The sequence below is a fragment of the Taudactylus pleione genome, unplaced genomic scaffold (assembly GCF_031769625.1).
Source record: "Taudactylus pleione unplaced genomic scaffold, aTauple2 ptg000117l, whole genome shotgun sequence".
Taxonomy (NCBI): domain Eukaryota; kingdom Metazoa; phylum Chordata; class Amphibia; order Anura; family Myobatrachidae; genus Taudactylus; species Taudactylus pleione.
This window is the reverse complement of record NW_028284519.1, coordinates 12,840,302-12,912,390: the sequence shown is the minus strand read 5'-3', so window position 1 is coordinate 12,912,390 and position 72,089 is coordinate 12,840,302. Positions and strand designations below refer to the sequence as shown.

The 72,089-nt window shown below is 44.9% G+C and overlaps 1 pseudogene; it reads left to right on the top strand.

Annotated features, from left to right (window-relative positions):
* The first annotated feature begins 20,011 nt into the window (after nt 1–20,011).
* Nucleotides 20,012–32,796, top strand: LOC148524523 (SPOC domain-containing protein 1-like; annotated as a pseudogene).
* The last annotated feature ends 39,293 nt before the right edge of the window (nt 32,797–72,089 follow it).

The window sequence follows — 72,089 nt, the reverse complement described above, 5'->3', positions numbered from 1 at the left end:
CGCCCAGTGGCTTACCCCACTTAGACTCTCCTGGGGATTTGTGATATCTGACAACGCCACCAATATTGTGCGGGCATTACATCTGGGCAAATTCCAGCACGTCCCATGTTTTGCTCACACAATAAACTTGGTGGTGCAGAATTTTCTGAAAAGCGACAGGGGCGTGCAGGAGACGCTTTGGGTGGCCCGAAAAATTTCTGGCCACTTTCGCCATTCAGCGACTGCGTGCCGAAGACTGGAGCGCCAGCAAACACTCTTGAACCTGCCCCGCCATCACCTGAAGCAAGAGGTTGTGACGCGGTGGAACTCAACCCTCTATATGCTTCAGAGGATGGAGGAGCAGCAAAAGGCCATACAAGCCTATACATCCACCTATGACATAGGCAAAGGAGGGGGTATGCACCTGACTCAAGCGCAGTGGAGAATGATTTCCGTGTTGTGCAAGGTTCTCCAGCCCTTCGAACTTGCCACACGTGAAGTCAGTTCAGACACAGCCAGCTTGAGTCAGGTCATTCCCCTCATCAGGCTTTTGCAGAAGCAGCTGGAGAAAGTGAAGGAGGAGCTAAGACGGAGCGATTCCGCTCGGCATGTGGGACTTGTGGATGAAGCCCTTCATTCGCTTTGCCAGGATTCCAGGGTGGTCAATCTGTTGAAATCAGACCACTACATTTTGGCCACCGTGCTTGATCCTAGGTTTAAAGCCTATGTGGTGTCTCTCTTTCCGGCCGACACAAGCCTGCAGAGGTGCAAAGACCTGCTGGTGAACACACTGTCAGCTGAAGCGGAACGTGACACGTCAACGGCTCCTTCTTCATTTTCTCCCGCAACTGGGGCTGCCAGGAAAAAACTTAGGTATCCTAAGCAACCCGCTGGCGGTGATGCAGGGCAGGCAGGACCAAGTTTGGACATCTGGTCCGGACTGAAGGACCTGGCAACAATTTCTGACATGTCTACTGTCACTGCATATGATACTGTCACCATTGACAGAATGGTGGAGGATTACATCGGTGACAGCATCCAAGTAGGCATGTCAGACAGTCCATACCTGTACTGGCAGGAAAAAGAGGCAATTTGGAGGCCCCTGTACAAGCTGGCTCTATTTTACCTGAGTTGCCCCCCCTCCAGTGTGTACTCCGAAAGAGTGTTTAGTGCAGCCGGGAACCTTGTCAGCGAAAGGCGTAGGAGGTTGCTTCCACAGAATGTGGAGAAGATGATGTTCATCAAAATGAATTATCAGCTCTTCCAGGCAGACCAGCCTCCAGAAGGTACAGAGGGACCTGTGGTGGTGGATTCAAGTGGGGACGAGTTAATACTTTGTGAGGATGAGGATGTACACACTGAAGAGGGTGAGGAATCGGTGGATGAGGAGGATGAGGATGACATCTTGCCTCCGTAGAGCCAGTTTGTGCAGGGACACATTAATTGCCAGCTTGTTTTGTGGGGGCCCAAACGAACCAATCATTTCAGCCACAGTTGTGTGGCAGACCCTGGCGCTGAAATGATTAATTTGTTAAAGTGTGCATGTCCTGTTTATACAACATAAGGGTGGGTGGGAGGGCCCAAGGACAATTCCATCTTGCACTTCTTTTTTTTCTTTGCATTATGTACAGTTTGGGGCCTAGTTTTTCTAACTGCCATCCTGTCTGCCACTGCAGTGTCACTCCTAGATGGGTCACGTGTTTGTGCCGCCCACTCGTGTCGCTTAGCATAGTCATCCAGCTACCTCGGTGCAACCTTTTGGACATGAAAACACTATTGTGAGGTGTGAGGTGTTCAGAATAGACTGGAAATGAGTGGAAATTAAGGTTATTGAGGTTAATAATAGCATAGGAGCAGAGAAACCAACAAATTCTGTGATTTTAGCTGTTTTTATGCTTTTTAAAAAAAAAATACAGATCCAAAACACAAAACCCAGAACCCAAAACACGGAAGGGTGGTTTTGGCAAAACCAATCCAGATCCAAAACACGAAGAAAGATCCAGATCCAAAACCAAAACACAAAACACGAAAAGTGGCCGGTGCACACCCCTAATATTTATCAATATTTTTTTTCTAAAATAATGTGACAATGTAGTCTGAAGAACACAGCGGGAGTAGGGCGCCGATGCATGAGCTTACACATTGTCAGGAAATTTTTTGTGAACTGCGGGGAGGGGATTTGCAGGGACATAGCTTTCTCGCAACTCTGTCACATGATGCAATTTTTAAATAAATTATTGCGATGTGTTCAAATATCACATTGCGAATTCAGTCTAATTTTTCACATCACAAGCGCATTTTATTTGTCGATAGTGATAGACATGCCTCTATATCATAAAGCATATGCAAGACAAGGGGGGTATTCAATTAGCTTTGAGAATAGCACCTGCTGGGTTTTTCCTGCAGGTGTAGGATTTTTGCTATTCAATTACTGTAGATGCAGGGTTTTTACTTTTTTGACTGCGGGGAGTTTTTTTGGAGCACCTCCAGAGCATGACCAATTTTTCCTAAATCCATATTTTGTAGAAAAAATGGCTGGGAAATGCTCTGGGACCCTGGTGGCACCCCTCTTAATTAAGCAATTGGAGTTTTCAATTAGCTTTATAAGTCAGTAAACACATTCCGAAGAGCTGTCTGCTCCCTCCAGCGTCGAAGCCCGGTCTCCTGCAGCAGCGTTGTGTGTGAGTATGTTGTGTGAGTGTGTATAGTATGTGTGAGTGTGTATAGTATGTGTGACTGTGTGAGTGTGTGTGAGTGACTAGTGAGAGCGGTCAATTGTAGCTCATACTTACACTATAATAGTGGTCATTATCGTCCCTGGATTAAGAACATCCTTAAATGCCAAATGGGGCGTATCAGGCGGAATTGTACTAGAGATGTGGATTTTGAAATACATGCTAAAAAAGTTGCTAGGAAAGTTTTCTGGAAAAAAGCTACCTTAAAAAATTAGCTGATGAGGCCAAGATACATGCATTGAGCATGGCAAAAAGGGAAATGAGTTTGGAAATAACTAATACATACAATGATTGGAATATATGATCATCAGCATCGGATAAAGATGAGTCACGAGGAATTAATCCCTCAGTACTCTTCATATTGCAATTTAATAATAGTTGTGATAAAATATATTTAATCGTTAATAGGAATTACAGCTATTACACAATGATCCTATCTTATCTAAATGTATTGGATTAAAACCAAAAATTGTACTTAAGAAAAATCTAAATTTCTGGCTCCTAGTGTATTCAAACCATTATTGACAATTTCCTCAGATACCACGACTTGCCTCCCTAAAAAACCTACCATACTTGACTGCAAATATATGGGAAATAGGTGCAAACTTTCTACTCTGTAAAAAAAAACCAGAACATACTATTAAACAATTTATCAACTGTCAATCGGATCATATTATATATATATATTTTAAAATGTACTGGGCCTAAATAGTACATTGGACGTACAAACTGGACTTTAAAAGAAAGGTTTAGAGAACATCGTACAAACATAAAAAATGTAAACTTTCACCTGCAGTTGTAGAAATTAAGGACCTCATTCAGAGGCGGTCGGAGGATGCAAGCGGTCGCTCAGAAACTGGGCGGCCGCTTGCATCCTGACCGCCCGCCTCTGTTTCGGTCGTTAGGCTGTGGGTTTACACCCACAGCTCTAACAACCGCTCGGGTGATGGTCGCGATGGTCAGAGACCATCGCGACCATCGGGGCTTACGACGAGACCCTAGCGTAGGGTCTCACTTGTCGTAAGCCCCGGAGAGCTTCTGGCTCTGTCAGAGCAGGAAGCTCTCCACTGACATCACTAGTGATGTCAGTGGGGCCAGGCTGCCACCCGCCCGGCCCGCCTTCCAAACGGGGCGAGCTGTCAATCAACATCGACAGCTCACCCCCTTTGGAAAGAGACCCGCTACGATCAGCGCTGTCGGTCGTAGCGGGTCTCACGCATGCGCACGAAGGAGCCGGCTCCCTCGTGCACATGCGCACTGGCCAAACATCGAGGCGGCTTATCTCCTGCTTACCTTCCTCTGGCGGAATGACCCGCTGTCCCCATACACTGGTAAGGGGACAAAATTCATCAAGCTCTGAAAATACAATATTTTCAGAGCTTGACTGCGGGAGCATTTGCCATCTTCAGATGGTGTTTGCTCCTGTTTGCAGCTTTTAACCAGTCCCGGATTATGAGGAGGGCCTCTGCCCCTGTCCTGCTCCTTCCGCTGGACGCCAGGGCTTTGTGGACATGTGTGACCTGTGGGTCACGCATACGCACTAGTGTCACTGCTCCGAAAAGAGCAGTAAAGCGATTCAGGGAGACAACTGATTTTTGGATCAGCTATCTGCTCCCGAGCAATGATGAATTGCTCCGCTGCTCGCGTCGAGTTAGTATGTTAATTATTAAGGCGCACATCTACTACCCAATTAAACAGAGCGATTGAACAATAACGTTCAATCGCTCATTAATCGTACACAAATTGGGCATGCAAATGTCGGAAACAACCTGCGATACGCGCTCCTGCTGGTCGTTTCCGACATCAATCATCGCCCGAACATGCAAGTAAATCTGCCGATAACGACAGATTGGCCATGTTCAGGGGTGATGTTGGGTGTCTACACTGAACGATATATCGTTCAGTGTAGGCACTGCATAGTACAATGAACGACTGAATGATAACGATATCATTATCAGTCTTTTCATTGTCACCTAGTGGATGTGCACCATTAGAGTTCGTTCGTACCCCGATAAATAACATAATGAATAGACCCCATGGTAATTATAAAAATTGTCTGAATTTTTCAGTTGTTGCTATCACATGCCGATTAATTGATATTTTATATTGTGGTACAATGGGGCTGATGTGGACTTGGGTGCACTGGTGATAGCAGATTCCCAATTAGCCGGTATCTGCGCATGCACAGGACCCATTCTGAGAGTGTGCAGAATGGGTCCTGCGTAGTTGCACGCAGCTCCTTCGATGCCTCTGCCTGATTGACAAGCAGATGCATTTAAGGGGCGGTGCTGGGATTGCAAATGCAGCAGGGGGTGTCATACACCTCCTGCTGCATTTGCACATTAGCAAGGAAGGAATTGCAAAGCTGCCTGCGTGCATACATCATATATCTATAGCCTGCGTGCAGCTTTGCAATTGTGATCCTTGCTGAGTCACCCCCAATGTATGTTCAAGCTTTTATGTTTAGATATCATAACCACTCATCATAGTGACCTCCATGTTTATAGTTTGTGGGTTTTCAACATTGAATCACTTGTTTGGAACTTTAGGATACAGACTTATTTTACTAACATACTGTTTCAATAAATATGTACAAGTTACTTTTTAATAGAATGGCTGTTTAGTGAATTGGATTGCCAACACAGTTTTTCTTTTTAAATTTGCATCTTGTAACTTTGTAAGTGCAGCATGTGCAATTGCACTGCGATCACATACACAGATATAAAGCCATTGCAGAGTGAGTGACAGTTCATCAGTGTTTGTGGGTGGTGACGGGGGAGTGGTCGGAGAAATGCAGGCATGCATAAATTAGCCACTGCGATGGCATACCCAGCTTAAGTACTCACTGCGTGCGATGAGACTTGCAATTTCTGAGAAAGGTCAGAGCTGTTGTAATTCTGAGGGTCCGATGTTATTTGATGTTATTGATGTATACGCAGGATTGTGAGGCCTTACGGATGTGAAAAAGCGGTAGTGGGCGTCTCTATGCTGGCTGAGCGGTTGCAGACATTAGCATATTTTCACAGCAGAACTGCGTGCGTAATCACTGCTGCGATCACAATAGATGTCTGTAATGAATCAAGGGCCTGATTCAGATCCACTCGCAAGCGCTATGCGCTCGCAAGCGGGTCGATGGTGGCCCAGTGTGCATGTGCACAATGGAGCCGGCTCCGTCGTGCGCATGCGCGAGACCCGAATAGCGACGGGCAAACCGTCGCTCCGGGTCTCGTACCAAAGGGGGTGTGCTGTCGATGTTGAGTAACAGCACGCCCCCTTTGGTGGGTGGGCCGGGGGAGTGGCTGCCCAAACGGAGGCGTTCCCATGTGAACACCTACCGTCTGGGGCCGGCCCCACTGACATCATGAGTGATGTCAGTGGGAGAGAGTTCAGCTCTGTGAGAGCTGAAATCTTTCTGGGGCTTGCGGCAACAAGACCCTACCACAAGGGTCTCGTCACAAGCCCGATGGTCGCGATGGTCTTGACCATCGCGACCATCTTCCTGGCCTCTTGCTATAGCTGTGGGTGGCAACCCACAGCTATGGGAGCGGCCTGAAGGCCGCTCTAAAAAACAAGAAGGCCGGCCCTGATTCAGAGCGAGCGCTCTGTCAGAGCGTCTGGCTCTGAATCAGGGCCCAGGTCCTCTGTTTGCCTGTTCCAGATTGTGTTTTATTATTCTTACAGGCTCTAAACCAATAGACACCATTACACAGTTAAGAGGAATGTTGTCATAACCATTTGACAGCACTTGGGGGTCCTTGTACTAAGACTTGGAGAGAGATGGAGTGGACAGAGATAAACCAACCAATCAGCTGATAACTGTCACTTTTCAAACACAGCCTGTAAAGGCACAGGTGTCTATTTACTAAGTCTTTTTTGGGGTTGACTCTAGGGATTTGTGGTCTAATTTTGTTACATAAACTGGGGAGGTGAAGAGTCGGATGGAGTGTTTATTATAAAGCCCCGGAAATTGTGAGCGTGTGTGAATTTGCATTTTAACGCCACAAAAGATATCTGTATTTGTATATTGTTCATTAAATGCTTTCTGTATATTTCTATTTTCGCTAGAATGCAGTCTGTATTCTGTTACAGTATATTGAGGTATCTAGAATGCTTTCTCTGTGAATTGGATGCAGTTGTAGTCTGTATTCTGTTACAGTATATTGAGATATCTAGAATGCTTTCTCTGTGAGATGGATGGAGGTGCAGTCTGTATTCTATTCCAGTATATTGAGGTATCTAGAATGCTTTTTCTGTGAGATGGATGGAGGTGCAGTCTGTATTCTGTTATAGTGAGGTATCTAGAATGCTTTCTCTGTGAGATGGATGGAGGTGCAGTCTGTATTCTGTTATAGTGAGGTATCTAGAATGCTTTCTCTGTGAGATGGATTGAGGTGCAGTCTGTATTTTGTTATAGTGAGGTATCTAGAATGCTTTCTCTGTGAGATGGATGGAGGTGCAGTCTGTATTCTGTTATAGTGAGGCATCTAGAATGCTTTCTCTGTGAGATGGATGGAGGTGCAGTCTGTATTCTGTTATAGTGAGGTATCTAGAATGCTTTATCTGTGAGATGGATTGAGGTGTAGTCAGTATTCTGTTATATTAAAGTATCTAGAATACTTTCTCTGTGAGATGGATCCAGGTGCAGTCTGTATTCTGTTATAGTGAGGTATCTAGAATGCTTTCTCTGTGAGATGGATGGAGGTGCAGTCAGTATTCTGTTACAGTATATTGAGGCATCTAGAATGCTTTCTCTGTAAGATGGATGGAGTTGTAGTCTGTATTCTGTTATATTGAGGTATCTAGAATGCTTTCTCTGTGAGATGGATGAGGTACAGTCTGTATTCTGTTATATTGAGGTATCTCGAATGCTTTCTCTGTGAGATGGATGGAGTTGTAGTCTGTATTCTGTTATAGTGAGGTATCTAGAATGCTTTCTCTGTGAGATGGATGGAGTTGTAGTCTGGCACTTATCTTGCTCCCTTGCCCTTCAGGCTTATCAGTTGTTCAGCTGGTCCTGGAACGCAGACTGAGTAATTTATCTCTCTGGAGAGAGACAGATGGTAGGATCAAGCAGTTACAAGATACCTAATGCCTAATGCACAGTGTACAGACAGTGGGTAACCTTGGATTATTGGTGAACATGCGCACACACACTCACACGGGTTTGAGTATAACTTGTGGCATCATGCGGCTACTACACAGGTTTCTTACTCTTGGGGCTGGGCTCCTCCTAAACCCAGTGCTGCCAAGATGGGGGGGAGGGGGGAGTGGTTTCTACTTACCCATGTCCAGAATGGTTGGAGGGGACTGATGGGGGCTCAGCTGCTGAGGGGGACATTGGCAGAAGAAGTGGGATGATGCCTCTATGAGTGTATGGTAGCGGCAGATAGTGCAGGGAGTGCTGTCTATGTGTCTGTGTGTGCGGGCCCTCTGATGCTAAGCAGTACAGCCTGGGGGCAGTACAGCATGTAAAGAGGGGAAAGAGGGCAAAACTCATGAAGTGTGCACTGCACACAGCGTCCCCTTTTGCAACACGTGCAGCGCCCCCTTTGCAGCTCATGCGATGCTGTGCAGAACATTTTCTTACTGTGCTTTACAAAGCAGGGTGTATAACTTGTCCCAGGACACAAGAACAATTCTATAATCTTTCAAATTATTATTATTGAAAAAAAAGAATGTTTCCACACTAGTGAAACCCTAGATAGCAACCCAATCCCCCCTCCTAACGTAACACAACTCTACTTGTGCACAGTTATAGCAAATAATCTTTGGTTGCTACGAATACACAATAAATAGCAATAATGACAATTCAATCAAAAGTTCTGTATATGTGCATCTGTCACTCTAAACACCTATTTATAAATCATATAAATGTCAATGTACTTTAGTGCTAACAGATTATCTAGACATATATCATACCCTCCAACTCTACCGTTTTAGCCGGTACAGTACCGTTTTTTAATGGTCTGTACTGGCAAACAGGGGCTGTACCGTTTGTACCGAGTTCCCGATTCTTTTAGCAGCGCTGCCTGGACACAGGACTCCCATAGCGCTGCTGAGTGACAGGTGGCACCACTCTACCCTCCGTGGTTCTCTGCAATGACACTGACATAATCACCCCAGCGCTGGTGTACAGAAGACACGCCCCTTTATCTTTTACCACACCCCTTTTTTGTCAGTGGTCACGCCCCTGTACCGGATTCTTAATGTGAAATGTTGGAGGGTATGATATATTAGCTCACCATAGTAATTTAAAAGTAGTGGGATTACGTTATAAACATTGCAACTCCTGCTAGAAAGAACACTCAATGTGAAGTGAGGTCAGAAGGCAATTTACAGAGAGCAGATGCTGAACACACATACAGTAGCTGCTCATGCTAGACAGACAGGACTGTTAGAGATACCTTCAGCTATCAGCAGCTATTGCTTCCATAATACATGTTGTAATCCAGCCTAAGAGCTACTAGTTTATGATGTGGAAGTATCATATGACAAATAATCTGAACAGATCTGGACTCCATCGCTATTACAATGCATGCCTCCCCTGGTTCCTACAGTCCTTTCCCTGAGCTTTCCCTGAGCTGCACAATAGCCAGCTGAGCTGCACACATATTATCATACCTCCCAACCGTCCCACTTTTGGCAGGATAGTCCTACTTTTCGGGCACTGTCCCACCATCTCACCTGCGTACCACAGTGTCTGGCGCTAAAGGTTGGTGGAGCATAGCAACTGCACAGTTTGGGGGAGAGCCTGTGGGCAGCCCTCCATCTCTGATAAGCGCTGGGCATGCCCCCAGAGTGATAGAAATGAGGGCATGATATAAGCCATGTCCCCTTACCATGAGAACAAGTCTGTTTTTAGGGCATGTGCCAAAGGCTATCCTTTCTTTTCATCTCCCATATGTTGGTCACTCACTGCAACTGGTGAGGGGTGCATGTTGCACACTATGCACTGCCCCACATCAGTTACCTCAGGCCACCGACATGTGTAAACCATTGGAAGTGTGCTACACCTCAGCTTCTGCATACAGAAGAAATGACGGAGACAAGGAAGATGAGGAATGGGAATGGCAGGGACTGACCGGCCCAGGGCTGTTCTGAGTGCCACAAAGCAGGAACATGCCAGCATTTTTATTCCTCTCCTCAGTGGTCCTGCCAACAACCTGACACCCTAGAGAGCTGCCTAAAGCTGTTCAGTGGTGGCGATGGGTCTGGATAGAGGACTCATTGGAAATGTCTTCATTACATGGGTCAATTTGTAAGAGTGAAGCATTTATTACATTAGCTGAAGGGCTCCAAGAATTGAACTTTGCCACAGAAGGTGCATCCCATTATAAGAATAGGGGTGAGCCCCGATATCTGGCACCTCAGTAGTTATGGAGCATTTGTCGGTCTGCGGTTGAGTTGTGTATCCTACTGTAATGCAGAGAATGCTTCTGTAAAATGGTTCCCTTTTCCACTCTTTTCCCAGTTGATGCAAAATAAAAACTGAAATCTGATTTCTACACTACAGTGCGAAATGTGCATACTTGTGTGCCTTAGTAGTCTGAGTTGTGTAAGATTTAGAGCAGGGGTTCCCAACCACGGTCCTCGAGGCACACAAGCAGTCCAGGTTTTTAGGATAACCATGCTTGAGCAAAGGTGACTTAATTAGTACCTCAGTTATTTTGATTTAACCATCTGTGCTCAAGCATGGCTATCACTGAGATCAAATAAATAGATTCACAGCAAAGCGCAATCTTAGCCGCCGATTTCAACAAGGACTTCTAGTGTCCACCCAACATTTAGTATATACACAGCAAGAAAATTTGGATGTCCTCAGATACAGGCGCTATATTGATACAAAACCGTCCACAAAGTTAGTCGTTCTATGGATGCAATGTTAGTGTTTTTCTGTTGGTATCCGTGATCATATTCCTCAATGGTATGGAATCACATAAAAACAGAAAAAGAGAGAAGAAAATGTGTTGGTCCTTTTTAACTTCATACAAAGGTCACAAACACAATCAAAGAGATGTGTTCTGCAACGTACCCTACTCCCTTGGACAAGTGGGCAGGCACGCATGTAAAGGTATCTTTCATGAATCGATCATAAAACATCAATAATCATAAATATAGGATCTATTCCACTTTTCCAAATGAAATAGTAATAATTGAAATCTTAGGATGGTTTCTTTAACAGTGAGCGTACCATACTCACGTGAGATACAGGATGTTCTCTCCTATAAATGTATCTTTACAGGATCAAACTGGATCTGAGATAAAAGGATTCACATCCAGTCTTTATTTATCAAATGTTAAATTGCCATGTATGGAACAAGATTTGCTTTACAAAAAGAAGACCAAACCAAACTGTATTCCACAGAAGACTCAAACGGGCTACTCCAGATAAGCCACAATATAGTAGTCTGTTCCCAAATTCAAGGGTAAAGGATATCCAGATGGTTAGTCCATAAAAACTTTCCTCCAACGCATTTCTACCCGTAGGTCTTTATCAAGGCATCACAATATTCAATCTCAGATCCAACTTAAATACCCTCATCTCCAATCCTATTGGAGGGGGTGGGGGCAAATTCAATTAAGCCACATAAAATCTATAAAACATCATAATAAGCAAATTCACATTATCCACATACATATAATATATATAAAATATCCCTTCTGATCCCCGGATATTACTCACTTACCTCCTGAACTATATGCGGGTCTCGAAGTGGGCATAGAAATCGCGATGTGTTCCACCTTCTGGAATGCATTAACTTCCGCCGGAATCAACGGTTCACGTGGTTTCTCGAGGGTCACATGGTATGTCACCCGTTTTAGAGGGGACATGCGCGCGCATCAAGAACCAATTGCGGCTGAATCTGCTTCTATGGAAAAATGCTGGACCACGGGCAGGAAATGAGTAATATCAAGGGGAACAGTCATGCGCAACATTGCCTTGAAATGTATTCACTAGAGTTGGGTTTATTTGGACATGTGCATGTCCAATTATTTACCCATCCACTCCTGCTGTTCTATGTATACTATGGATTATTTGTATATTCTACTGTTTTATAGCCATTTTTATATGTTTTTATTTATTCCCTTGTTATGACTTCTCCAACTTCCTGTTTGTGTTCCAGCCTTGGAACGTGGAAGTGGATAAAGCCACGATGGGCTTTTGTTGCGCATGACTGTTTCCCTTGATATTACTCATTTCCCGCCTGTGGTCCAGCATTATTCCATAGAAGCAGATCCAGCTGCGATTGGTTCTTGATGCGCGCGCCTGTCCCCTCTAAAACGGGTGACATACCATGTGACCCTCGAGAAACCACGTGACCAATTGATTCCGTCAGAAGTTGATGCATTCCAGAAGGTGGAACGCATCACGATTTCTATGCCCACTTCGGGACCCGCATATAGTTCAGGAGGTAAGTGAGTAATATCCGGGGATCAGAAGGGATATTTTATATATATTATATGTATGTGGATTATGTGAATTTGCTTATTATGATATTTTATGTGGCTTAATTGAATTTGTCCCTACCCCCTCCAATACAGATGGAGATGAGGGTATTTAAGTTGGATCTCGAGTTTGAGTACTGTGATGCCTTGATAAAGATATATGGGTAGAAACGCGTTGGATGCAAGTTTTTATGGACTGACCATCTGGATATCCTTTACCCTTCATTTTGGGAACAGACTACTATATTGTGGCTTATCTGGAGTAGCCCGTTTGAGTCTTCTGTGGAATACAGTTTGGTTTGGTCTTTCATTTTTGAAAGCATATCTTGTTCCACACATGGCGATTTAACATTTGATAAATAAACATTGGATGTGAATCCTTTTATCTCGGATCCAGTTTGATCGTATAAAGATACCTTTATAGGAGAGAACATCCTGTATCTCACGTGAGTATGGTACGCTCACTATTAAAGAAACCATCCTAAGATATCAATTATTACTATTTCGTTTGGAAAAGTGGAATACAGTAGATCCTATATTTATGATTATTGATGTTTTATGATCGATTCATGAAAGATACATTTACATGCGTGCCTACCCACTTGTCCATGGGAGTAGGGTGCATTGCAGAACACATCTCTTTGATTCTGTTTTTGACCTTGTATGAAGTTAAAAAGGACCAACACATTGTCCTCTGTCTTTTTCTGTTTTTATGTGATTCCATACCATCGAGGAATACAATCACAGACACCAGAACGACTATCTATGGATATCACTAAAACCAGGACTGTTAGTGTGCTTTGAGGACCGAATTTGGGAATCACTGATTTAGAGACAGGAGCTACATTTGCACTACCCCTCAGACCTATTCATCACGTGCTCTTTCTCTGCTGCAACTGTCTGTCTCTCAGTGTGGCTATTGGAGTTTGATTGAGGACTGGTCACTGGTGTTTCATATACTACTCTACTTTGTGGCACTCACAGGTTATCAGTTATAGCATGCAGCTCTACTCCTAGCCATGCTTCTGATGGACCCAGTTAATCTTTGATTATTCTACTTGTTATTCTTCTGACCTTGGATTATTTATACTACTCATTTTCTGATCCATTTCTAACTATCCATGCTATTATTTTGTACTGCAGTGTACACTCCAATAGTAGTAAATTCCCCTCTGCTGCATGTAGAGTTGTTATATTACTGTTGTCTCATACACACAGAATATTTCTTTGTTGACATCAACTTATTGTAAATTGGTAGTACACAATGAGTTTGACTTCTATCATATGCAACAAACAATAAAACATATGATTGGTACTCAAGCCAATCAGCTCTCATCTGTCATTTTTCAAACAGATGACAGTTAAGAGCTGATTGGCTGGAACATCATTATCATATGCAATGAGTTTTATTGCTTGTTGCGTATGATAAAACTAGTTGATAAATAGGCCCCAGACTATCTGAAGCCCATCGTGCTCTATGGGAAAAGGGAAGACCACAGGTGAAAATGATGGCTGTTTCTGTAGGTTTATTGAAATACTAGGGGCCTCATTTATCAATGAGCTTTATCATTCACAACAAATGATCAAACTTGTTGCGTATGATAATGGTGCACCAGTCAATCCGCTTGCTACTGTCACTCTTTGAAAAATGACAGATGGGAGGTGATTGGCTGGAGCACCATTTATCATACACAATGAGTTTTATCACTTGTTGTGAATGATAAAACTCGTTGATAAATGAGGCCCTACTGTAGGTGCTTTCTTCACACACAATCTGGGAGTGTACACTACACTTCTCAATGCGTTGCATGACAGTTGTAAGGTTATACTGAACTGAAGTATCTTGAAGTGCAGAGAACAAAGCTGTTGACTGTCAGGAAATAAAACAAGGGACACACTGACCTGCACTGTAGGAGACTGAGTTTACCATTGAAACCTAATTTGTTCTTTTGTTGCCCAGTGAATACGGCACCAAATGTTTTGGCCCCCAAAGTTTGCATCCATTCTACGCGGTCCTAACGACGGCAACTGGATTGCTGCATCCATCCTTCCCAGTTCCAACTGCGGGTTCCGGATCCTGTTACTACTCCCTTGCTTCTACCTCCCATCTTCCATTACTCAGGGCATGTGCCACGCACTCTAACCCTAGCTGCACCTTTGGGGTTTATTGTCTATCTCAACAAGACCCAACATAATGGACATTATTGGTATTAAGACCATCCCAATCAGAGGTATATGAAATGTGATGGCAGCTGTGGTCTAATTCTTGGAATAGAGGCATTGCCCAGAACCTGTAAAGTGCCAAAAAAGGGGAGAATCGAAGGGGACCTGCCATAGATTTATCCATGCTACTAGAAAGAATAAGTCCCATGCTATGGCCCAAGGCTACATGAGGGTAAATGATCAATGAAACACACATGGTATCAGTCACCACTTCATCTTTTCCAGTTTCCATGCAATGTGTGTACCTTGAGAAATAAAACAAATAATACAATTATTTTGCGGGGCAGGAATATGCTAAAGCAACAACGAAAGACACCTTTTTTTCACCAATTACTGGTGAGTGCACTTGCACTATTACATTTTGTTTTGCCTTTTTGATACTAAAATGGAAGGCAGGAACTGAGTATTCTGACTGATATATCATCCTGCTCATCATTAAGTAAAAAAGGCAAACTGCACCATTATACACCCATGCCTTGTTCTTTTTGGGAGCAGGGGTGAATGCTGCTTTTCTTCCTGGTTGTAAATCTTGCACCATACACACAGTACTCATACTGGCTCTATGTTCTGTCTACTCCAGGAACTGTAGTAGGCTCTTAGCTCCTCTTATCTGCTTACAGACTCTTAAACATGTATCAGTCACATTTGCTGTGTATTTTCCTTTGCAGGCTAAGCAGATATACTGACACTTATTTATGTGCAGAAGATAGGGCTTCTCATAGTATAGTAGGCTATGAAGTCAATTCAATTAGCAGGGCAAAGTGCCATTGCAACAGCATGGAAATCTTAGTAATGGCACCTTATCTCCCCTCATCTCACCACATACTCACATATTTTTGTATGTAGCCCTGTGCTGCCCCTCACTAAGTGTCTGACAAATTTGGAGCAGCCAGCATAACCAATACTCTATCTTCCAATAATCCAGTCAGATGTGATCTGAAGAACTGAGTTTATTATTCAATAGAGGAACTTGCGTAGAAATGATAAGTAATGATAAGTGATGACAAGTGATGTGATAAGTGATGATATGACAAGTGATGGCAAGTGATGTGGCAAGTGATGACAAGTGATGTGGTAAAACTGTAAACAAACAATGAAAAGCAGTTACTATATGTACATGGGAATGCAAGGCAAACATATACATAACATGAGATATGCAAACAACATGAAACATACAGTATGCAAAGTACAGGCTGCAATGTCACATAGTACAGCTAACATGCATAACATAACTGGCTAAGCAGATCTATGGCACAGTTGAAGCTTAGAACTCACCAGTGGATGCTGTACCAGGTTGAGCATATGTAATGATGACTGTCTGGGACCATGTGAAAAGGAAAATGGCTACTTACAGCTCATTTAGCCCAGAATACATTGCTAGACTGCTATGGAATGCTAAGAAGGTCAAAATGGATCAGATTTAAACTGCTGCTGTCCTGACCACTAGGTGGGGCTGCTAATGTGAATTAGTGCAACATAACAAACCCTATGCTGAAGGCATGACACTCCCCGTCTGGTATCGCTGATACCACAAATTTAAACTCTAAGTAGGTAACAATAAAAACAGTTCAGACACTGGTCTGAGAAACAACTTAGTCTCTCCTTGCTTACAGATCTTGACCTCGACCTTACAAACTTTTCTGTCCTTGCTGGGGAACGTCTTGGTGACAATACTCAAAGGCCATTCGTTACATTGTGACTGACAATCTCTGACAAGCACATTGTCACCAGGTTTTAGGTTGGGTTTGGCAACTTGCCACTTGGTCCTTGGCTGCAGGGTAGAGATATATTGTCTTTTCCACCTGTCCCAAAAGGCGTTTGCTAGGCTTTGAACTTGACTCTACTGTCGTTTGAATAAGTCTTTGTTGGAGAACTCTCAAGAAGGAGCATAGATAGTCCCGGTCTTCTGAGTAAGAAGAGTAGCAGGAGTAAGTAGAAGCAGATCTTCTGGGTCATTAGAAACTGAAGTCAAAGGTCTGGCATTGATGATAGCTGAGACTTCAGCCATGAAAGTTGTTAAACTCTCGTGAGTAAGTCTTGCAGTACCTACTTGTAGGAATATGGAATCAAGGATTCTGCGTATTATGCCAATCATCCTTTCCCAGGTACCTCCCATATGAGAAGAATGAGGAGGGTTGAAAGTCCATGTCAAACTTTGCTCACTGAGGTATCTCTCTACACCTTTAGTGTTGATGTTTGAGTGAATTTGTAGCTCTTTGGTTGCGTAAATATTTTGACAGTGATGCCAACCTATACATTCAGTCACTCTTAGAAATGTGGCACGTTTAAATGAACGGACTATGTGAGTTAGGCAGGTAATTGCTCTAAGAAGTGATTTCCATGTTGAGAATCTTTGGAATCTGTGTGGCTCAAGTTGACAATATGAGATCATGGTATGGATTGTTGTTACAGCTAGCACTGCAGCCCAAAGTTCTAGCCTGGGTATGGTATGCTCTGGATGTGTTGCTAACTTCGCTTTGCCCATGACAAACCCAATATGACACTGGCCTCTAATATCCACAGTTTAAGATATAACACAGCGGCAATTGCTTGGATTGAAGTATCAGAAAATACACATAGTCTCTGGTTTTGTTCTTCGGTAGAAGGTACAGGAGCATATGAACGTGTAATATAAAGGTTGGTTAAGGTGGACAGAGAACTTTTCCACTCCTCCCACAAATCTCTTTTCTGAGGAGACAGTGGAGCATCCCAGTCAGATGACTCACAGGTTAGGTCTCTGAGCAAGGCTTTACCTTGGATAGAGACAGGAGCAGCAAATCCTAAGGGGTTGTACAAGCTGTTTATAACAGACAAGACACTTCTGCGGGTGTAGGGTCTTTCCTCACTGTTCACTTGGAAGGTAAAGGAATCGGATATTAAGTCCCATAAGAGTCCAAGGCTACATTGAGCTGGTGGAAAATCAGTTCCTAAATCTAAATCCCTTAAGTCACTGGTATGATCTTGAAAAGGGAAGGCTTCCATCACTCTTTTGCTGTTGGATGCTATTTTGTGAAGCCTGAGATTAGAGCAGGCAAGCATTTCCTGAGCTCTCTTGAGTAGGCTGATTGCTGTCTCATCCGTTGGCATAGATTTTAAACAGTCATCTACATAGAAATCCTTTTCCACAAGTTGTCTAACATCAGAACCATACTCTAGCTCGCCCTCTTGCGCTGAACGTCTGAGTCCGTAGATGGCAACTGCAGGGGAAGGGCTGTTACCAAAGATGTGTACCTTCATGCGGCACTCTGCAATATCTATAGAGGTTTCATTGTCTCTGAACCAAAGGAATCTTAGGAAATTCCTGTCACTTTCCCTCACGAGGAAGCAATGAAACATTTGTTGAATGTCAGCTGTGAAGGCAAGAGAGTCCTTATGGAAACGTATGAGAACTCCAAGGAGTTTGTTGTTAAGGTCTGGTCCTGTCAGAAGAACATCATTTAAGGAGATGCCTTCAAACTTGGCACTGGAATCAAACATGACTCTGATCTGACCTGGTTTCTTTGGGTGGTATACTCCAAACATTGGTAAGTACCAGCATTCATCTGTATCTTTAAGAATGGGCGCTATCTCAGCATGACCCTTCTCAAATATTTTGTCCATAAAAGAGAAGAAGTGATCTTTCATTTCTGACTTCCTGTGGAAGTTACGTTTTAGTGAAGAGAAGCATTTAAATACTTGTTCTCTGTTGTTAGGTAGGCACCGGCTGTGTGTTTTAAAGGGTAGCGGTGCAACCCAACTGTTGGCATCATCTTTGACTAGTCCCTTTTTAATTATTTCCAGAAATAGATCGTCCTCTCTGGACATTGCAACTTAATCACCCCTTTTTGTTCTTTGGAAGACTGTGCACCCCAAATGTTCTTGGTAGCTGTCACAGATGTGGTTGTCATTAGGAGTGTCTATAATAGTGCAGTGTGGTAGTTCCTTTATGAGGAAGTGATTGTGACATGGTTGAAATAGAGAAGGGCGTCCGTTTTCTAAAGTACAGGTAAGCATGCTGTTGACAGTAACTGGTTTATGCACTTTTCCAAGACATACTTCTCCTATTATGACTCATCCTAGGTCTAATCTTTGAGCATAAGGAGCATTGTGTGGACCGTTAATCTGACTTCTGGCTTTGTGGACTCGTAAGATATCTCTCCCAATGAGTAGAATTATCTGGGCTAGTGGGTCCAGTTCTGGTATCAGATGTGCTATGCATTTCAAATGTGCATGATGGATAGCTGCGTCTGGTGTAGGGATTTCAGACCTTTTATCAGGGATCTCCTTGCATTCAGTGATAGTGGGTAAGGGAAGGCATGTCTTTCCGTCTATGGACTCGACTTGATAGTCGATTGCTCTTCTCCCTATTGTCTCAAAACTCCCTGCACAAGTCCTTAAGGAGTATGGAGTGCTGGGTTCTTTGATGTTAGAGGTCTCAAAGAAGGTTGATCTGGCTAGAGACTTATTACTTTGATCATCTAGGATTGCATAAAGTTTGACGGCTTTCTCTGGTTGGCCGTTAGGGTAGACTCTGACTAAACAGATTTTGGAGCAAGATTTGCCAATAATAGTGTCTTTGCAGACTTCAGTACATTGTGAAGTTATCTCTGGTATGACTGCAGTAGTGTCTCTTTGCTCCACACTGAGGGCCTGATTCAGAGCCGGACACTCTGACCAGAGCGCTCGCTCTGAATCAGGGCCCTCCTATCTAAAAATGGAGCGGCCTCCTAGCCACTTGCATAGCTGTTGGTGACCACCCACAGCTTATGCGAGCGGCCAAAAAGTTGGTCGCGATGGTCAATACCATCGCGACCATCGGGCTTGCGATGAGACCTGTGGTAGGGTCTCACTGCCGCAAGCCCAGGAGTGCTTTTGGCTCTATAAGAGCCAAAAGCTATCCCACTGACATCACTAGTGATGTCAGTGGGGCCGGCTCCAGATGGAAGGCGTTCCCATGGGAACGCCTCTGTATGAGCAGCAATGCCCCCGGCACGCCCAACAAAGGGGCATGCTGTCACTCACAATCGACAGCACGCCCCCTTTGGTGCGAGACCCATAGCGACAGCATGCGCATTAGGGCACCATCGACCCGCTTGCGAGCTCTCGCGAGTGGGTCTGAATCAGGCCCTGAGCTCCCTGCCATGCTCTGTGTCACCATAACTGTGTTGTAAAGTCAATGGGGAAGGTCCAGGGTGTAGAGCTGTGTTGTGTTCTGTGCTGTGACATTCTATGCAGTTAACACTAACCTTACAATCCTTGGCAAGGTGGGTTGTAGAAGAGCAGCACTTGTAGCAGATGCCGTTTTCTCTAAGGAATGCTTTGCGGTTCTCCAGGGACTTGTCTCTGAAGGCTCTGCATTTCAGGAGAAGATGTGGTTTGTTATGCAGGGGACACTGCTTGGCACAATCTTTATCTTTGTTCTCTTGATGAGTAGAATAGGAAGACCTGTGGGAAGAATCTGTATAATGCACATTAGTATTGTGAACTGCGACTGACATTTTGCGGGGGTCAGGTAGAATACGGGTTGAGCTGGTCAGTGTAAAGACAAAACTAGGATCGTTCCTGGTCTTAGCTTGTTGGTGCATGAAGTCCACAAAAACAGAGAATGGTGGAAATGGCACGTTGTGCCGCTGCTTATATTTGGAATCATGGATGAGCCATTGGTCCTGCAGATTGTAAGATAGCTTTTGCACTATAGGGTTAATGCCTCTGGCTGTGTCGAGGAAGGCAAGTCCTGGTAAGTCTCCCTCACACTTGGCTACTTGAAGCTCCATTTGTAAGTCACTTAATTCACTCAGTCTCTGATAGCTTTTGTTAGGTAAGCCGTAGCACTCATTTAATCTATCCCAGATCATTTTAAGGCCATTCTCAGGGTGATTGATATTGATCACTCTTAAACTTCTAGCATGTTCAGCAGATTCAGGGCCTGATTCAGACCCATTTGTGAGCGCTGAGCGCTTGCAAGCGGGTTGATGGTGCCCTAGTGCGCATGCGCACGACAGAGGGAGCTCCGTCGTGTGCATGCGCGAGACCCGCATAGCGATGGCCAGCCGTTGCTATGGGTCTCACACCAAAGGGGGCGTGTTGTCGATGGTGAGTGACAGCACATCCCCTTTGGTGGGCGTGCTGGGGGCATTGCTGCCCAGACAGAGGCGTTCCCATGGGAACGCCTTCCGTCTGGAGCCTGCCCCACTGACATCACGATTGATGTCAGTGGGAGTGCTTTTGGCTCTGCTTTTGTTCCCCAACAGGTATGCGAGCAGCCAAGAGGCCGCTCCAATTTTAGGTTGGAGGGCCCTGATTCAGAGCGAGCGCTCTGGTCAGAGCGTCCGGCTCTGAATCAGGCCCTCATTCCCAAGCCATTTAATTAAAAGGTCTCTCTTCACTATGTGAAAGGTTTAAGCCTCTGATTACATTTTGGAAAGAGGATTGCCAGGCTCTGAAGCTCTCAGGGCGATCATTGAACTTTGAGAGTCCGTTTGTGATCAGCTCACAGCAAGCAAGAAACTTGGCAAAGTCTAATGTGTCTTGATTGGCTCTAGGAGATGTTGTCTGTGCATTAACATGGTGAGTAAATGGTGCGTGGTCCAACCTGTTAGGATTGTATGTTTCCTGTTGGCTTGTATCATATCACTTTTGTGTGTGGGTAGTTGTGCCTTTGTTGTAGTTTGCAGATTCAGACACCTGGTGTGGGGGAGAGTTGTCCCTCATGGGTTCCCTGTGTCTAGAATTCTCTTGTTTGCAAGTTTGCAGTTCACTGTTGGCTAGTGGGGGCACTGCATAGTGTGTTTGGCTTGTTTCACTGATGAAATCTGAATGCATGCTTTGTACTGATTGAGGTTTGCTGTCCATTTTGGATGCTTGATTTACATATTCTGATGTGCGTTGCAATGAATTCTGCGATTCAAGCTCTTCGTCAAGCAAATTGATCCTCCCTATATTAATAAGTTCTACAGACTCTAAGAAATCTGCTTCAGCCATGGCGGCTGCCGCTTCCTTCTCTGCAGTGAGCTTCTCACTAATTGCTCCTAGGCGTTGTTTCTCCATATCTCTTTCTGCATCCAGACGTGACCTCTCCATATCTCTATCTGCTTCCAGACGTGACCTCTCCATATCTCTTTCCGCTTCCAGACGTGACCTCTCCATATCTCTTTCCGCTTCCAGACATGACCTCTCTATTCCTTTCTCTGCTTCTAAACGGGATTTTTCTATTTTCAATTGCATCTCTTGTTCAGCAAAGGTGGCCCGCACTTTTGCAGCTTCCGATTTTGCGCATGCCATTATGGCAGCATTGCTGATGGATAAAGATTTGGAGGAACTAGAGACTTGGGGACCTTGTTTTGTATGATGATGCCGTTTTCTGTGACATGATGGTGGAATGGAAATGCTTGACTGTGTAGAGGCTGCTGTATTGTAATGTGCAGATAACTGAGCTGACACTGTGGCAGGTCTCTGAGTAGTCAGGGTCTTGGGACTGTTGTTAGGCTGTTTGACTGTGCAGGGACTGTTGTCTTGTCATATGCAGGTGGCTGTACTGACAGTGTGAAATTCCTGTGTAGTCAATAGGGGTACTTCTATTGCTGAGCTGCCACGGTTAGACTGTATAGAAACTCTTGTGCTGTCATATGCAGATAGCTCTGGCTGGCAGTGTAACAAATCTGTGAATCTGTATGTGTCCCACGTGCTGACAGAAAATGTTGCTGATGAAGTCAGATATATGCATCACACGCTGGGAGCCCGATGTTTTACTGTACTGCCCCACACTAAGTGTCTGACAAATTTGGAGCAGCCAGCATAACCAATACTCTATCTTCCAATAATCCGGTCAGATGTGATTTGAAGAACTGAGTTTATTATTCGATAGAGGAACTTGCGTAGAAATGATAAATAATGTGATAAGTGATGACAAGTGATGTGATAAGTGATGATATGACAAGTGATGACAAGTGAAGTGGTAAAACTGTAAACAAACAATGAAAAGCAGTTACAAGAGCCGGCCCTAGCCTATTCGGTGCCCTAGGCAAAATTTTGGCTGATGCCCCCTATCATGTATTAATATATATATATATAATAAAAGGCCGGCACCCCACCTTGCAGTTCCACCAGCCACATTCCCCCAGACCTAGTGAGTATCTCAGCCCCATTCCCCCAGACCTAGTGTGTGTCTCAGCCCCGTTCCCTTAGACCCAGTGTGTCTCTCGGCACCATTCCCCCGCTGTGTCAGCCTCATTGTGTCCAGCCCCAGTGTGTCTCCAGCCCCAGTGTGTCTCAGCCTTGCCTTCCCCCTCCAGCCCCAGTGTGTGTCAGCCTTCTCCCCTCAGCCCCAGTGCATGTCTCAGCCTTCCTCCCCAGCCCCAGTGTGTGTCTCAGCCTCCCCCCCAGCCCCAGTGCATGTCTCAGCCTTCCCCCCCCAGCCCCAGTGCATGTCTCGGCATTCCCCCCCAAGCCCCAATGCGTGTCCCAGCCCCAGTGTGTGTCTCAGCCTCCCCCCCAGCCCCAGTGCATGTCTCAGCCTTCCCCCCCAACCCTAGTGCATGTCTCAGCCCTCCCCTCCCCAGCCCCAGTGCGTGTTTCAGCCTCCCTGCCCCAGAGGCACCACTTACCTTGGCTGCTTCTTCTCCGTGGCTCCTTCTGTGCAGGAGCTCATTTTGACCAGTCAAAGTCACGTGACCGGCTGCCAGGTGCGCTGCCAGGTCGGAGCGGAGCTCTGATCGTGGCAGCGGCGTGTGGGAGGCAGCGGCAGAGCCTTGAATGCCCCTAAGCTTTCAAGTCACCCCTAGGCATTAGCTTAATATGCCTATGCCTAGGGCCGGCTCTGGCAGTTACTATATGTATATCGGAATGCAAGACAAACATATACATAACATGAGATATGCAAACAACATGAAACATACAGTATGCAATGTACAGGCTGCAATGTCACATAGTACAGTTAACTTGCATAACATAACTGGCTAAGCAGATCTATGGCACAGTTGAAGCTTAGAACTCACCATCGGATGCTGTACCAGGTTGAGCATATGTAATGATGACTGTCTGGGACCATGTGAAAAGGAAAATGGATGCTTACAGCTCCTTTAGCCCAGAATGCATTGCTAGACTGCTATGGAATGCTAAGAAGGTCAAAATGGATCAGATTTAAACTGTTGCTGTCCTGACCACTAGGTGGGGCTGCTAATGGGGCAGCACAGACAGTGTAATGTGTCGCATTACTGCCTCACAGCACCGAGGTCATGGGTTCAATACTCGGCCTTAACTGTGTGGAGTTTGTATATTCTCCCTGTGCTTGCATGGGTTTCCTCTGGGTACTCTGGTTTCCTCCCACACTCCAAAAATATACTGGTAGGTTAATTGGCTCCCCACAAAATTGACCGAATGTGTGTGAGCATGTGATAGGGAATATAGATTGTAAGCTCCAGTAGGGCAGGGACAGATGTGAATGGTAAGATATTGTCTGTAAAGCGCTGCAGAATATGTGTGCGCTATATAAATAACTGGTGATAATAATAATAATAATAATAATAATAATAATAATAATGTGAATTAGTGCAACTTAACAAACCCTATGCTGAAGGCAGGACAAACCCTATGGGGCTGCTTACAAAGATCTGTTAATCCAGGGCTACCACAAGCCACCTCACGGGCATGTAAATTGAGCCCTATGGCTGCACCTATCTTACTCTCTGCCACTCTCCTGCATATCTCCTTCTCCTCCTGCTTTTCTGCCACCATAAAACAGATGTCCATGTGGATAGTAAAACTGCTAGCCCACCGACCTTGCCCTTCCCCTGCCATCACGGGTCACATGGTTGTAATATCAGATTTCCTTTAGCCCACTTGGATCTAGCATCTACCATATAACGCAGATCTATTTAGGAGATGAATAGACTTATTGCAGGGTCAACGTTTCAGCTCTACAATCAGGTTCGTCCTTTATATGTATAAAGGGTTTATAAAACATTACGCTGGATAAAAGCTGGGCATGAAATTCTTTTTCTCTTTCTCTTTTCCCTATTGTCTGCTGGGAAGGTGACAGTGTCCCTTTAAGAGCGGAAAACTAGGAAGATTCAAAGTTCTCTCAGTCTCTACAAATCATAAGGCGTTTTTCATTTTGTTACATCAAAGCCATCTGCTCTGCTTTGAAGTCATCGCATGCTGTTTAAGGTAGAGTATGAATGAAGAAATGTCAATCTAGCGGGCGTCCGTGTAGTTTATGCTGAACACTAACGCGGAGTTGCTACATTAAAGGCAAACAGGAACCTTGATAACGAATGTCCTACATGGAAGTTTGCATATCTAAAAGAGAAATCTCAGCTGGAGGACACGTTTCCACACCTCAAACTGAAACTCAGACCAGGTCCAGGAGAAACGGAACATAATAGAAAAATGTAGAAAAATGCATACAACATTTTATATATATATATATATATATATATATATAACACACATATGTGACTATAAGCTAGATAGATGAATATGGGAAGGGGAATGTACGACCTATATATTTATTTTGACTTTGATTGTGTAGCCACAGCAGGCATCTGACTGACTGCAGGTTTATAAAGAGAACTAACAAGAAAATTGTATCTGTGTGCATAAATCCTTTAGCTGAGAAAGCACAGAATAGTCTGTTGCATGACTGTGATCATGTCGAATTGGCAGAATTAACCTCTTATGTTACTATCTAGCTTGTTAAATCACTAAGCATTGGATTTTCAGAACCCGCGATTTTTGCCAATTTTAACTGCTATATTTAAAAAGGGCAATAAAAAAATCAGGCTTGCTTTGCATTACATATTTCAAGTCTGTCAGGTAAAATCTGCAAAAAAAAAATACTCCTAAGGGAATCGGTATGTAATACCGACAGACGGAATCCAGGCGGTCAGAATCCTGATGCCTGGATCTCGACAGGGTTAACATACCGACACTTGGTAGTCGGTATGCTAACCCTCCCTCTCTCCCTACCCTAACCTTCCATCCTTGGTGCCTGAACCTAACCTTCCCCCCCCCCCCACGAGTGCCTAAGCCTAACCTACAACTCCCCGCACCCTAAACCTAACCCTCCCCCCTTAGTGCCTAACCCAAACCCTTCCCCTAGTGCCTAACCCTTAACCTAACCCTCACCCCCAACCTGCTACTTACCTTCAGAATCCCGGAGGTCGGTGCCGGTTAATGTAATCGTCGGCATCCAGACCGCATACCAGTGGCGTAACTAGGGTATTTGGAGCCCAGGGCAAATTTGAAAAGGGAGCCCCCCCCCCGATGTGCGCGCGCGGCAACAAATGGGCGTGGTCACTTAAAAATGGGGAGTGTCAACATGACACACCCCTTTATTTTCACACTGAACATTCCTATCCATATGCACCTTAACCCCAGTAGTACCCCTTATACAGTACCCCCAGTATGCAGTTGTGGTCCCTCTTATGCAGGCCCATAGTAGTGCCCCTTATACAGTATTTCCAGTAGTGGTCCCCCTTATACAGCCCCCAATTAGTTCCCCTTGCTCAGTACCCCCAGTAGTGGCCCCGCAAATGCAGTGCCCCATGTAGTGTTCCCCCTTATGCAGTGCCTCCAGTAGCAGTCCCCACAATGCAGTGCGCCCAGTAGCGGTATCCCCTTATGCAGTGCCCTTTATATAGTGCCCCCAGCAGTAGTCCCCCCCATGCAGTTTTCCCAGTAGTGGTCCCCTTATGCAGGCACCCAGTAGAGATCCCCCCTATCCAGTGCCCCCTGTAGTGGCCCTTCCTATTATTGCCCCCAGTAGTGGTCCCCCCAGTGCAGTGCCTCTAGTAGTAGGCCCCATTTATAATGCCCCCAGTGGTAGTTCCCCCCAAGTAATAGTCCCCAGTAGAGGTTCCCCCTCCCGATTAAGTGCCCCCAGTAGTAGCACCCCCAGTAGAGGTCCTCCCAATAATGGTGCCACCAGTAGTAGCCACCCCTCCCCCGTTGTGCCCCCCCCCAGTAGAGGTCCCCCCAGTAGCAGCCACCCCCCTCCCCCGATGTGCCCCCAGTAGTGCAGATAGGTTTAAAAAATATATATAAAAATATACTTACCTGAATCCACGCTGCTGCTGCTCCGATCCGCGACTCCGCTCCCACCGCCGCCGCCCACCAGTCCTCCCGGGCTGGAGCACTCAGCATTATGGGACAGACATCATGATGAGAGTCTATCTGACTCTCATTGGCTGCTGTTTAACACACACATCGCCGCCAGTACTATTGGGCAAGCGCTCAGGGGGAGTGAACGGGCTCAGCTGTGCAGCACAGGACTGGCGCTGGAAGCCTAGCGCTGGTCCTGTGTAAATGTGTAGCGCTGACCACACTCATTGCGGTCAGCGCTACACTGGCTAACTAGGGTGGGCAGGCCAGTACCGTGGCCGGTGGCACCCCCCCACGGCGCCCAGGGCACGCACACCGCTCGCCCTGCCCTAGTTACGCCACTGCCGCATACCCCCCTAAGCAGTAGTAACACATGCCAGTATAACACATTTATTTAAATTTTGTAATGACCCAGTTGATGGAAACGGAATCATTTTAGGAATAAATCTTGCCATGGAAACACAAAAATACGAGTAAATGCACAGATTGCATTGCGTATTCATCGCAGTGTGCATGTGCATACCTTAGCGAAAGTTCACAATGCATTTGCTCGCTGCGCATAGACAGCCCAGCAGAGTGAGTGACAGGGGAAGCCGTTTGTAGGTGGTAACAAGGGCTGGCTATTAAAAACGGGGGAGTGGAGGTACAAATGCAGGCGTGCCTGAGCATCTCAACTGCATTTTAGAGGTGTGCATAATTATAAGACAGCATCATAGTACACGTCACCTGGCTTGTTTTTACACTAAAGTGCTCGCAGTTCTTGCGACAGGGTATGGTCCACCTCAATCGCTGCGATAGCATCCAATGTACCGATGGTTGCATACACTTCCTGGACATGACGAGCACAAGTGGGTGCCTTAAAACAGGCTGGTGGGTGTCTGCATACACTATGTGATCACTCTCTAAGAAATAATGGGTGTGCTAATGCATTGCTGTGCCTTAGCACTGCCTATGCAATTTGCATACACATCGTGCGAGCAATCGCATCTAGTGAGCGGTTATGAATCTGGCCATCTGATAGTTACAAGATCAGCTTTTTCAAGGGGAATTCAACAGCGCTGGATCAAAGTTATAGTAATCAAATACTGAGTCAAAGGGGCCTATTCATCAACACTAAAATAACATTTTTAAGGACATTTTCCTTAATTAATGTTATTTTGGTATTCATGAAGAGACTTAACACAGGAGATATCACTGATATCTCCTGGTTAAGTCCCCCTGCGTTAATTTCCACACTCCCCATACAGTAGTATGGGGATATGGAAATTAGGGTATTCATCACTGTGAGATGGTGAATGGCAGGTAACACTTATCTGAGTCTGCGTGGACAGGTCCCCCAGCATCTCCCTCCGGTGCTCTGGTCCATCCGCTGGCTCCGGTGGCTGATCTGACAAGTGTTCTCCCAGCAGAACACAATAAAGAACACAGATTCCAGCTGCGGTAAGTTAGTGTAGAGAGGGAAAACTATAAATTTCCCGAAAAGCTGTCATCGCAAAAATGACAGCTTTTCGGAATAGATAGTTATGGAGAGGAGGAATGATGAATTGGTAATTAGGTAGAACTCCATGCGATTTCTAAACTTAATTACCTCCAGAGAAAGTTTAGGTATGATGAATAGGCCCCCAATTTTGATAAAAGTGCTGATTATCTTGTGATTATGTAGTGAGATTTAAAGTGGCAATTTTCTGTTAGATGCAAACCAAGGTTGGTTATACCTATAAAAAGTTGCAGTTTTAAATTACATATCAACATTGCTGAAAAATGTACTTTATTGACAAATTATGGCCTATTGCATTTTGCCTTAGATACTCACTACATACTGCATCACCTTGATTTTGAACCAGTGTGCCTTATTGGTCTGCCCAGTGCATATTATTAAAGGTAAATATAAAGCTGATGACCATGAGTACCACCTGCCATACTTTTTACCTCTGGTTACCGCACCAACTACTGCAGGAGAAAATATTGTTAATGGAGATCATGCATGGGCAATTACTACTGTGACCACCACTAAGTAGAGAGTGCTGGAGTAGAGATCCAATACCAGATTTGGGACTTTGATAGAGGAGAACCTGGACACAAAGAAATGTGACCTGGTAATCCAACCCAGGTAACTTGCAGGGTTTAACACGGGAATGACCCATGAAACCCTGCAGTGTAAGCGGCGCATGCCTGCCGATTGGCCTGCTTCAGTGGTGCTTGGAGATAAAACGTCCAGTTTAATGCTAGAAGAGCTGGATTACTGCAGACCTGGCTCTGGTGTGAATGGCGCCGACTCGGGAATATCATGGGTTGGTGCCAGGGAAGTTCCGTGTCTGATCCAGATTGGAACCCTGGGCCTGATTCAGACCCGGTCTCAAGCGCTGAGCGCTCGCAACTGGGTCAATGGTGGCCCAGAGCACATGCACACGACGGAGCCGGCTCCGTCGTGCGCATGCATGAGACTCTGGTTCTCGCACCATAGGGGGCGTGCCGTCGATGTTGAGTGACAGCACACCCCCCTTTGGTGGGCGGACCGGGGGGTGGCTGCCCAGATGGAGGCGTTCCCATGAGAATGCCTACCGTCTGGGGGCAGCCCCACTGACATCGCAAGTGATGTCAGTGGGAGAGCTTTCCCAACTGTCGAGATGCTGACTACATCCTGGCTGACCCTGGTGTGCTACGCAAACCTATCCAAACAGGAGGGAGGATAAAGGAGGACTGTGTTCTAGAGAATGACATCCACAAGGACTCTAACTACCACATTTTTATAACTTACTTTATCTAAATTTTAACTTTGGGTAGTAGAATATATACTTTCTATTTGTTTTTTTTTATGTGTGGTTCATATACTTTTATATCTTTCACATAATGGACAGGATGTATCATGCATCGCATATTGCATACGATTAAAGATGTGCGCCGACCCCCGTGTTTTGGTTTTGGATCTGTATCTACCTCGTGTTTTGGATCTGGATTTGGTTTTGGCAAAACCACCCTTGCCTGTTTTAGTTTTGGTTTTGGATCTGGATTTTTTTCTATAAAATCATAAAAACAGCTAAAATCACATAATTTGTGTCTTTTTTTGTTCCTACAGTAATATTAACCTCAATATCATATATTTCCAGTCACTTTCGATATTTTGATCACCTCACAGCTCACAATATTGATTTAATCTATGATAGAGAGTGTGTGTAGTCGACAGCAATTAAAAATATATATAATAAAAACAGCTACAATCACATAAAATGTGCATTTTTTTTGTTCCTACAGTATTATTAACTTCAGTAACATTTATTTCCACTCGTTTCCAGTCAATTTTGGCCACCTCACTGCTCACTATATTGTTTTCAATCCAGTTTAGGCCCAAAATTTGCACCAAGTCACCTGGCTGACTAAGCTAAGTGGCAGCAGGGAGCTGCACAAACACATGGCAGTTCAACTTCAAACATGGCACATCAGGAAACACTTTTATTATTCAAGAGAGGCCTGAGGGAGTTGGAGTATGTATGTAGTTGAAGGCAGGGCAGGGACAGGAAGGGTTGATTGGTAGTAAATTTAATTACTTTTTTTATTATGAAGAAAATTTATGAGGGAGGAGGGGAGGGGAGGAGGCATTTACAAAAAATATTTTATACATTCACATCAGTCCTTGCCACAGAAAAATCTTTGACCATGGCTACTGCTGGGAGTGGATTTTCTCATCCCAGAAGGGGACCAGGAAAAGTGCTTTCCAAAAACAAATAAACAACTGACTTAAATAATCCTTTGCAAACCTTCTGTAAAGGCATTTCCCAACCTGTACAGGGACATTAAAATAACAGAGTTAGTTAGTGGCCTCAAGCCTAAGATCTATGGAGAGCTACCAACAGTGCATGTTTTCCAGGTCTCCTCACAGAATAATAACTGTAATAATTAACTCCACCTGTGGATCTTTCCAAATGTATTGATGAGTAATGAATACACCTGTGCACCGGCTAGGTGGTCTGGAAAACTTAAACTGTTAGTAGCTCTCGAGGACCGAGGTTCGCTACCGCTGATTTAGGCCTTACATTGTGTCTTTCTTGAGAATCCTGTGCCTGCTTCTGTGGCTAGGAGTGAACTTTCATTCAGAAGGGCACCAGGAAGAGTGCTTCCAAAGACAATTGATTTAAATAATCCTTTGGTTTAGCGGAAGTAAAGGCATTTCCCAACCTATACAGGGACATTAAAAACAACAGAGTTAGTTTTATTGGCCTTAGGGCCTGATTCAGAGCCGGAGGCTCTTTCAGAGCGCTCGCACTGAACCAGGGTGGCATTTTTTTTTTGCAGATCCGGCCACCTGGCCACTCGCTAAGCTGTGGGTGGCCACTTTGTGAGCGGCCAGGTGATGGTCGCGATGGTCGCGACCATTGGGCTTGTGACGAAACCCTTGTGGTAGGGTCTTGTCCATCGCAAGCTCCAGTGAGCTTCCGGCTCTAATAGAGCCGGAAGCTCACTTCTGAGGCTGCCCCCAAATGGCAGGCATCCTTCGGGAACACCTCCATTTGGCCAGCCACCCTCTGCCCACCTCCAAAATGGAGCAAGAAGCCAATCACAATCGACACAATCGACTTTTTGGTGCGAGACCCGTAGCAATGGGGCACCCGTCTCTGGCAGAATCTCATGCATGTGCACGCTGGAGCCGGCTCCGGCATGTGCATGTGCAGTGGGGGACCATCGACCCGCTTGCGAGCGCTGTGCGCTCGTGAGCGGGTGTGAATGAAGCCCTTAGTTCAAACTGATGTTGTTCCCACTGTCCACTTAATCATATCAGATATGTGAGCAAGCGGAACAGAGTATTAAATGCAACATTTCAGATTTAAGGTTTAAGTCTTACGTTGTGTCTTTCTTGGGAATTCTTTCTTGAGCACCTTGTCTGCTTGATGGGAGTGGATTTTTTTAATCCCAGAAGGGAACCAGGAAGCGTGCTTTCCAAAAATAAATAAAAAATTTACTTATATAATCCTATGCAAACCTTATGATCTGTAAAGGAATTTCCCAACCTATACAGGGACATTAAAAAAAACAGAGTTAGTTAGTGGCCTTCAAATTGCCATTGTTCCCACTATCCACTTAACCATATTACTTAGATATGTGAACAAGTGGAGCAGAGCATTAAATGCAACATTTCAGTTTAATGTTTAAGTTTTACATTGTGTCTGGAGATCATTGAGAAAGCAGAAAAAGAGCTCCACCACAAGCGGCAGATGACTAAACTCACACACAAAGGTTTAATAGAAATAGATACAACACCAGATCAGATGTTTACCCTGGAGGATCTGTCTGATTCATCATGGTGTCCCCAAGATTGTGCAAATTCTGCCAAAAGAGATACTGACACCATTGCTAAACATAAGAGTCACCTTCTGGATGTGAATTGTCTCATTTGCATGGGGAAAACTCAACCGTCAGATGAGATAGATCTCAGCCAGTGGACAACATTGAAATCACCATTAAAAGTCACAATGGAAGACTACAGTGTGGAGAATCTTTATTCACAGTAAGGAGAGGCCTCAAACATGAAAAGAGATGCTCTAGGTGCTGAACTTCAAGGGGTTTCTCCATCATGTTCTGCAGTGTGGAAAGGTTTCATTCACATGCTTTCTATAAAACAGTTCAAAGTCACAGCCTTCAATGTGTCTGGCTATAACATGCACCTTTGCCAGTAATTACCAAAGATTATCACAAGCAAAGGATTCATCTGTCCAGAATCTGTCTGGGAAGTCATGGATCATATCTGGCCTGAATGCACTAAGACATCCAGTGATTCTGTGTTCTGTAGACAACTTTGTTCCTACCTGAATCGCACACTGAAATACGGAATAGTGAGCACAGACAACATGGAGGCCTTTGTTATTCCGCTGCCTTCATGCCAACCAATACCTTCCAGACTACACCCACTGGGGGGACCAGGTCTTTATAATGACCAGCCCCATCTGTTGCTAGACCTTCTTCCAAACCATCCATCCTGGACTTCCTGTCCAAAAAGGGTGAGCAGGGTACTGATGTTGGAACAGGGGCTCCCACCTATTTGGCTTCCCTCCAGAGAGAAGAGCTCTGTTCCTTAGGAAGTGTCTATGCCAGATCTGATAGGTAGTCTCTGTCTGTTGGTAAACACCCTTCAGGAGATGGCAACCCAGAATAACAAAAACTAAAATAATGTATCTACTGATAACCAGTCTGATCCCTAAAGAAGACATACCCCATATGGCCAACTCATCATACCATGACACCCAGTTTGCAGCCTCCTCTTCCTTATGACATTAATCCAATCGCCATGGTTGATCAATCAGCCATGTGTGGTCCACCCAATTTTTGGCCTTCTACATTCTAACATCATAATAACACACTAGACATAATCTTTGCTTTTGTTTATGTTTTTGAGTAGAACAGTTTTAGAATTTAGGATGTCCACTCTATATAGGCTTGTAAATATAGGCTTTAGTTTTTTTAGAGCATATAACTTTATAAGCTGTTAGGATAACATTATTTTTGGGGGGGCAACAGCCCCCCCAGGACAGCACCCCTGCACACCTATGCCTATGACAGTGACAGGGGTGGCTAACATGCACACACAACATTTTTATTTTATTTTTGGGCAGCAGCCCTTGACAGCCAGCAGCAGAGCTCCCCTGCACAGCTACGCCAATGACAGTGACAGCCAGGTGTGGCTGACATGCACACAAAAAAATTGTTTATTTATTTTTTGGGCAGCTGCCCTTGACAGCCAGCAGCACAGCACCCCTGCGCAGCTATGCCAATGACAGTGACGGCCAAGTGTGGCTGACATGCACACAGAAAAATTGTTTATTTGTTTTTTGGGCAGCAGCCCTTGACAGACAGCAGCACAATGGGCCTGCAGCCCTTGACAGACAGCAGCACAGCACCCCTGTGCAGCTACTCCGATGACAGAGACAGCCAAGTAGTGAGGCGAACATGCCCACAAAAAAAAAATATTTATTTTTTGGGCAGAAGCTCCTTGACAGACAGCACCCCTGTGCACCTATGCCGATGACAGGTGTGGCTAACATGCCACACAAAAAAAATTGTTTATTTTTATTTTTTTAACACTCGGGTGAACCCCTGAAAAGAGGCAGCAGCCCCTTAACAGACAGCAGCACAGCACCCCTGCACTGATGACAAGTGTGGCCAACACTAATTTTTTTTTCACACTGGGGGTGGGTGAAGAGCACCCCTGAAGGACAGAGCACCTCCTAGACAACACAGCACAACAGCTAGCCCCTATATGGACAACAGTAGGCAGCCAGCCCCTATATGGACAATAGTAGCCATCCAGCCCCTGTATGGAAGCCAGTAGCGAGCCAGCCCCTATATGGGCAACAGTAGCCAGCCAGCCCCTATGGTCAGCGTCAGCAACAGATCCCAGCTCCATTCCTGTGCACACTCCACAGCCAGAATGAAAAATGACGGTGATCGCGGGACCATTTATAGAATCCAAAACCATTGAGAATCCCACTACAGGATGATGATGTTTTGCCTCATTTTCAGATCTGAGTCATGCGGGAAAACCAGAGTTCACTTGGATCTGCCTCAGATCCCCATAGTTTGGGTGGGTTCGGTTCTCAGGGAACTGAACCCGCTCATGTCCCTTACACATTATGCCACACATTAGTAATGCCCTCATACACATACAGATGTGTCCACATACACCTTTCCTAAAATTGAGCCATGTGGCCAAATGTGCCATGCCTTTGAATCTGTGAATTTAGTCACACCTTGTGATTTTTCTTAAAATTTGCTACTTTAATCTGATACTTTATATGAGTACTTTTGCAGGAAAAAAAATGGGATCTATCTAATTGCTACTCCTCGTGGTGCATCTTAGCCGAGACAGCATCTCATGCCAAATGAAGCAAAAAAGTAAAGGTGTATGAGGACTCATCTTGTAATGCCAGACAGTAATGCCCTTTACACATTATGCCACACATTAGTAATGCCCTTTAACACATAATGCAACACAGTAATGCCCCTTACACATTATGCCGCACATTAGTAATGCCCTTATACACATGCCACACAGTAATGCCCCTTACACATTATGCCACACATTATTACATGCCATGCTTGTGTTCCTCACTTTATGCTCAGCTTGGCACTGTGTGTCTCCCTGCAGACAGCCTCAGCCTGCTGGACTCTGCAACAACCCAGAGGAGGAGGAGCTGCTGCAGCTGGGCATGATCACTGTTCCCACTGTCTGCTCCCTGTTGCTGCCGGCTGTACGATCTGCCACCCAATTTGATCTGAGCTGAGAGCATTGTAGGGCAGCCAGAGCACTGCCATGAGGCACTGTCCCCCATCCCAGTCCCGACGCTGCCCGGTGTCAAGCAGAGTTAGCCCTAGACTTTGAATGAATGCCCCTAGGCATTCCAAATGCCATTGACATTTGCCTAGTTTGCCTATGCCTCTTCCGTTAAGAGCTGTCCTTTGTGTGTGATGACTTATGGGTTTATGACTTGGGAATCCTACTGCGCATACGTGACCAATGGCCTGTACATGTGCAAGCTGTGGAGAGGGGGGATTAGAGATCAGTCAGCCCTGATTGTTACAAATAGCCACAGAAAGGATTGTTGGTATATTGATTCAGGTACAACAAGACATTTCAGCTGCAATAAGATGTGGTTCATCAAGATAAGTGAGTAATCCTATCTCAATCAAAGGAATTGGCAATCAACCGTTGACAGACACAAAAGTTGGGACAATTAAAGCTCGCTTGAGATTGGATCAAGAACAAGAGTCACAGGAATCCAAAATTCATTTTGTGTACCAGATAGAACAAATCTTATCAACATCAGTGTCCTAGAACAGAGAGGCCACATAATTCAATTTGCCAAAGGAAAGTGCATTGTGAGAAGTGGGACAATTATCACTACAGGCATAAGACACCAGCAATTGTATGTCCTTGATACACAGCACTGCTACTAAGCAATGATGATAAATGAGTCACAGTCATTCGAACTCTAGCATAGAAGATTTGGTCACCTTGCATATGACAGTGTTCAAAAGCTACAAAATTGGATGGTCACAAGAATGCCAGTGACTAATACAGAAAGACCTGTGTGTGAAAGCTGTATATTTGGAAAACAGAGTTATCAGCCATTTCCAAAGTCAATGAGTATAGCTACAAAACCTGAGATTATACATTCAGGCCAGGGGTGGATTTAGACCTCATGGGGCCCTAAGCAAGACACCGATTTGGGGCCCCCCTTCCTCCAACAATCCATAAAACTATATTTTCGTTCCTGATTTATTCCCATAGTACATTCTAACACATAATTCTCTATAATCCATAACTTGCAGACGCATGTTGCGATCTCCTTGCCGATGGAACCAGAGATCTGCAAATAAAATGTGGTTTAGAATAGCACCAAACACGATATGGCTACTACATACTAAACCTTAGATATCAAATACATGCATTTTATAACATTATACAATTACAAATAAACTTCTTATATTAGCCTTTATACTAAGGAACCTTTTAGGAAATTTGTGTAAGTGTAAGAGAATACTGCATAAAGTTGCTAATCTGTGTGGCGCATTTATGTGTAGAGTGCTTATGATAAACAGCGCAACTGTGCATAATGTGCGATGTCTATGCATGTAAGTCTATGTGTGTGTGTTATGCAATTCAGTGTATATATGACGGATTAATATAAATATATATATATATATATATATATATTATCCCTTTCTAACATATTTTAATAATACAGTGCAAGGTGTTACAAGCAGCGAGATTGACTTTCAAGCAGGGTGGAGACTCCCAGCTGTCTGCCGTTGCCAATTCATCTGAGAGCTAATTGAAAGGTTTTCCCTCTGCCTATTTAGAATACAATGGTCAGTACTTCTTAAGCAAACCTCTGACCATTGTTTCTAACTCTTCATTCAGACAAATTCAATTGTGCATATCAGTGTCTGGGTTATATTTCAATTGCCACAGCCATACTTGTCTGTATGCAGGGCTTCTCAATTTATATGTAAAACATGCACAGTATCCTGGTGTATTTTTTTTTAATTACTTTTCTCAGACATGTATACAGAAGCTGTTTCTCATTACTAACTAAACCCTAAATGAATATTGTGTTTGTCAGTGTGAGACTGTTGTATATTATTCGCTATTTAGTGTTGTGCGAATATGTGGATACGTGCACACACTGGGTGCGTGCGCACATGATGGTGCATTGTGGATTGTACCAACATAAATCGGACAGCGGATGACCAAATCGTCCGATAACAGTTGAATTGAGGTCGCATGCAATTATTCGACTTCGACACCTTCTTATACTCTGCTTTTTTTAAAATATCACTATTAACCAAGCCCTTCTTAGCAATTGTAGAGGATTAGATAGTGTTCACTGTAAGAATTTATTAGGGCAGGGGTGCTGAACACAGAGAAGGACACATCTGTGCACACCAAAGCAGAGCCGTAACTACACATTTTGGTGCCCTGTGTAAATAAAGAGCATTGGTGCCCCATTCACAATTGAAGCAGGGATAGCATGCCACAAAGTCATATACTGGGAAAAAAAACAGGTGTGGTCTCGCTGGCAAGGAGCGTGACCACACAATAGAAACCCCATTTCAAATAATGCCACACAGTAGTGCCCCTTAGTCACATTACACCGCACAGTAGTGTCCCTTATTGCCCTTTCACATCGCATTTGCCAGGTCGCACCCAGGATTTGTACCTGCTTCGATCTAGGGTGCGACACGGCTGAAACCCCTTTCAGACTAGCTGCCTGACCCGGCAATAATGTGGGGTCGATGACGTTACCGCCATCACTGCTGAGCCGGCGCTTGGAGATAAGATCATCTCCAAGTGCCGGCTCTCCCTATGCAGCGAACGGGACATGGGTCGCCTCGACCCGGATTACTCAGTCACACTGCACTGCGAGCCAGGTTTAACACATGTTCAACCCTGCTTGTTACCCAGGTTGAAATGACGGGTCGCTCAACCCAGGTTATTTCAACTGCGCCCTTTCACACTACACAGTAACCCGGGATGCTGCACGTTCATTTGCAATAACCCGGGTTATTTGATGGCAGTGTGAAAGGTGTATTAGTCACATTACACCATACAGTAGTGTTTCTTATTGAGGTTATGTCACACAGTAGTGTCCCTTATTCATGTTACAATTCTCTTTGCAATGATATCCTCATTACACAATCTCCCAGTGATTGCATGCTGAACAATAAAGATTATTAACCTGCAAGAATGATGGGTCACATCTTACATAGTTCTTGGTAAGACCCGCTCCCTGCACACACTACACTACCCCTAACCCTGCTCCTGCTCCCTGGGCACACTGCACTACCCCTGACCCTGCTCCCCCTCCCTCCACACACTACACTACCCTTAACCCTGCTCCTGCTTCCTGCACACACTACACTACCCCTGACCCTGCTCCCACTCCCTCCACACACTACACTACCCTTAACCCTGCTCCTGCTTCCTGCACACACTACACTACCCATAAAACCTTCTCCCCCTCCCTCCACACACTACACTACCCCTAACCCTGCTCCCCCTCCCTCCACACACTACACTACCCCTAACCATGCTCCAGCTTCCCGCTCATGCTACACTACCCCTAACCCTGCTCCCCCTCCCTCCATTCACTACACTACCCCTAACCATGCTCACGCTTCCTGCTCACACTACACTACCCCTAACCCTTCTCCCCTCCCTCCACACACTACACTACCCCTAACCATACTCCCCATCCCTCCACACACTACCCCTAACCATGCTCCCGCTACCCACTCACACTATACCACTTCTAACCCTGCTCCCCCTCCCTCCACACACTACACTAGCCCTAACCCTGCTCCTGCTTCCTGCACACACTACACTACCCCTAAACCTTCTCCCCCTCCCTCCACACACTACACTACCCCTAACCCTGCTCCCCCTCCCTCCACACACTACACTACCCCTAACCCTGCTCCCCCTCCCTCCACACACTACACTACCCCTAACCATGCTCCAGCTTCCCGCTCATGCTACACTACCCCTAACCCTGCTCCCCATCCCTCCACACACAACACTACCCCTAACCATACTCCCCATCCCTCCACACACTACTCCTAACCATGCTCCCGCTTCCTGCTCACACTACACTATCCCTAACCCTTCTCCCCCTCCCTCCACACACTACACTACCCCTAACCATACTCCCCATCCCTCCACACACTACCCCTAACCATGCTCCTGCTACCCACTCACACTATACCACCCCTAACCCTGCTCCCCCTCCCTCCACACACTACACTAGCCCTAACCCTGCTCCTGCTTCCTGCACACACTACACTACCCCTAACCATGCTCCTGCTACCCACTCACACTATACCACCCCTAACCCTGCTCCCCCTCCCCTCACACAGCCTTGCGATATCATCAGGTTGGATGTTGCTGGCCGCAGAAGGGGGGGTTGCGGAGGTTGCGTCCATGGGGGGTGGGAGGGGCGATTACACAGGACTTTGTCTTGCATGGGACTTGCCTTCTATTTTTGTAATGTACCCTCTTTGGATGTGCACCTTGCCTTCTTCTAGCTCCTTCTTCTCAGCTCCTCTCCTCTCTCTGTGCATGAGACGTCACATGCAACAGACAGTTCAGAGCTAGACAAAGCGGCACACAGCAGCTGTCCAAAGTGCTGACAGTCAGCCGGGACCGGTACTTAATAATAAAAGCCTCCATTATCTAGTCCTGTTGGGGGGCCCCGTGAGATCCACCCGGCCCTATGCCGCCACAAGTGTTGCCTAGCGGCAAATCCGCTACTGATTCAGGCCAGTGATGTGGGGAGGTAAGTGGCTGAGGAGGCATACATGGAAATGGGTCTGAGTGCTGGGAGGCTGTCTCACCCCCTACTCACTGTAACTCTCCCCTCACTACACTAAGCTTTAGTGTCCATTGCTTCTCCTACCTGCATCACTGTGCTTTCTCTTGCTGCTGCTGACGTTGTGTTTGGAGAGACAGTACAAGTTACAGAAAAGCTAGACTTTTACATGCAGAGCAAGTGTGTGTCACTGGATATGCCAGTAGCTGGAGATAAATCTGAACCAGAGACTACCAGTGTGGAAGTTCAACCACAAGGGGAGGGCAACAGGGGCTGTCACCCCTGTGCCCCCACACAAAGAGGGGCCCCCGCACAGGGTTGGTGTGAACCAGTGATAACAGGTGTCCAGTTGAACCTGTTTCCGGAAAGGGGCTCAGGTGCCATGGCTCTGTCTGAATGCAGCAACACAGTCAGCACTGCTGCACACAGCACAGAGCCGCTCCTGAGTCCCCATCATCAGCATCACGTGACATGATGTCCGTGATGCTGATCACTGATATCAGGCCCAGGGACATTTCTAGAGAAGGGGGCCCATGTGCAGTCTCAGTCATGGGCCCCCTCCTCTCAGTCCAGTGGCTGGCAGAGCTCTGAACACAGTGCAGCCAGTGCCGTGCTGATAGACTCTGGGCACTATAGTGTGCCCAGATTCTATAGCGCAAGCACAGGTCACTGGGAAAATTTCCCTGTACTGCACATGCACAAAATGGCGGGAAAATGGCCACGGCAGCCATTTTCCAGATGTTTTTACAGCGCTGACACTGGTGCCGATGTGGGACTCCGGAGAGGTAAGCATAATATGGGTGCAAGGTGTGCGGTAGGGGCCCGTGTGCATCGCACATCCTGCACCCATTATAAATACACCCCTGGTTGGGCCTTGGGAGCCGCTCTACAAACACATAGCAAAAATCACAGGACTTGAGGTAAGTAATCAGGGGGATTGGTAGGGGGTAGGTGCCATAAGGTTGGGAGAGGTAGGCAAGGTTTGGAGGGGGCCTGTCACAAGCCGTCATAGTCTTGTTGGACTTCAATGCACCAGGTGTTTCTCATGCGCTTGTTGCTAGGAGACGAGGATGCTGGGCTGCTACTCCCTAGGCCCTTCCTCCAGATTGCTCTGTCACCCCTGCCTTCAGAGCCGGCCCTAGGCATAGGCATTATAAGCAAATGCCTAGGGGCGACTCAGGAATCCCAGGGCCATCCGATGGCTCTGCAGCATCATATCTGCACCCAGTGGCGGTTCTAGGGGAGGGCTAACAGGGCCATCGCCCGGAGCACCAGCCCCTAGAGGGTGCCACTTTCCCCCCTGCTAGCCGCTGCCACAGGGAGGCTGCATTTGCCGGGCGCCTGCTGATATTTGTTATCAGCAGGCACCCAGCTCCCTCTCTGCAGCGGCAGCCGAAAGCCAGAGCTCAGTCCTAAGCTCCGGCTTCCGGTAGAGAGCACTATGGGAGAGACATCATGACATCATGATGTCTGTCCCATAGATGCGAGGAGCCGGAGCTCACTCCTGAGCTCTTGCTCCCGCAGAGAGCACTATGGGAGGGACGTCATGACGTAATGACGTCTCTCCCATAGATACATGGTGGAGCCGCGGTAGGACCGGACAGCAGCGGATGGAAGAGCGGGGCTTAAGGTAAGTAATGTGTTTAATTTTTTTTTTCCAGAAGCACCAGCACTGGGGGCATGGCTATAGGGGGCATGGCTATAGGGAGGCATTACTACTGGGGCATGGCTATAGGGGGCATTACTACTGGGGGCATGGCTATAAGGGGCATTACTACAAGGGGCATGGTTACAGAGGGCATGGCTATAGAGGGCATTACTACTGGGGGAATGGCTATGGGGGGCATTACTACTGGGGACATGGCTATAAGGAGCATTACTACTGGGGGTAAGGCTATAAGGGGCAATACTACAAGGAGCATGGCTATAGGACAACATGGCTATAAGGGGCATTACTACTGGGGGCATGGCTATAAGGGGCATTACTACTGGGGGTATGGCTATAAGGGGCAATACTACAAGGGGCATGGCTATAGGAGGACATGGCTATAAGGGGCATTACTACTGGGGGCATGGCTATAAGGGGCATTACTAATAGGGGCATGGCTATAAGGGGCATTACTACTGGGGGCATGGCTATAGTGGGAGATGGCTATAAGGGGCATTATTACTGGGGGCATTACTACTGGGGACATTGCTATAAGGGGCATTACTACTGGGGGCATGGTTATAAGGGACAATACTACAAGAGGCATGGCTATAGGAGGACATGGCTATAAGGGGCATTACTACTGGGGGCATGGCTATAAGGGGCATTACTACTGGGGGCATGGCTATAAGTGGCATTACTACTGGGGGCATGGCTATAGGGGGACATGGCTATAATGGGCATTACTATTGAGGGAAATGGCTATAGGGGGCATTACTACTGGGGGCATGGCTACAGGGGGACATAGCTATAGGGGGCATTATTACTGGGGGCATTACTACTGGGGCATGGCTATAATGAGCATTACTACTGAGGGAAATGGCTATAGGGGGCATTACTACGGGGGCATTACTACTGGAGGCACATCTATGGGGGGGCACTACTATAGGGGACATTACCAATGGGGGCATTAACACTGGGCCCTACCACTGCGGGCACTACTAATGAGGGCACTGCATGGGGGGCACCACTACTGGGGTCATTGTGTAAGGGGCACTACTACTGTGGGCATTGTAATAGGGGCACTACTACTGTGGGCCTTGTGTATAAGGGGCACTAATTTGGGCATTGTGTAAAAGGGGCACCACTGTGTGTCATAACATGAATAAGGGACTTCTGTGTGGCGTAATTCGAATTGGGGATAATGTATTATAAAGGGAATTACTGTGTGTGGCATAATGTGTTATACAGGGCATTACTGCATGTGGCATAATGTGTTATACAGGGCATTACTGCATGTGGCATAATGTGTTGTAAAGGCCATAACTGTGTGTGGCATAATGTGTTATAAAGGTCATTACTGTGTGTGGCATATTGTGTTATAAAGTGCATTACTGCATGCGGCATAATGTGTTATAAAGGGCATTACTGTGTAAGACATACTGTGTAAGGTGCATTACTGCATATGGCAATTATTTGCCACGAGGGGAGAGCTTGGGGGAAGCCTAGCACCTTCGTAAGTGCTAGACATGCCCCACAGTGTGATGAATTGGGGATGTCCCGCAAGGACACGCCCCCTTTCCGGAAGCGCTTGCGCTTTCAGCACGCGCAGAGGAACGCCATCCAAAAAAAGTATATTTTTTTTTTTTTTTGGCGGGGGGGCGCAACTGGGAACTTTCACCCTGAGCTCCACAATGTCTAGAACCGGCCCTGTCTGCACCGCCCACTCTCTGCTTCCCCCCCACGCTGGAACCATTGCTCCCTGACAGACGACAATTACCGTGTGTGAATGACTTGAGCAGCCTGCTAGTGCTGGGGCTGACTGTAGGGGGAGCTGCAGAAAAAGTGCGCAGTCCCTCCAAGGCAGGTCTCCTATCATTCATTCTGCTGCATGCTGCTAATCCTGAGGGCCTGTTGCCGGCGCCGGGTGACACCTGTCAGATACTGAGTTCTTCTCCTTCCATGGATCTGCACTGCAAGTGAGTACCTAAGTGTGTAGTACCAGCGGGGGTGGAAGGTGCCTGTGGGAGATGACTTTTACATCTGTTGTATGTATTTGGCTCAGGCTGGCTGTATTTGAAAGAGGTGTATGTGTGTGCCTGTGTAGGCTTTGTCAGGATGTGTGTGTCTGTGTCAGTGTGTGTGCGTCTGTGCATCTGTGTCAGGGTGTGTGCATCTGTGTCAGCTTGTGTGCATCTGTATCAGCGTGGGTGCGTCTCTGTGTCAGCTTGTGTGCGTGAGTGCGTCTGTGTTAGCTTGTGTGCATCTGTGTCAGACGCTGGGCGCTCGCAACCAGGTCGATGGTGGCCCAGAGCACATGCGTACGACGGAGCCGGCTCCGTCGTGTGCATGCGCGAGACCCGGATAGCGACGGGCAATCCGTCACTCCGGGTCTCGCACCAAAGGGGTGTGCTGTCGATGTTAAGTGACAGCACACCCCTTTTGGTGGGTGGGCCGGGGGGGTGGCTGCCCTGACGGAGGCATTCCCATGAGAACGCCTACCATTTGGGGGCGGCCCCACTGACATCACAAGTGATGTCAGTGGGAGAGCTTTCGGCTCCGTTTGAGCCGAAAGCTCCCTGGGGCTTGTGGCCACGAGACCCTACTAGAAGGGTCTCGTCGCAAGCCCGATGCATCATCCTGGCCGCTCGCATTTGCTGTGTGTGGCAGAGCATCCGGCTCTGAATCAGGGCCACAGTCCACAAAAAGAAGACATTTGTGCGCTCGCCAAAGATTTTATTCCCCCTCTGTGGCCTCGTGGATATTAGGGAATGACATTGGACAGTAATTGATGACGTCAGGATACAAGTACCGAGAGATGACTTGGGGGGGGGCAGATAATGGCGTGACTGAGAGACGATGCAGGATGGGGAAGCGATGGTGTGCTAGCAGACAACTCTGGGGGAGATGGTGTGGCTGAGAGACACAGGGGGCAGGAAGTTACACAAGGGGCACACATCTGGGTGAACCGCTGTTGTATGATGATGACCTTATCAATATTCCTACACAAACAGGCATCTTCCGGAAGATGTGACCTACATGAATAGTGAATACCGACTGAAGACGCCGTCTTCCCAGGGAAAATACATTTCTTCAGAGGTTCCACTTTGTGAGAAACCACTGTATAGGTAAGGTGCATATGGAAAGGAATGTTCCCAGAGTGACAAGAAATGGGTGGCATGTCATGTTTGCACGCCCCATTTAAAGTGATCACGCCCCTTCTGTTATTTGACAATGACAACTTTTTTGCCGCGCACCTCCGCCGTGCAAATATTTTTGCCTTGTGTGTGTGTGTGTTTGTGGGGTGAGGGGACTGGGAGGCACCGTTATTCTTGCCCTGGGCTCCGGGGACCCTAGTTACGCCACTGCTATGGGGGGTATTAAACTGTATATGGGCACTACTACAGAGGCATTACTATGTACGTATATATATATATATATATATATACATATATATATATATATATAGGGGTAGGGGGCACCAGTCAAAATTTTGCCTAGGGCACCAAATTGCCAAGGTCCAGCTCTGCCTGCCTTGCTCTGATTGGATCCTTTTCCTTTTTCTCCACTGCTGGTTCTCTGCTTTGATGCTGGCTATAGTGTCTAGATGGTGTCTACCGGTTCCTGTATGTGGATATTACCCCTCATGTATTTTCTTCAATCCAGCAATGCCAGTCGCACTTCAGTATCAGAGTGTGTCTTCAGTTACCAGCAATAGCGGCAGCTCTGCCGCACTACAGCATCTTAGTTGTAGCTGTTACTGACATCACGGCAGTCTCAGCGCATTACAGCATCAGAGTGGACATTTGCTACTAAACTTCTAGAGTCTCAGTTGCACCTCAGTGTCAGAGTGTATCTTCTGCCACCAGCAATAGCGGCAGATCACCCGCAACACAACCTGCGAGTGGTAGCTGTTACCAACATCACGGCAGTCTGAGCTGCATTACAGCGTCAGAGTGGACAATTAAAACTTGACTTTTATTAGTTATTATACTAAAAATTCCATTCACTGGGAATGGTGCAGTGAAAAATAGAGATAAAAAAATCAATTTATTGAATTGATAAACATACATATAGATTAATGTATAAAGATAGAAAAATGTGAACAAATAGTCTATAAAAAAGCAGGGTCCACCATTTCAATTTCCTAGTATATTGAAAGCAATGTACTATGTTGAAGCGGAGCAAAATTATATGAAATATGTATATTCAATATATCTAATAACATAAATGCTCCTTGTTGGTCATAAATCTAAATTAATAAAGGAATTCACTAATATTGGTGGTAATAATATCATATCTACTTGAGTGGCTTGTGAAAACTTCAGCAATAATGTCCTCCTTTAATATAAGGCATTACTGCTAGTTCAGTCCTTTAAAGGTCAGACAATCACATCACAATACTTATCTTTTGCTGTCTTATGTGTCACAATTTATTCACTTAATATAATACACATTGGTTTGTGAGCATAGAATAGCGTCACACTAATACTGCTGTATAATATCAGTTTTATTCTCACTGATCAATTCATATGCAGCCAGGTTTGTCTTAATAGCAGTGTGGGCCCTGGCCAAATCAATGCACTGGGGCCCCTACCCACCCATTCACGAGAACAAAATGTAAATGGTCAATAAAATTAAACCCTCCTACATTCCCATCAGACCTCCCACACATGCAGAGAGACTTTGGTCCTGATTCAGAGCCAGACGCTCTGACAGAGCGCTCGCTCTGAATCAGGGCGTCTTTTTTTTTTATGGAGTGGCCTCCAGGATGATGGTCGCGATGGTCAAGACCATCGCGACCATCGGGCTTGCGACGAGACCCTTGTGGTAGGGTCTCGTGGCCGCAAGCCCCAGAGAGCTTTCGGCTCAAACAGAGCCGAAAGCTCTCCCACTGACATCACTTGTGATGTCAGTGGGTCCACCCCCAAACGGTAGGTGTTCTCATGGGAACACTTCCGTCTGGGCAGCCACCCCCCCGGCCTGCCCACCAAAGGGGGCGTGCTGTCACTCAACATCAACAGCACGCCCCCTTTGGTGCGAGACCCAGAGCGACGGATTGCCCGTCGCTATCCGGGTCTCACGCATGTGCACGACGGAGCTGGCTCCGTCGTGCATATGTGCTCTGGGCCACCATCGACCCAGTGGCGAGCACTCAGCGCTTGTGAACGGGTCTGAATCAGGCCCTCTGTCTGACTGGTCTGAAGCCGGCGGATAAAGTGAAACTGGGTCTGAGGTGAGTACTCGTGGCTGTAGGGGGGCAGGTTGGAGGGCCCTTACAAGATTCAAGCCCTTGGGCAACTGCCCAACAAGTCCAATGGAAGAGATGGCCCTGTATGCAGCTCACAAATCACTTTAAGCAGTGCTGGCATAAATAGTGTTGTTAACATCATCCCTAATCAGGTAACATTATTACCACAGCTCAGATAATCACAGATAGATAGTAATTATCTACAGTATAAGTTATTCTGGTAGTATTTATTATTAATGTTATTACTTAGTATTTATAAGCACTCCTAAAAAATGAATGCATTAATCACAGAATAAATTATATGTGCCTCACTGCAGCTTTCAGCAAGGCTCAAAAAGGTAATAATCAATCTGTGTGGTAAATCACACTTCTATAAGTCATACATTTAGCTGTCTCATGTGTCACAATTTATTCACTTAATATAATACACATTGGTTTGTGAATATAGAATAGCATCACACTAATGCTGCTATATAATGTCAGTTTTATTCTGACTGATCAATTCCTATGAAGCTCACAAATCATTTAAGATGTGCTGCTAATAAATGTTACTGCAATGTTAACATTATCCCTACTCAAGTAGCATTATTACCACAACATATATTTATAGTGTTATCACTTCTAAAAAAGTACATGCATGATATATACATTTTCATGGGACCATGTTGTGGGCTGGAAACGTAAACTTGCACGTTTCACTGTGTAAACAGCTTTATCAAGGCTGAACCAGATTGTCCCCCTTAGATGCATATTTAACAGCTATAGGCGACCAATCAAAATGCATCTCCAGGTCACATGCATGTGGCAGCCAATGAGAACCATAGTTCCAGCTAGCTGCATCAGAGATCACATGATCTACCTTAATACTACAGCTCATTCATGCCATTTGTAAACAAAACTACAGATCACATGTTTGGATCTCATCTCCTAAAGAAGGAGAAGAACATACAAATACTATTATAACAAAATAAGTAGTGTCATAATGATAAACTAGAGCAAAATAATACATGTAATATAAAATAATATAATAATACTAAAGAAAACAGTTCTAAAATAATAAACTCAATGACCGTAATATCATGAAGAAAAATCCATCTCACAAATAAAAACAGGTAATTAAACCCCAATTATATCAAATCTAAACATCTATATATATATATATATATATATATATATATATATATATATATATATATATAAATATATGTATATATATATATATATATGTATATATATATACACATATATATATATATATATATATATATATATATAAATAAACAATTTGCCAAGTGAATAATCTAATTGTTAATTTAATATAGAGTCACTACCCAATTAACCAATGGTAACAACAACAAATAATATATAGAATAACAAAATATTGTATAAAATATAACTATACTGCCTTTGAACCTCTATACACCCCTGCCTATACCTTCTGATATCCTGCCTATAAACCTCTAAGGATGACGCTATTTTGCGTACGCAGTTATACAGTAAATAAAGACTTCAGACCTAGAACCTGTGATTCCAAAGCACAAAGTATTGTTCAAGTAAAAGTACAGTCATTTACACGCTAGTTATAAGTACAATTTGGCGCAAAGGAATTATACAGACCCTAAGTACAGTTATACATACGCAGCGCTCTGGACCAGTTGTAGGCATCAGCAAGAAACCCCTCGTCAATCAGCATTCAGCACGAAGACAAAAAACCCAGGGTCAGAAAACACATATTTATACCCCCCAGAAATAAACAACACAATAGAGAAGTTTGTTGCTAATACCATTGGTCCTAAAGGAGAGGGCATATGTTACAAGGCATTTAACAGGTTGGTTCAAATAGACACAGTCCAGCCTCTAACAACTGGTGGTCTCTGGTTTCCCGCCTCATGCAAATCGTAACAGTTGGTCATATAATGTACATTTTGTTGCTTGAAGTCTCTGCGGTCCATAAGTTGAGAATGCATGTTGCGATCTCTCCATCGATATTACCGGAATACTGTTGAGAGAGTATGCATCAGTACAATACCAAACATGGCTTACTTATCACGTATAAAACCTTAGTTACGAAATAATCTTTATTTCCTAGCAATTATAATAAATGTGCATACTTGAATCTTATACCTTAAAGCTTATGGAACCTTGTATGTGAATATGTAATGTGTGAGTATGTGGGGTTTGAAGTAAAGACGCTAGTTAACTTGGGGCAGATGCGTGTGCATGAAGCTAATATTCGGCGTTTTCATACAGGATCTTATGCATTCGCTAATATGCGACTAGTTAACAGCGCAATTGTGCGTATTAATGTGTGTATGAGAAATGGTGTAAGATGCAATCGCATGATGCTAATAGTAATATCGCCACATGTACTAAAGTGTGAGTTTATCTAAAAGGGCTCTTGGGCGGCCATTTGTAAAATGGCATCTTGCGACCTCATTTCCAAGATGGCGTCTTGCAGCCAGTTGCAAGATGGCATTGCTGCGATTCAATTTTAAACTGATCTTGTCTCAGCCAATAATCCAGCTTCGACAGTCCACCCTTTGATAGCGAACAACATGCTATCACAATCTGATTTTAAAATATAATTTAGGCTTACATTTATATACTATTTAGTGTTGTTATGGGATGGCACAAGGTGATTCTTAATCCATCAATAATTTGTCTCTGAGTGGGGACATAAAACTACTATTATACGCACACCGTGGATCTTGGAAGATCATGTGAAAGGTGTGGGGATACACCAGTCCTATAAAGGCAGTCTTGAAGGGGAATTTGAGACTTTACATTATCTGAGATTTTTTTAAAAATAACATTTCAATAATAAATTCTATGCATGTCTAAACATAATACATTAAATGATGGTATTTCCTAATTCAGGGTTGTAATGCAGTTCTGTATTTACCTCGGTATTCATACTGACCATTATCATGGTTTTGTTCTTTCATTTTACTCTATTTTTAAATTTTCCACACTTCAACACAATAGGAACACACCGGACACATATGCCAATTATTATGATGACAAACAGTATAAGGATTAAGAATTTGCCGATGCTGGCGATCACTTCCTGGACCCATTACCCTAGACCTGAGAACCATTTCACTGGGTTCAGCCATGAAACCCATCCTTCTATCTTCTCCCCTACTTCAGCCACTGAAGCATTATGGTTCTTACGAAATTCCCATTTTAGCTGCAGAATTTCATCTATCTTCCGGTCTATCACTTCCTTTGGGTCGCTGGTATCATTGGTGACATAGGTGCAACATTTTACTACAAATTGGGTGGCCAAAGTTATGCAGTACCCTCCAGTAACAGCAGTTAAATAATTTAACAGTAGCCTGTGTTGCACCAGTTCTTTTTGGTACGCTTGCAATTCTCTCCCTGTATACCTGAATGAGTCATCGTACATCTCAGTGATATTATCTATCAATTTAGCAAGTTCCTGCATATATCTAAAGTTTAATGTACCCCGTGCGATCCTGGTGGGATCCAGTGCGACTAAAACTTGAAAGCCAGTTGTCTCACTAATTAACAGAGTGGCTTTATGCACGTCACCAGGTATAATATTTCATTTGCCTCTGTGTTCATATTGCATGTGAAGATATGGTGAAGGTGTGTTTTTATGTATACCAAGCATTTCAACATGTGTGAGGGTCATAACTTCTGGGACTACTCTTCCCAGGTAACACAAACCTTCGGAACTCGGGGAGAGCCACTTATACGCTTTCCTTCCACATATAAAATATACATTATCAGGGAGAAGATAAGGAATGGTATGCATCATTATCATTAAGCACATTTCCCTTGCAAACAATCCTATTTCTGGGTCTTCCATCTGGTACATGCAAGTCTCTGGCTGTATTATTTTAGCACAATAACCATCTGGCACCTTACCAATAATTTCTTTGGTGGAACTCAATATATACCGGTACCTAAAATGTCTCCCACTAGATTTAATTGAGCGTAACAGATCATGATTTATGGACTCATTATCAGCTCTTTGTGAGAAGGTCATTATCAGATTATTAACTGTCACTTCCTAACTCCTGGGTTTATTAGGGTTGGTTATGTTTAAACACAAAAGTGATCTATCTACTTGGAATTGATGGAGTTTGAAATGAGGTGGTTTGGATTAGAGGAATTTTCCATCCAATGTCTTCCCTTTCTGCAATTCTAAAATTTCTGTGATATTCAGTGGAAATGGCACCAACCCTGCATTATGCTGTCCCTGTGGCACATGTGAACACACCCAGCAATCAGTTTGATTTAACACTTTGCCTACCATGCTATGATAATCCTCTAAAGGATACCCACTCCAGTACGGGTTATATTTAGGTTGGCACCGATGGATACAGTTTTCATCAACTAGGGACCCACAAAGCTCACAAATACAGGAATCTTCAGACAACAAACTTTCACACCGTCCTCGAGTATCCGGAATAACAGCTCTCTTAACAATAACAGTAGTAAGATTGGTCAGACACTCCCCTGATTGGCATAGCACTCCTCCTGACTCCACTCCATCAGCACTGCCATCAGCTCCCATCTCCTCTATCGGTCCTCCATCACAGAAACTGGGTATCCCCAAACAGATCATCATGACAGAAACTCTGGAAGAAAGAAGTAGTATGACCACAGCAGACCACTCCATTGCTGGAAGCTCTGATCTACACATTTCTTTAGCTCAGGTATCTCACCGTCACCTTTTTAATCCTTCCAGCACAAGTTCGCAATTGACAGGTCCACGTTATCAGCCTCGTCTCCGCCTTGTATCTCCATTGGTTGGTTAACCTCCCTATAGTGAGTGGAATGGACCCACGTACCTTTCCCGGCCACCCTTTGAGGATGTGGTACTTTGTCAACAATCGTCAGATACGGACCTTTCCACCGATCAGTCAAACAACCTGAGCTGAAAAAATTTGGATCATAACAAATTCCCCAGGTTTGACATCATGACAGTTTGCAGTAGGCATGTTAGTTAATAACACTTTCAATTTCTGTTATTCTTATTCATCTTCGTATCTCAAAGGGGGGACAGATAAAAGAAATGACAGTCTGGAATGATCTTGGTTTTATTACCCATCACCTTACACATGTTCTGGGAAATGTCACCTGTAAAATGAGTCCCCCTATCACTTTGAATAATTCTAGGGATATAGTATCTGCATACAGGTTCCAGCAATTAAATCTTGTTATTAATAGCTACTGCTCTAAATAATGCCTGGGCCCCTGGGTTGGATAGTATTCTGAGTATTTGACCTTAGCCTGGCATGGCTGCCGTTTATCCTTAGCAACCTTGTGTCCTGTGTGTGAGAGATAAAGCACAACAGTTTAATATCATTTAAACATGACCTAAATACAACAATAAATCATCCACATTTTACATTAGAACAGATCCAATGGCAGGTTGAAAAGATTGTAAACAGTCATATAAGGCCTGGGAGAAGATACTGGGGTTGCCTATGAACCCATGGGAAACCCGTGTTCATGTGTGGTGTTCTTCATTTTGCAGTACTTACTTATCTGTCTCACTTGGTGACAGTTAAAACATCTTTTTGAATGGGCTGGATGAAAGGATTGTTGTGGGAGTTGAGCAAGAGGGAAAGATGGTGGGTATGGGTAGGAATATGGAGGATAAGGGTATGGTGGGAGGTATGAAGTTTGTGGGTAGCATGGGACATGGGACCTGTGGTTGTGTATGATATGTGGGGTAAGGATGTGTTTACTGTGGTGTGGGATTGGTGAGGACGTGTAACTGTTCAGGTGCAAGTGTGTGTATAGGTGCAGGTGTGTCCACTGGCTGTGATGTTACAGTCATTCCTTCCAGAGCTTGGATACTGACAGCCATTAGTTTTTTGCTCTGGGTCTCTCTCTTCTTTGAGATGTTTTTATCATGTTCTATGGCAGATTCTATGAGGGTATCTATTGTGACTCCCCTCCAGCCAGGCTGTGAGGTCTTTAAGTCTTCTTTAAGGCCATCCATGAGTATGGTGACAATCATTCCCCTGTGGTGAGTGCTATCTTTAATATCTTCTATCCCAGTGTACTGGGTGATAGCCTGCAGAGCCTGGTCGCAATAATCTTCAGCAGATTCACTCTCCTTTTGCTTTATGGTGAAAATTTTGATCCAGTTAACTACTACTGGAAAATATATACCCAATTGAGTTATGATGCAGGAAATATTATCTTGGTTTACTTGGTCTGTTAAGGGAACGTCACCATCCAATACACAATCTGTGATAAATTTTGTCACATAGGTATTGTGTGGTAGACAGGCCCTTAACACCACACGCCAATCTTTATTAGTTGGCTCATGAGAACTACCCAAATTCCTCAAAAATCTTTGACATTTGGCTATTTCCTTTTTGGGATCGGGGAAATCATTTATGATGGAATTTAGTTCTGCTCCTGTCCAAGGACAATGCATTACCACTTCCCTCGTGGGCACTACACCGTTCGCATCTGCATTTCCATTCGGAACAGTTATAGTCCAAATGGGATGCAGACCAGCAGCGCTGCTACCTTTGACCTTGTTACCTGGCTGGGAGTTTAGTCTGCTGATATGTATGATATTAACAACTTCCTCTATGGGTGCAGAGGGGGCTAGCACTTCCCTTACTGTTACTGATGGAGATGACGGCACCACTCGTGATTGTTGTGGTGCAGCATCTATCATCTATACAGCATGGGAAATGGTAGACATTACAATAGGATCATCATCCACATCATGAACATTTTCTTTATGGTTGCTTAAGAGAGGGTACAAATTGCTTGTTACATTTTTATGGGTATTTTTGGTAACTGTACTTGCACCTCCATCCACATAAGGTGGAGGTGGTGTGCGTGAATTGCTGGCAATACCTTCTACAATGCTACCTTGCCGCACGTGCGTGCCATTTTGCGGCTCGCTTGTATTGCAATTTAGCGTTGCGGATGCATTCTCTGGCAATATGCCGCACCGACCCAAGTGGCGCTTCCAACAGCAGCAAATCATTTAACATCTCTACCATTTGCTTGGCCCTCATCCTGGGAGAACCCTAAGTTTTTCAATAAAGATTTAAATTGGTGAAAGATAGTCTAGATACTCTCACTTACCTACGGACGAAATTTCCAGATGCCCCCGCTCACCTACGGAAGAAATTTCTAGATGCCCCTGCTCACCTACGCAAGAAATTTCTAGATGCCCCCGCTCACCTATTATCTCTCAGCTCACAATCACAAGTTTCCTAATGTGGCTCAAATACAATGCTCAAATAACCCAACCTAATTATAGAACACTGCAATCACACTGAGAGCCAGTCCCTACAACAAAGGCAACATGTACACCTGCTGATGTGTATAGAATTGTAAGCTACTTACCAAGCTACTAGGCCAACTCCTGCGCCTAGTACTTAAGGGTCATACAATACCTTTCACCTTTAGGTCCCGTGTTACACCCTAAACAAATACTGACAATCACACACTCTTTTCCTTCACAGAAAACTACACGTTAACCCAATTATTGGCAACAATTGATAATGTAAACTCAATGGCTTTGTTTAAACATGTGGCAGCACAACCGGAAGTATGTATACACTATTGTGCGACCAGTTGCATACACAATAATGCGACTACCACACAACCGTATGACAATCTTTAGCTGCGTACACAAAAGTGCGTCTTTACTGTGCGCAAAACTGCGACTCCGCTGCGTGTTCAATACTGTGGCACCCCTTTAAATGTTAGGTTCTATCAACAAACGAAAACAAACTTTTTCCTCTCTTGTCCCTGGATTCTAGTCAATGTCCCTGGCTCATACGAAAACGGGTAGCGATCTCTCAGCACCGAGCAGTTGCAGGTAAACCCTGCATGTGGCCACTCAACCCTTTGGTGAGATATCGATAACCGTATGTGCCGTGTGAGTGGGTAAGTGACTTCACTACGAGCCCCCAACTAATGATACTGCCTTTGAACCTCTATGCACCCCTGCCTATACCTTCTGATATCCTGCCTATAAACCTCTAAGGATGATGCTATTTTGCGTACGCAGTTATACAGTAAATAAAGACTCCAGACCTAGAACCTGTGGTTCCAAAGCACAAAGTATTATTAAAGTAAAAGTACAGTCATTTACACGGTAGTTATAAGTACAATTTGGCGCAAAGGAATTATACAGACCCAAGTACAGTTATACATACGCAGCGCTCTGGACCAGTTGTAGGCATCAGCAAGAAGCACCTCGTCAATCAGCATTCAGCATGAAGACAAAAAAACCAGGGTCAGAAAACACATATTTATACCCCCCAGAAATAAACAACACAATAGAGAAGTTTGTTGCTAATACCATTGGTCCTAAAAGAGAGGGCATATGTTACAAGGCATTTAACAGGTTGGTTCAAATAGACACAGTCCAGCCTCTAACAACTGGTGGTCTCTGGTTTCCCGCCTCATGCAAATCCTAACAGTTGGCCATATAATGTACATTTTGTTGCTTGAAGTCTCTGCGTTCCATAAGTTGAGAATGCATGTTGCGATCTCTCCATCGATATTACCGGAATACTGTTGAGAGAGTATGCATCAGTACAATACCAAACATGGCTTACTTATCACATATAAAACCTTAGTTACAATAATCTTTATTTCCTACCAATTATAATAAATGTGCATACTTGAATCTTATACCTTAAAGCTTATGGAACCTTGTATGTGAATATGTAATGTGTGAGTATGTGGGGTTTGATGTAAAGACGCTAGTTAACTTGGGGCAGATGCGTGTGCAAGAAGCTAATATTCAGCGTTTTCATACAGGGTCTTATGCATTCGCTAATATGCGACTAGTTAACAGCGCAATTGTGCATATTAATGTGTGTATGAGAAATGGTGTAAGATGCAATCGCATGATGCTAATAGTAATATCGCCACATGTACTAAAGTGTGAGTTTATCTAAAATGGCGCTTGGGCGGCCATTCGCAAAATGGCCTCTTGCGATCTCATTTCCAAGATGGCGTCTTGCGGCCAGTCACAAGATGGCGTCGCTGCGATTCAATTTTAAAATGATCTTGTCTCAGCCAATAATCCAGCTTCGACAAATAATATAATAATTAGAAACAAAAAGTGCATGTGGATGAGTGGCATATTAATATAAGAACAAGATCATCTCATGGGATGAAAAAATATGAAAAAACTGTGAATATAAATAAGCCTCCTAAAATAAATAAATAATAATAATAATAATAATAAAAAAATAATAATAATATAATATAAGCTGCATCAGAGATCATATGATCTCCCTTAATACTGTAGCTTATTCATGCCATTTGTAAACAAGACTCCCGATCACATGATCGGATCTCATCTCCTCCTAAAGGAGAAGAACATACAGATACTGTTATAACAAGATAAGTAGTGTCAGCATTATAAACTGGAGCATAATAATAAATATAACAGAGGTAATAAAACCCTATTTATATTAAATCTACAAATACAAATATATATATATATATATATATATATATATATATATATATAATTTGCCAAGTGAATAGTCTAATTGTTAATTTAATATAGAATCACTACCCATTTAAGCAATGGCAACAACAAAAAATAATATACAATAACAAATTATTGTATATAATATGTTAATTGAAAACAAAAAATCCACGTGAATAAGTGATGTATCAATATAAAGGCAAGATCATCTCATAGGATGAAAAAATGTGAATGTGAATAAGCCTCCTAAAAAATAAAAATATATATATATAAGAAGGAGGGGTAAGTGAGTAGTAAAATATTATCAACGTGAATCAAATGATGAATACAATATAAGTGTAAAAATGTATAATAATGACAAAAAAGCAAATAATATGGTAAATATAACCTCCGTGAAAGAAAAAGAAAAATATATATACATGTGATAGGTGTTCAAATCACTAAAATCCTAGATTTAACAATAATAGTAAGATTAGTAATATAAATATTAAAAAAAATAAATTGTTATTAATAAGGGGGAATGTAGATTATTTCTCCTATAATACTAGGAGAGATACCAGCACCCCTCCTTATAAATTTTCTCTCCCATAATATCCTGAGAGATATCACCCTTCCTTATCTATGACCATATAAGTATATGTTGTGATGATCTGAAAATCATCTGACAAAATGGATGGATGTCGATAGTCATCCAACTCATATTACTCATATTACTCAATATTAGTGGTGAGCGGGTTCGGATTTCAGAAATCCGAACCCCCCCGAGCCCCCCCGATCCGAGGCCGATCCGAGTCATGCTCGACTTTTCCTGCCTGACTCGGATCTGAAATCGAGGCAAAACGTCATCATCCCGCCTTCCGTGTCTCGCGGGTTTTGGATCCTATATAAGGTACCCGCGTCGGCGCCATTTTCTCACTCGGCTGTGGACAGTGAAGAGGGAGGGTGGGAGTTAGGGCTGGCTGGGCTGTGTAGGGTAGTGTAGTGTAGTGCAGTGTAGTGTTGTGCTGTGCTGTGCTGCGCTGTGCTGCTGTTGTCCATAGGGGCTGTGTCCACTCCTTTAAAGTCCATAGGGGCTGGCTGGACTGTGTTGTGCAGTCAGTTGTCCATAGGGGCTGTGTCCACTCCAAAGTCCTGTGCAGTGTCCCAGTCCTAAAGGGGTGCTGTAGTGTTGTCCAGGGGGTGCTCTGTCCATCAGGGGTGCTCCCCCCAAGTGCAAAAAAAATTTTTTTTTTCTGTGTTTGTGAATTGTGTGCACTGTGGCTGCACGTGCATCAACAAAGGAGCAGCGCCAAGCGTGCGCCTGTGTCCCATAAGTAAAAGGCTGGCTGGCTTGTCCGTTAAAGGGTGCTGTAACCCCCAAAGGGCACTCCAAACAAAATAAAAAAAAAATTTTTTTTGTGTTTGTGAATTGTGTGCGCAGTAGCCACACGTGCATCAACAAAGTAGTGCCAAGCGTGCGCCTGTGTCCCATAAATAAAGGGCCAGCTGGATTGACCACTAAAGGGTGCTGTAACCCCCAAAGGGCACTCCAAACAAAATAAAAAAATATTTTCTGTGTTTGTGAATTGTGTGCACTGTGGCTGCACGTGCATCAACAAAGAAGCAGCGCCAAGCGTGCGCCTTTGTCCCATAAGTAAAAGGGCGGCTGGCTTGTCCATTAAAGGGTGCTGTAACCCCCAATGGGCACTCCAAACAAAATAAAAATATATATTTTTTGTGTTTGTGAATTCTGTGCGCAGTAGCCGCATGTGCATCAACAAAGTAGTGCCAAGCGTGCGCCTGTGTCCCATAAATAAAGGGCCAGCTGGATTGACTGCTAAAGGGTGCTGTAACCCCCAAAGGGCACTCCAAACAAAATAAAAAAAAAAATTCTGTGTTTGTGAATTGTGTGCACTGTGGCTGCACGTGCATCAACAAAGGAGCAGCACCAAGCGTGCGCCTGTGTCCCATAAGTAAAAGGCCGGTTGGCTTGTCCGTTAAAGGGTGCTGTGACCCCCAAAGGGCACTCCAAACAAAATAAAAAAATATTTTCTGTGTTTGTGAATTGTGTGGGCTGTAGCTGCACGTGCATCAACAAAGGAGCAGCGCCAAGCGTGCGCCTGTGTCCCATAAGTAAAGGGCCGGCTGGCTCATTTCTTAAAGGGTGGTGTAACCCACAAAGTGCACTAGTCTCCAACAAAAATAAAAAATTATTTTATGTGTTTGTGTGCGCCTTAGCCGCACGTATATATCAATATAACATAAATGGAGGACCAAACTTTCTCCGATAAAAATAAAATAGGGAAAGATCAAGAACCACTTCCTCCTAGTGCTGAAGCTGCTGCCACTAGTCATGACATAGACAATAACATGCCATCAATGTCATCTGCCAAGGCCGATGCCCAATGTCATAGTAGAGGGCACATACAATCCCAAATGACAAAGTTCAGGAAAATGACCTGAAAAAAACATTTAAATCATCTGAAGAGAAACGTAAACTTGCCAATATGCCATTTACGACATGGAGTGGCAAGGAACGGCAAAGGTCTTTCACTATGTTCATGACTATTGGTTCAGCTTCACATGACGATGGAAGCCCTCCTCCCGCTAAAAAAATCAAATGAGTTAAGCTGGCAAAAGCACAGTGAAGAACTGTGCGTTCTAAGAAGATATCACAAATCCCCAAGGAGAGTCCAAGTGTGGTGGCGGTTGCGATGCCTGACCTTCCCAGCACTGGACGGGAAGAGGTGGCTCCACCATTTACACGTCCCCTGCAAGTGCTGAAAAGGAGCACCCACAGTCCACTTGCTGATATGCAAATTGAAGATGTCACTGTTGAAGTACAACAGGATGAGGATACTGGTGTAGCTGGCACTGAGGAGGAAGTTGGCGAGGAGGATTCTGATGGTGATGTGGTTTGTTTAATTCAGGCTCCGGGGGAGACAGTTGTTGTCCGTGGGATGAAAAAGCCCATCACGGTCATGCCTGGGCAGAAGACCAAACATTCCACCTCTTTGGTCTGGCAATATTTCTATCCAAATCCGGACAACAACTGTCTTGCCATATGTACCATATGTAAAGGTGAAATAAGTAGGGGTAGGAACATTAACCACCTAGGAACATCCTCTCTTATACGGCACCTGCAGCACGTTCATAAAAAGTTACTGTCAAGTTCAGAAACTTTGGCTAAGACCGTAAGCAGTCCAGGGACACCTAAATCCCTTTTTCCTGTTTTATCCAAGGAATCGGTGGATGAGGAGGATGAGGACGACATCTTGCCTCCGTAGAGCCAGTTTGTGCAGGGACACATTAATTGCCAGCTTGTTTTGTGGGGGCCCAAATGAACCAATCATTTCAGCCACAGTCATGTGGCAGACCCTGGCGCTGAAATGATTGGTTTGTTAAAGTGTGCATTTCCTATTTATACAACATAAGGGTGGGTGGGAGGGCCCAAGGACAATTCCATCTTGCATCTCTTTTTTTTCTTTGCAGTATGTACTGTTTGGGGCCTAGTTTTTCAAACTGCCATCCTGTCTGCTACTGCAGTGTCACTCCTAGATGGGCCACGTGTTTGTGCCGCCCACTCGTGTCGCTTAGCATAGTCATCCAGCTACCTCGGTGCAATCTTTTGGCCATAAAAACAATATTGTGAGGTGTGAGGTGTTCAGAATAGACTGGAAATGAGTGGAAATGAAGGTTATTGAGGTTAATAATAGCATAGGAGCAGAAAAACCCACAAATTCTTTGATTTAAGCTGTTTTTATGCTTTTTTAAAAAAAAATACAGATCCAAAACACAAAACCCAGAACCCAAAACATGGAAGGGTGGTTTTGGCAAAACCAATCCAGATCCAAAACACGAAGAAAGATCCAGATCCAAAACCAAAACACAAAACACGAAAAGTGGCCGGTGCACACCCCTACTCAATATAATATCCGAAATCACCTATCTTATCAAAAATACTAATCTTAATATTCCAGCATGAGAAAATAATGGAACCTAAAGTTAACTTCTAGACTAAAGTATGGTGAATGAAATTATAAGAATGGAACATAGCTGTAAGCTTCATTAAGGCCCCCTGGATTTTCGCTGTTCATTAAAAAAATCATTTTTGTTTCGAACCTCAAAAGTTCTTTGTCTAAATCACAGCCACGAATTCCCAATCGGATATGTCTCATACCAAAGACTTGTAGACCTGTGGGATCACTGTTGTGGAATCTCTGGAAGTGCTTAGCCACCTATGTCAGAGTCTTAAATTTCATCTGATTTTTATTGGCATTGCAAATATTGCCTACATGTTCCAATATCCGGACTTATAAAGATCTTGAAGTTTTCCCAATATACATTTTATGGCATGGGCATTCCATATGATAAACTGTGCCAACAGTAGAGCATGTTATGGAAGTGGATATATTATAGACCATTTGTTGTTATATTTATCATAAAAATATTGTTTAGACACCATATATTTACAGGCCTTGCAATGTCCACAACATGAATAACCTCTTCTAATGGACTTAACCTTCTGTGTCTTAGAGAAATGGTTATGCACCAATTGATCCCTAATATTCCGGGACCTCCTCCAACTTGTTTGGACTTTTGTTGGTAACATTTTTTCAAGTCATGGTCTGTTTGTAATACTGGCCAGTGTTTTTGCAAGATGTTCTTAATGCTTCTCCAATGAGCATTGAAAGTGCCTGCAAACCTAACAGGTTCCTCTTTATTGTGTTTTAATTTGGGTTTTGTTACCAGCAATAGCGGCAGCTCAGCCACATTACAGCATCTGAGTTGTAGCTGTTACCAACATCACGGTGCCAGAGTGGACTGTTTTTCTTCTAGAGTCTCAGTCACATTTCAGCATCAGAGAGCCTTATCTGATTCTACCTCAAGGCTGCAACCAGCCAAGTACACATCAGCCCTCAAGGTCACACAATTGGCCAGCTCTTAGCCAGTGTACTGGGGTTCTACTTCCTCTACTGTGTGAATCTTCCCAGGAATTCATAACAGGGCCCCCACAATTTAGATGCCCCAGGGTCCCAAAAAGCCTTAATCCGGTGATGACTTTTAGTGCCCATGCGCTGCACCATCTTGTTTACTGTGAATGAGTGAAATACTGTGTAGTGAGAGATGAATGTCTCCCCCTTAGCTCCGAAAACCTGTGACCTTTCATGTGCATTGACTGCTGTTCCACCACCGATGCCGCATACCTGAGACAGTCACTGGCTGGTGATCTGCCTAAACCCTTCTCCGATTCATGCTTCTCTTCTTCCAGTGTAACAGTGGGCATGATTCAGAGGTAGACGCTAATGCAATCGCAGCTGTGATTTCATATGCAATGCAGCAGTGAAAATATGCTAATGTTCGCAAAGATCACCTCAGCATAAAGATGCCCACTGCAGCCTTCTTACCTGCGTGCGACGATGCTTACTTGCATAATTATTGATAACATTGACGCACATCGGTGGCCATCTCACCCTTGTGGCTGGTCTTACTTTGGAGCTCTTCTGACATGCAGAGCATGCACTCGCAGTGGCTAATTTATGCATGCACTGTAACGGCATTTAAACGGACCACGTTTTTCTGACCACTCCCCGTTACCACCCCCCAAATACTGACAACCTGTCAGTCACTTTGTGATGGGATCCTCTGTGCATCCGTAATCGCAATGCGATTGCTATGCACATGCAGTGCAGCTTATGCGCATGCGCGCTAGAAAACAATCACTCGATCTGCATGAAAATCGCATTAGCGTCCATCTCTGAGTCAAGCCCAGAGAGTGTGGCTGTACTACCACTTGCAGAATAAACTACACTGGTGTGTACATTTACCTCTGCTAGAACCACCATACTGTACATACATATCCAACAGTAACATCTTTTGCACCACGGATAGGTCTGATCTAAGTCTGTCCTGATAATGATGATGGCTAGGAAACAAGCATACTGATGAGGACAGTACAGCCATAGAGATGCAAGCAACTCTACATAGGGAGAATTTATGCATCTACTTCTGAGCATGCAATACAGGACCAATTACGTTCTATTTTAAGTGTATAAGGGGTCTATTTACTAAGTAGTGTTAGGAGACAGAGTGAAAAGTGATAAGAAGTGACTGCAGGGTTACAGTACCAACCCAATTATAAAAATATACATATATCATAAAATGTTGATAATTAAAAATAAAAATAAATGTGTGGATCACTTGTATGCATGATTTAATAAGAAATTATAACATGTATTGAATAAAACCAAGGTACTAAAATTACTAAGCGGCGGGTTTGATGTAATTTTAAAACCGGAAGAATGCGCAGCGGATTGACGTCAGTTGTCAGGTCTAATTGGGAGTATTTACAAAGGGGTTAATTTACAAAGATTCAAGTTTGGTCGAGATTGCAATCTCGGGTGAGTTTAGACATGTTTTTCATGTTGCAAATTTACTAAAGGCAAACTCGGGTGAGTTTGGGAGAGAGGGCCTGATCCAGAGCCGCTCGTAAGCGGCCGCTCGTTCGGTCTGAGCGATGTTCGCACATCTGCGCATGCATATGGGTTTTAGTACGCATGCGCGAACCAGTCAGTGCGGCCGAAAATCGTGTGCTCGCAAAATAGCTAATGCCTGCTAATTTGAGTGACAGGATGAGGCATTTGTGGGTGGTAACAGGGGAAGGTGCTTGAAAACAGGGAGTGGAGATCCGAACGCAGGCGTGCCAAAAGGTCAAAACGGGCGTTTTAAGGGTGTGCATAATTAACAAAGCAGCGTCATCGACCACGTCACTTGGGTGTCTTTCAGCCAGAACTGCTCGCATGATTGCGGTAGGAAAATGCAACCACATTAATAGCGAGCAGTTAATTCGCCTTTCGATGTACTCGATTAATCTAATAAATAGCAGAGATGACCTATGATGCGAGCGGCCAGGGGGCGTTTTTTACAAAAAAACGTCCGCATGTTTCGTTCGCTCGTTCAGACATAGAGGCGTCAACAGACCGCAAAGAGTGAACGGTCAATATAAATAGCCAGCCCCTTTTTCTGGACGAGCGAGCGCAATTAGCGTCCGGCTCTGAATTAGGCCCAGAGTTCTTTAATCTCACTCGTAAAACTCGGGTGAAGTCGCAAACTTGAATCTTCTCACCATCGAGCAAACTCGTAAGTACTTTTCATGAAAATGTTGCTGTTTGCAAATTTACCAAGATTCAAGATTTCAATCTCGGGTGAGATTAGAGCAAAGTCTCACAGAAACTGAAGTTTCAGACACTCACCCTCCTGAGCTGCGAGTTTGCCAGAAACACACACAGATCAGTGTGATTTGTGTATGTTTCTGCATGTGTAGTTAATGTATATTGATATTATTTGAAAAAAATTATGTAGGATCCCCCCCCAAAAGCCATAACCAGCCCCGGACTGGTCAGCCAGTCCTGGTTCCAAAAATTACAGGGAACAAAATGAATAGGGTTCCATTGTAATTTAGAAACCAGCATCAGGCTGCAGGGCCAATGCTGGTTTTAAATATAGGGGGAAAAAAATTGCGTAGGGGTCACCTTATATTTAAAACAAGCCCCGGACTCAAACCAACCAGGGTGTAATTCCACAGCCAGGAGACCATATTACCGATTCTCCATGGCCAAAGCATTCTCACCCCAAGCTGGTCAGGCCAAGCCGGGGATCTCAGGGGAGGTGGGGACCCTCCAAAAAAAGAGTCCCCCAATCTCCCAAAACCCCAGGCTTGGTCTGAAGCCCGTACTCTGGGCTGTGGGTACGGGGGTAATAAAGTGTTAAATAGTTATAAACTATTGTATTTTGCAATAGTTTTCCACTGGCCCCTAGCCAATCAACGGCCGCTTAACATGTAACGACCGCTGATTGGCTAGCAGCCAGTGGGAAATAACATGATTACGGTCATCTGTCATTTTGCGAGGTGCAAGTATATGTGACAAGATATACTTGCACCTGTTGGTATGGTTTGCATAAGTCGTTTTCTTTTTTTGGCAAGAATGTGGATGCTATGGAGAGTGGCGACAGGATGGAGGTGAGTATGGGATCTTTTTTCCAGGTACATCAGTGGAAGTAAGTATCTGTGAGTGGATTAGGTGTATGTATTAAAAGTTTTAGTAGATACGGTGTGTGTGTACTGTGGTTTTTTAAATATTTTTTTTACAGTGGCGGTATGGGTGCTGGCCACCTGAAGGCAGATTGTTGTAGTTCCACAAGTGTCAAAGGGCAGGCATTCTGGCACCTGTAGTTCCACTATAAAATACAATAGTTTTCTACTATTTTACACATTATTACCCCTGCACCAACCACTCCAGGGGTGCGGGGAAGAGCCCCGGGCTTCAGACCAAGCCTGGGGTTTCAGGAGAGGGGGGACCCCACCTCCCCTGAGATCGCCAGCTTGGCCTGACCAGCTTGGAGTGAGAATGCTTTGGCCATGGAGACCCAGTAATAGGGTCTCCTGGCTGTGGCATTACAGCCCGGTCGGCTTGGGACCGGTGCTGGTTTAAAATATAAGGGGACCCCTACGCAATTTTTTCCTCCTATATTTAAAACCAGCACTGGCCCTGCAGCCATGTGCTATTTCTTAAATAATGGTGGAACCCTACTCGTTTTGTTCCCCGCAATTCTTGGAACCAGGACTGGCTGACCAGTCCGAGGCAGTTTATGCTTTTGGGGGGGCGAACCAACATAATTTTTTTTTTATTTAACCCTTCTTTTACAGATATAACACACCAGCAGCCTTCACATATCTCACTGATATGTGCAAGCTGCTAGCTCGGGAGAGATTTGCAGAGAGAAAACACTGCAATCTTGGGTGAGTTATCTCATCTAAATTTGCAATTCGGGGGAGATATCTCGATCTGCATCACAATCGGAAAACTCACTTTCAGCTAAATTCACTTCTTAGTAAATTTGAGAGATGAACAATGGGAAAATCACTCGAGATTTGGCGATGCAAATCGAGATGAAAAAACTCGACCAAACTCGAATCTTGAGGTGCCTATCCATTAGATGATTAAAATGAGCAATTGAACGATAACGCTAGTTCGATCATTCGATAATCGTTCGATAATCATTTGAAAATCATTTCAAAATCATTTGCAGATTGTTTAAAAAATTGGTCTTTTAGACATCTGTCATCGTGTAAACATGCTGGTCAACCTGACGATAATGTCAGGTTCAGCATGTTTGCAGATGATTGATTGTGCCTACACTGAACAACTGCTCGTTCAGTGTAGGCACATCACAGATTGACAAACGACTGCAGGATTACAATGTCTTAATCATGCAGTCTTTTGCCTGTCTTCTAGGGGATAGGCACCTTTAGTAAATTTACCCTAAGGGATAAATTTACAAAGAATCGAGTCTGGTCGAGTTTGCTTTTTTTTTAACTCGATTAGCTTTGTCAAAACTTGGGTGATTTGAGGCTCCTGAAACTCTCAAATTTACCAAGAAGTGAGTTTAGCTGAGTGAGATGACCGATGGTAAAGTAGAACAAGATATCTCCCGAGTGGCATGTTTTGTAGGAGATTACTCACCCAAGATTGCATTGTCTTCTCTCTGCAAAACTCTCCCGAGCAAGCAGCCTGCACATATCAGTGAGATATGAGAAGGCTGCTTGTGTTCTATGCTATTAAAAAATGGTTAAATGTTACCAAAAAAAATTATGTAGGGTCCCCCCCTAAAGCTTAACCAGCCCCGGACATGCCAGTCAGACCTGGTTCCTAAAATTATGGGGAAAAAATTAGTAGGGTTCCACCGTAATTTAGAAGTCAACACCAGGCTGCAGGGCCAGTCCTGGTTTTAATTATAGGGGAAAAATATTGTGTAGGGGTCCCCAAATAATTAAAACCAGCACCAAACCCAAAACGGCCGGGCTGTAATGCCACAGCACAGAGACCCTATTACCGGGGCTCTATGGCCAAAGCATTCTCAGCCCAAGCCAGTCAGGCCAAGATGGGGATCTCAGGGGAGGTGGGGACCCCTGAAAAACATGTCCCCCCTCTCCCTTAACCCCAAGCTTGGTCTGAAACCCGGGGCTCTTCCCCACAGCCCTAGAGCCTTGGGTACAGGTGTAATAAAGTGAAGAATAGAATTAAACTGTTGTGTTTTACAGTGGGACTACAGGTGCCAACATGCCTGCCCTTTGGCACTTGTGGAATTACAAGTGCCAGCAGGCGGCCGGTACCCATACCGCCATTGTAAAATAAATAGTTAAATAAAGACACCACACACACCGTGCCTAGTAAAACTTTATTTACCCCTATCCACTCACACATACTTACCTGAACCAACACGTATGTCCTCTTCTCCAATGTAGAATACATAATGACTGCAAAAAATATATTATGCTAACCTTCATCCTGGCACTGGTCTCCGCAGCATCCAGGGAAGTCACAGTCACCCGCTCCATACACTTATGTTAGCACTGTATATGTTTTCCAAAGAGCAACTGTGAGGTTCTGAATTTGTTGTGGACCCGGGGTGGTGATAGGAGCAGACACAGAAGCAGACTTAAATGAAAAAGTGGGGGTTTTAGTAAGTGACTTAGAAGACATGGGAATGGCAAATAAAAAGTCCAGGTATAGCACTAAAGTGCACTTGATAACTGTAGTGGGGGTTAATGGGAAAATGTCCAGATAGTGACAGGCAGGAACAGTCCAGTATACAAGTATGGTGAGCTGAAACAATGCAGGCTGAAGTAATGAAGTCCAGCTGGGAGTGAAGGGAGGCAAGGTGCAGGGAACAGCAGGTTCAGGTACTCAGGCAGGTGAAAGGTATGTGGAGGGTGCAGGGTAAATCCAGCAGGTTGGAGCAGGCAAGGTTCAGGCTAGTAGCGGAACAGACAGGCAGGCAGGTAAGGCACAGGTACTCTCTCTCAGCCGCAGCTAAGAAACACGTTGCACTGGCAAAGGAAGGAAGGCTCTGGACCTTCCTAAATACTCAGTGCCGCGCTGTGACTGGCTGGAATGAGCACATGACCTACCAGGATTGGACAGCCGGAATCACATGGCCACAGGCAAGATGGTGGCGCCCCATGCCAATGGAATGGAAATACTGCCAGACCTCACCAGGCCTAGTGACAATGTGGCCACACAGAACCACGTGCAGCCAATGCCCCTCGCCAAACACCAGCACCACTGCCAGAGACCCCCCACCATAACAACCTCACAGGTAATACCCGGTGACTACCATGCCAAGAAACCCTGGCTGTGACAGTACCCCCCACTTATGGGTGGCCTCAGGACACTCACCAGGCTTCCCCGGATGGGCAGCATGGAACCTCTTGATGAGTGCAGGAGCATGGACATCTCAGGCATCAGTCCATCAACGTTCCTCTGGGCCGTAGCCCCTCCAGTCCAGTAGGTACTGCAAATGTCCTCTGCAGAGATGGGAATCCAAGACCTGGGAGACCTCAAACTCTATGCCCCTTTCAGTCTGGACATGGGGAGAAGCAGGCAGGACTTTGTGGAATTTGTTTAGCACCAGGGGTTTCAACAGGGAGACATGAAAGGAATTGGGAATTTTCAGATAAGGGGGTAGCTGAAGGTGATAAGCCATGGGGTTAATGACTTCTATTATGGAGAAGGGCCCGATGAAGCGCGGAGCAAATTTCATGGATGGTACTCTAAGTCGTAGGTTCCGCGTGGACAACCAGACCTGGTCTCCAACTTGCATACGTGGTACTTTCCTACGCTTATCAGCTTGAAATTTGTAACGGGAGAATGCCTTCTCCAGGTCAATACGAACTTGAGACCAGATTGAAGCTAATTTCTGTACAGTGGGCCTGATTCAGACCCGCTCGCGAGTACTGTGCGCTCACAAGCGGGTCGATGTTGGCCCAGTGCGCATGCGCATGACGGACCCAGCTCTGTCATGCGCATGTGCGAGACCCGGATAGCGATGGGCAAGCCATTGCTATGGGTCTCATACCAAAGGGGCTGTGCTGTCGATGGTGAGTGACAACATGCCCCCTTTGCTGGACATGCCGGGGGCTTGGCTGCCCAGGGCTTGTGGCAACGAGACCCTACCACAAGGGTCTCCTCGCAAGAACAATGGTCGTGATGGTCTTGACCTTCGTGACCATCTTCCTGGCCACTCGCTATAGCTGTGGGTGGTCACCCACAGCTATGCAAGCGACCAGGAGGCCGCGCTAAAAAAAGAGAAGGACAGCCCTGATTCAGAGTGAGTGCTCTGTCAGAGCGTCCAGCTCGGAATCAGGGTCAGTATCTTCTACAGCTGGGACATCAAAGACGGGCAGACTTTGAAATTCAGGGACCCGAGGATGAAGGCCATAGACCACTTGGAATGGTGTTTGGTTCGTAGAAGAGTGGTAGGTGTTAGGTGTTATGAGCAAATTCAGCCCATGGCAGAAATACAGACCAATTGTCTTGGGAAGATGTCATAAAAATCCTCAGGAAGGTCTCAAGGTCTTAATTAACCCTCTCAGTGGAACCGTTGCTTTGTGGGTGATAAGCCATAGAAAATTTAGCTTTACTTGCAATACAAAACAAAATGTTGCTGTGAACACCATGGTCAGAGACAATCTCAGCAGGAAGACCATGGAGACGGAAAATATGTTGAACGAACAAGTGAGCCAAGTCAGGGGCAGAAGGCAATTTCTTTAGTGGTATGTAATGGACCATTTTAGAGAATCGGTCTACTACGACCCAGATGGTAGTGAACTCTTGAGAAGGCAGATCCGTGTCGAAGTCCATGGTGAGATGCGTCCATGGACGTGATGGAATAGGTAGTGGCAATAACTCACCAGCCGGTGCCTGATGTGAAGATTTATGCTGGGCACACAAAGAACATGAAGAAATAAATTCCGACACATCTGCTTTCATGGATGGCCACCAATAGCCTATCTTTAAAAATTCAAAGGTCTTCCAGGTACCTGAGTGACCTGCAAAGCAAGAGGAATGAGCACAGGTGAGGAGCTGCTTCCATAACTTCGGGGCCACAAAGGACTTCCCTGTAGGGGGCTGTAACTGTAAGGTGGTGAAGACTCTTGACTCCAAAACAGGGGAATTTTGTTGATTCTCTGATTTGTCATCACAACAGAAAGATATGGACAGGGCATCTGCCTTTTGATTAAGGGCTCCAGACCGGAAGGTCAGGGTGAACTGGAATTGACCAAAAATATCGCCCATCGGGCCAAACGAGGACTCGCGCACTGAAGATTCTTGAGGAAGAGAAGATTTCTAAGGTCCGTGAAGACAGTGATGGGAAACTTGGCCCCTTCCAGCAGGTATCTCCATTCTTTTAATGCTAACTTTACTGCTAAAAGTTCTTGTTCACCAATGGCATAATTTCTCTCGGTAGGAGAAAACTTCTTGGAGAAGAACCCACAGGGATGAACTCGATTATCGTCATAATGCTGGGAAAGAACTGCATCCACGGCCTTTGAAGATGCATCCACTTTCGCTAGAAATGGCCTATCCAGATCTGGTTGTCGTAAGACTGGAGCTGCAATAAATGCCTGTTTTAAAAGTTGGAAGGCAGTCTCTGCTTCAGGTGGCTATAGAGCAGGGTTAGCGTCTTTTCGGGTCAACGTGGCAATGGGAGCCAATGATGATGAAAATCCTTTAATAAAAAGTCTATAGTAGTTGGCGAGCCCAAGCAATCTCTGGATGGCTTTCAAAGTTTGAGGACGGGACCAATCCAAAATCGCCTGCACCTTCTTGGGGTCCATTTCTAGACTGGAGCCAGAGATGACGTAACCAAGGAATGGCACACTGGGAACCCCAAAGACACATTTCTCCAGTTTGCAGTAAAGGTGGTTCTTTCTCAGACAGGACAATACTTCCTTCACATGTTCATGATGTTTTGTTACAGAAGACAAAAAAATCAATATATTGTCCAGGTAAACTACAACCGAGACATACAACAGGTCCCGGAAAATCTCATTAACAAAGCCCTGAAACACAGCAGGGGCATTGCACAACCAAAAGGGCATCACAAGGTATTCAAAGTGTCCATCTCTAGTATTAAAGGCGGTCTTCCATTCATTGCCAGCTTGAATGCGGATGAGATTATAACCCCTCTCCGATCCAGCTTTGAGAATATGATGGACCCTTTAACTGTGTCAAACAATTCTGTGATCAGGGGAAGGGGATTCTTAATTGTTATATCATTTAGGCCCCGGTAAACTGTACAAGGTCTTAGGCATCCGTCTTTCTTGCCAGCGAAAAAGAAGCCGGCTCCAGTGGGAGAGGTGGAAGTGCGAATAAACCCCTTCGCTAGGTTGTCCTGGATGTACTCTGACATGGCTTGAGTCTCAGGCACGGATAGAGGATAGGTGCGACCACGAGATGGCATCTTGTCAGGTAGCAGCTCAATAGGACAGTCCCATTCTCTGTGGGGAGGTAAGACGTTCGCCTGTTGATCAGAAAAAAAATCAGAGATCATCTGGTACTCCTTGGGAATATCTGGAGATGTTAATGAAGCTGTCTTTCTTGCAGGTCGTAGTTTAGGAAGACAGGATTTCTGACAATTAGTTCCCCATGAAAGAATCTGCGTTGAACAACAGTCTATCCGGGGATTATGTTGGCATAACCACGGTAGTCTTAAAATGAGTTCTTGAGAAGCCTCTGGTATCACTAAGAACTTTAAAGACTCGAAGTGGAGTGCCCCAACATGAACTAAAACTGCTTCAGTTTCCTTGGTGACCACTCCTTTAGCTAGAGGACATCCATCTACTGAAGTCAGGGAAATTGCTTGCTTGAGAGATGAACAAGGAATCAGTATTTTATCAACTAGGCTGGAAGTCATGAAGTTTCCGGCTGCTCCAGAGTCTAATAGAGCAGAGACAAAGACAGGATTGGGCTTGAGATCCAAAGCTAAAGAAATCTTGAAATCTCTAGTATTTGGGGACGGGAAAATAACTCCTAACTTGATGTCCCCAAGGTCAGTTAGGAACGGGTGTCTCCCGACTTGCGGGAGCAGGAGGCCACCAGGTGACCCAAATCTCCGCAGTACTGACAGAGGTTTTTTTAGCATCCTTCTCTGATGTACCTCTTTGGAGAGATGGGCTTGGTTCACCTGCATGGGCTCCTCATCTATAGGAGGATGGGGTGGACGGGTAGGCAAGGGAGACATTAATGACATTTGCCGGTTAGTTCTGTGCTTTTCAGCCTGACGTTCTCTGAAGTGTAGGTCAATTTTGTTGCAGAGTGAGATCATATCATTTAAATTGGTAGGAAGCTCACGGGTAATCAGATCATCTTTTAATTGGTCGGACAGACCATGCCAAAAGGCTGAGGTGAGGGCCTCCTCATTCCACTTAAGCTCTGATGCCAAGATTTGAAACTGTATGGCATATTGGCTGACAGGACGGGTTCCTTGTCTCAGGGTCATGATGCTGATACTGGGCCTGATTCAGAGCCAGACGCTCTTTCAGAGCGCTCGCTCGTAAAAAGTGCCCAACCCTCTCTTTTTTTAGAGTGGCCAAAAAGATGGTCGCGATGGGCAAGACCATCACGACCATCGGGCTTGCGACGAGACCCTTGTGGTAGGGTCTCGTCCGCCGCAAGCCCTGGAGTGCTTTTCAGACCCAAAAGCACTCCCACTGACATCATTTGTGATGTCAGTGGGGCCGGCCCCAGACAGTAGGCATTCCCATGGGAACGCCTCCATCTGGGCAGCAACGCCCCCGGCACGCCCACCAAAGGGGGCGTGCTGTCACTCAACATCGACAGCATGCCCCCTTTGTAGCGAGACCCATAGCGACGGCTTGCGACGCTATGCGAGTCTCGTGCATGTGGACGACAGAGCCGACTCCCTCGTGTGCATGCGCACTGGGCCAACATCGACCCGCTTGTGAGCACTCAGTGCTCGTGAGGCGGTCTGAATCAGGCCCACTGTGCATCCAGGTTCATCGAAAATCCTCTTGAATGAAGATACAAGTCTGTATAGTTATCCAGCAGCGAGTCTGAATGCTCCCAGAGTGGGGAGGCCCCATCCAAAGCCGAACCGGTCAGCAAAGACATGATGTATGCCACTTTGGTGTAACGTAAAGTGTATATCACACTGATTTAAGAAACCACGACAGAGCTTAGGGTTGCCGTCAAATTTGCTGGCCATGGGTAGATGTAGATGAGGGGATACCCTGGTCCCTGTATTACCAGGCACAGGAAGAGGTGTATACCCCAGGGGTGATTAATGAGGTTTGCAGATTATCTTGGTGTTTAGACATCTCCTGTAGGAACTGGGCCATTTGATGTTGCATAGCTTTCAGGTTTTCTAAACGACCAGCAATACAGCTAAATAAATCCACTCCAGACTCCTGTTCCATGGCCGGATCCATGGGGCCAGTGCAAACTGTGAGGTTCTGAATTTGTTGTGGACCCGGGGTGGTAATAGGAGCAGACACAGAAGCAGACTTAATGAAAAAGTGGGGTTTTTAATAAGTGACTTAGAAGACATGGGAATGGCA